Source organism: Cricetulus griseus, unplaced genomic scaffold (assembly GCF_003668045.3).
Source record: "Cricetulus griseus strain 17A/GY unplaced genomic scaffold, alternate assembly CriGri-PICRH-1.0 unplaced_scaffold_2, whole genome shotgun sequence".
NCBI lineage: Eukaryota > Metazoa > Chordata > Mammalia > Rodentia > Cricetidae > Cricetulus > Cricetulus griseus.
The window spans coordinates 8812729-8879947 of NW_023276919.1; the positions used below are offsets into that span (position 1 = coordinate 8812729).

The 67219-nt window shown below is 41.1% G+C and overlaps 2 protein-coding genes across 2 annotated transcripts; both read right to left on the bottom strand.

Annotated features, from left to right (window-relative positions):
- Positions 1–7217: 7217 nt before the first annotated feature.
- Positions 7218–56229, bottom strand: LOC113838322 (odorant-binding protein-like). Its single transcript, XM_027434084.1, has 6 exons — positions 56173–56229; positions 55747–55886; positions 54783–54853; positions 53459–53569; positions 52671–52772; positions 7218–7411 (listed from the first exon to the last, which is right to left on the bottom strand). Exons 1-6 carry the CDS (start codon positions 56227–56229, stop codon positions 7218–7220), a joined length of 675 nt encoding a protein of 224 aa, XP_027289885.1.
- A 2150-nt stretch (positions 56230–58379) lies between these two features.
- LOC113838321 (ribosomal RNA-processing protein 7 homolog A-like) lies at positions 58380–59278 on the bottom strand. Its single transcript, XM_035453751.1, is given in 2 exon segments — positions 58380–58972; positions 58975–59278. Coding segments are annotated over 2 exon segments (840 nt in total). The 3' UTR covers positions 58380–58436.
- Positions 59279–67219: the final 7941 nt, after the last annotated feature.

Sequence of the window (67219 nt, forward strand, 5' to 3'; positions counted from 1 at the left end):
CCAAGTTCGAGTTCTGACATGCCGAGGTCCAGTGGCAGCTCTGTGTTTCTCTTCCAGCAGAGAATCTGAGTTCGGCAACGGGTTCTGAACTGCTGAGGCACAGTGGCATTTCTGTGTCCATCCACTGTCCCAAGTAGGTCAGGGGCTGTTTCTGGTTCCATTCATTGACACTGCTTAGAGTCATCTGACACCAGTGATCTGTGATTCTGTTCCAAGTTCAATGGCCGGTTTTGACACACCCAGGCCCAGTGGCAGTTCTGTGTCCATCTGCTGGCCCAGGTAGTCCAGGGGCCGATTCCAGTTCCATTCATTGTAATTGCCTTGAGTCATCTGACACCAGTAATCTGTGCTTTGGATCCAAGTTAGGCTACGGGCTCCTACACGCAGACTACCAGTGGCAGATCTATGTCCATCCACCGATCCAGGTAAGGCAGGTTCTGGTTCCTGTTCCACTCTTTGTCACTGCTTAGAGTCATCTGACACCAGTGATCTGTGCTCTGGATCTGAGCTCTGGTGCGAGCTCCTACACGCCGAGGCCCAGTGGCAGTTGTGCATCCACATGCTGGCTGATTATCCCAGTTCGGTAGCTGTCATGAGCCAGCTCTGGTCAGAAATAAAAGTCCCCTTTACAGAGCCTGGCGACCTCCATGCTTTACTGCCAATTAGTCAAGCACCCCACCCCTTAGGTTAGTGCTCGTGATAACTACAGGAGGCTCCAGACACCTGCCCTGGCCTGAGAGCAATTAACACTCATTCCTCCCCCACTTCCTCTTTCTCTGCTTCCTCCTTTCTCTTTAAAAACTCCTTGTTGGACTTCAATAAAGAGACCTTGACAAGAAAGTCTGTTTGGTCTCGCTCCTTCTTTCTCACCCATTATTTTCAGGCTTAGTCAACCTCTGACACACGAATTACCAGAGCCCCACTGGCCGGGGCAGGTGGTACACAAACATGCGGCTTGAGGTACGGACTCTTCGCCGAACGGAGACCCCCAAGGAAAACCTTGAATTCTGCTCGATGGATTGCAAAGGACGTTGGTCTGGGAAAAGATCTCACAGCTCATGAGTGACTGATTCCCTGGTAAGTCCCACTCATTCTGTTCCATAATAATGGGACAAAAGTTGTCTAAGGATATCAAACTCTTCCTTTTGGGAAAGAGTAGTTTGAGCAAAATATAAGGCCTTGATTCAGTTTTTCGCCTTTTTGTCAAGAACATGTCCATGGGTCATTTTAGAAGACCCAGAAATTCATCCTCTAACTTGATAGATTGCTCATAGAAAAAGGGACCAGAGGCAGTTCGCTTACAGACTTTTAGTTATTGGAGTCTTATTAATGATATCCTTACTAACTCCCGAGGCACTGCTCACCTTACTTCTCTGTGTCATTATGGTGTATTTTTGTAAACATGACGGTGACTTCTTTCAGTTATACAAGTACTAGATAAAAATAACACTTGAAACACTGGAGGAAAATGTCACTTAGCTGATCACAGAGCTACTTGCATTATCAGCCAGAACATCCGTGTGTGTGTGTGTGTGTGTGTGTGTGTGTGTGTGTGTGTGTGTTTACAGTAGAGGGACAAATTGACATCAGCAATGTGGAAGACAAAAATAATACCCATCACCACCTGTTTTAAGGGTAAAGTACCTTGGCTGATGCAATTACACATTAGAAGCTGCTTGCACTCTCCATAGTATGTTGAATTTTGGGAAATGTTGAAAACTGGAATTATCATATTTATTGACTGTCTTTGTCAGTCTTGACTATTGAAGGCAGCAAATTACCAAAACTTGGCTTGTGAGCTTCCATAGATGACTGTAATGGCTGTGCTCTTACTGAATCACAGTTTCCCAAACTGCAGTGAAAATGCATCTGCTAATGAGACCCATTCGAAACCTTTGACACGATGAACAGTGGCACCAGTACAAGTGGCCCGATGAGCCTCAGCATGTTGCAGAATGATTTGGTCCCATTGGGAATCACTCTGGTGGCAATAGTTAAGTACGGCTACCTAAGTGTAACTCTGGATTTCCTGTGTGCTAGCTGCTTCGATAAGCACTTTAATGAATATCAGCCACGGATCGCCTCTGGCATCCATCAACGGCTCAAAACTGTGCTCGGGCCTTATGGAAAGATCCCCTAACTCACAAATGGCATGGACCAGATCCAGTCCTCATTTGAGGAAAAGGACATGCATGTATTTTTGATACTCAGGCCAATAATGCTAGATGGTTGCCTGAACACCTTTTAAAACTATATAATCCAACCAGGGAAGCCCCTGAGAAGTGTAGAAAGCTGCGTGACAAGCTTGCTCTCTGTGGTAAAAAGATGGCGTCGGCTACTGCTTTCTGCTAGCCCGAGACTTGGCTTCGTTTCCTTGTGTGAGTACCTGTGGGCATTAGCCACATGGCTTGCTGGGGTTGGCTACCCAAGAGCCATTTAAGTTGAGGGCTGGCTTTCCCTGGTGTCAGAAGATTGTTTTAATTTTCCTGAGTAAACTGCTTAAGGAAGAGTCTCAGCGTTGTATCTTCCTTGCTGGTCGAGGCGGTCGCGACAAGTGGTGGCCCCTACGGGGAATTCCTCCTCTGAAGAGACTGAGAACCTTCTGCAGCCAGGGCAGTGCACTGGTAAGTCCCAGGTAAGAGGGATACAATTCAAGGTCCCGTGAAGAGGGCGGAATCTATGGACCGAGACTAGAGCGGTGATAAAGTTTCCTTTCTCTGTAGGTAAAGAGAAAGGGGGGAAATCTATGGACCACGACTAGAACGGTGATAAAGTTTTCCTTTCTCCGTAGATAAAGATAAAAGGGGGAAAAAATTTTGTTCTGTGCTAAATACGGGCACGTCGATCTCGAACCCAATTTTTGTGGACCTAAATGAGTTGCTTCACTCGAAGGGCTTAAAACTGAAACGAAGCACTCTAGATAATTTTTTTAGAGCAGGTGGAAATAATAGCACCCTGGTTTGCAAACACTGGACAGCTTACAGTCCCTTCATGGGAAAAATTGGGAAGGGACCTAGATTTCCTTGGGAACAGGGGACGCTGAAGCCAGGTGTCCATTCTGTCCGGAGATTAGTGAGAGGCTGCCTGGAGGACAAGAGATGCAGTGAGGCAGTTGAACATGGACAGGCCACTCTTGACTCCCTTCAAGAGGAGCGATCTGAGAAAGCTAACAGTGAGAAAATGAAAGGGAAACCCCAGCCGAGTCCCCGTCTGCGCCACTTCCTTACAATATGATGGAAGGAGATGGTGGAGGCGGTGGTGAAGGAGCCTCACATTGCCCTCATGTGTGGCGGGAAGTTCGCTCAGAGTTGCGCCTCACTTGCCTGGTATTCTTACACTCACAGGGGCAGAGATATCATGAGCCTTTAGACGTTAAAATATCAAGGTCCTAGCAGAGTCGGTGAGGACTTATGGCATTACTGCATCTTTCAATGTGGCTCTGGTTGAGTCCCTTGCCAGGCTTTGTATAATGCCCACCGACTAGACCAACTTAGTCTGCGCCTGTCTCAGCCCAGGACAGTACCTGGAATGGAAGGTGTTCCTTAGTGTGTTTGCAGATGAGCAAGTGGCAGCAAACCGGGTTGCCGGGCGTCCAGCGGCAGCCTGGGACAAAGATATGCTGCCTGGCCAAGGGCGTTTTGTTAATCAACAAACAGGATACCCGATTCAGTTGCATGATCAGATTAATCAGATTGCCATTAGAGCCTGGAAATCTATACCTAATAAGGGTGAGGTCTCGGGCAACCTTACAAAAATAATACAAGGACCCATGGACCCTTTCGCTGATTTTGTTGCTCGCATGGTTGAGGCTGCTGGGAGGGTGTTTGGGAATTCCGACGCTGCCATGCCGCTGATATAGCAGCTGGTATAAGAACAGTGTACCAAAGAGTGTAAAACTGCCATCACCCCTTATAAAAACAAAGGGTAGAGACATGGATGAAGGTCTGCAGGGAACTCGGCGGACCGCTGACTAATGCTGGCCTTGCAGCTGCTGTAGTTCAGCTGACCTGGAACAAAAGGAGAAGTCCTGGTACTTGCTTTAGATGTGGCAAGACAGAACATATGAAGAAAAATGCCCAGAAAGGGGAAATGGGGCAAATTCAGAAGTAGGCCTCGGCCGCAGGCAAACTGGCCTATGTCCTAAGTGTAAAAAGGGGAAGCACTGGGCTGATGAATGTTGATCAGTCAAAGATATCAACGGCCAGCTGCTTGATGCAGCATTCAATGATGCCAGGTCAAAAAACGGCCAACGGGGACCCGTCCCCAGGGCCCTCGAATACATGGGGCTATGGAGGATCAGAGCAGTGGGACCAAAACTCAGTGGCCATCCCTTTGGCAACCAAGGGACCAAGGAGAGCCACTGCGGGTTCAGCAGGATTGGACCTCCGTTGTACCACTAGACTCATATTAACTCCCCAGATGGGGGTCCAATTGAGAGAGTCAGACTTTCACGGACCCTTAGAACCAGGCACACTTGGGATTCTTCTAGGGAGATCTTCTACAGCTTTGAGAGGCCTTAGAGTCCACCCAGGGGTGATTGATCCGGATTACACTGGAGTGGTGAAGATCATGGTAGAGTCCCCTAGAGGCATTACAGCCATCTCCCCTGGAGATAGGATAGCTAAGTTGATACTTTTGCCTAGCCTGCATGAGCGTTTTGCTGCACAAGACAAAGAAAGAGGGAAAAGTGGCTTCGGATCCACAGGAACAAATTTGACTTTTCTGTCCCTAGATTTGGACCAAAGACCAGTTTTGGAACTTAATAAAGATGGAAAAAGGATCCTAGGCCTATTAGATACGGGGGCAGATAGAAGCATTATTTCCAAGAAAGACTGGCCTACAGGCTGGCCCGTACAAGTCTCTTCTTAAACCCTAAAAGGGCTAGGTTATGCAAAGGCTCCAGAGATGAGTGCAAGACAGTTACAGTGGAAAGATGAGGAATGTAATTCTGTAGTTATGCAGCCTTATGTTTTGGAACTTCCTGTTTCCGTATGGGGAAGAGATCTTCTAAAAGACATGGGTTTTAAGTTGAGCAACGAATATTCCCCTACTTCTCAAAAAAATATGAAGAACATGGGATACCATCCCATTTATGGAATAGGGAAATATTTACAAGGAAGATAGGATCCCGTTCAAACGCAACAAAGAAATCCTAGGCAAGGTTTGGGTTTTACCTAGGGGCCGCTGAGGAAGGAATTCCCATTACTTGGAAGACAGAGGAGCCAGTGTGGGTTCCTCAGTGGCCACTGTCCTCTGAAAAGCTGAGCGCAGCCAAAGAACTTGTGGCTGAACAACTGTCATTGGGACACATTAAGCCATCAGTGTCTCCATGGAACACCCCTATTTTTGTGATTAAGAAAAGGTCTGGAAAATGGCGCCTGCTACATGACCTAAGAGCCATTAACAATCAAATGCAGATTATGGGCCCAGTACAACGGGGATTGCCATGATTGTCTGCTTTGCCAGCATCCTGCTATATTATTGTGAGTGATATAAAAGATTGTCTTTTCTCTATTCCCCTTTGTGGCAGGGATAGTGAAAGATTTGCCTTCACCATTCCATTCCATCTTATAATCATGAAGAGCCTGATCAGAGTTTTGAATGGGTGGTGTTGCCACAAGGAAAGGCTAATAGCCCCACTATGTGTCAACTTTATGTTGGGGAGGCTATTGGACCACTGAGAAAGGAATTTCCTACTTTAAGATGTCTTCATTATATGGATGACACATTGGCTGCTAAGGGAGAAAAAATGTTAGAGAAGGCCTATGTAAAATTAGTAAAGTTGCTTGAAAGAAAAAGGCTATTTATTGGCCCTGAAAAGGTTCAGAATGAAAAAAAATTGTAAACTATTTGGGAACAAAGATTAGTGAGAACCGTATTATTCCACAAAAGTTAGAATTGAGGAAGGACAATTTGAAGACCCTAAATGATTTCCAAAAATTATTAGGAGATATAAATTGGATTAGGTGTTATTTGGAGCTACCGAATTATGAGCTGAAACCTTTGTATAATGTGCTGAATGGGGACTCGGCTCTAGATTCCCCTAGACAATTGACTTCCGAAGCAAGAAATGCCCTACAGATGGTAGAGGAAAGATTACAAAGTGCCTTTCTACAGAGGTGTAAAGAAGGACAAGCCATCACTATGTGTATTCTTCCTACATATTATCAAACTACAGGCTTGCTTTGGCAAGAAGGGCCGCTGCCATGGATATACCCTAAAATATCTCCTGCTAAATCTATTGAGTATTATCCCACTGCGGTGGCAAAATTGGCCTTAAACGGGATCCAGCAATGCTTACAATATTTTGGCATAGCCCCCAATATGATTGTGGTGCCTTATTCCAGTCATCAAGTTAATATTCTTTGCACCACAATTGATGATTGGGCCATCCTGCAGTGTGGATTTGATGGAGATATAGACAATCATTATCCTAAACATCCATTATTGTTTTTTTTTAGTGAACATCCCATGGTATTTCCAAGGATAATCTCATCCCAACCAATTGTGGAAGCCCCGAATGTGTTTACTGATGGTTCTAAGACAGGTTGTGGAGCCTATATGATTAAGGGGCATAAGCCTGTGTTACACCAATTTTAACCTGGCTCCCCTCAGATTGTGGAATTAAAAATAGTATTAGAAGTTTTAAGGCCTGTCTTTTGCCTTTAATTTACTCTTAGGTTCAGCTTATGTTGTTAATGCTGTTAAGACATTGGAAGTCGCTGGGCCTATAAAGAGTGCCAGTCCAGTTTGCCTTTTATTTCAACAACTTCAAAATTTAATTTGGCAAAGGAAAGCTTGTTTCTTTGTGCAACATATAAGAGCTCATACAGGTCTGCCAGGACCATTAAGTGAAGGTAATGCTAAGGTCGATCAGTGGACCATAATGGAATGTATATTTTTGAGTTCCACCTTGGAAAATGCAAGAGATTTTCATAGGACCTTTCATGTGAACGCTAGGGCACTACAACAGAAATTTCATCTCTCTCAAGCTCATGCTCGGCAAGTAGTTCTAGATTGCCCTCAATGTGTAATTTTTCAACATCCACCCAATGTAGGAGTGAATCCAGGAGGTCTACTAACTTTGAGAGTGTGGCAAATGGATGTGACACATATATCTGAATTTGGAAGTCAAAAATATGTACATGTGTCTGTGGACAATTGTTCAGGCGTCATGCACGCCACGCCTCTAACAGGAGAAAAGGCATGCAATGTTGTCACTCATTGCCTGGAAGTTTGGGCTGCTTGGGGTAAACCCCAACATTTAAAAACTGATAATGGGTCAGCTTATACAGCTCAGACTTTTGCTTCATTCTGTCAGCGCATGGAGGTGCAACTTCTCCATGGATTGCCGTATAATCCTCAAGGCCAAGGCATTGTTGAACGTGCCCATTGCACGTTAAAGGAATGTCTGCAAAAACAAAAAGGAGGAATAGGCCATGGCTGTACTCCTAAGGAGAGGCTATCTCTCGCCCTATTTACTATTAATTTCTTAAATTTGGATGCTCAAGGCCGTTCTGTGGCTGATAGACATCAGGATCCACATGGCCCTGCTAAAGGGATGGTTAAATGGAAGGATATTCTGACAGGCCTCTGGCGCGGGCCTGATCCCATGCTGACATGGGCACAAAGTTCTGTTTGTGTTTTTACACAGGACCAATAGGATCCGGTGTGAGTGCCAGAACAATTGATCAGGAAAATCCAACATGAGGAACACCATGAGTGTCAACGTGGTGATGCTTCTGCTCCTTCCCATGATGAGTCAACTGGGGATGTCGGAGCAGAGATGGGGGATACTGTCAGTGTTCCCAAGACCTATGCTGGTGATGTATAATGCAGGGGTTTTCCCACACCTTTTTACCACCAATCGCAGTTTAGACCTGCCCTTTTTACCCCAAGATGAGCAGATTAGCCTGATTGAGAGCGCACGCCATGAGTTGTACAGATCTGTCTCCCTTGGCCATGATTGGGGGCGGGGCACAGGGAACTTTTACTTTCTCCTACACAGGTGGGTATAGCGGCTACGACCATGGTAACCCTCCCCCCACACCTTCCTCCTCCAAAGGAGATATGACTATTCATAACACAACATTTTCACCTACCCCAGCATGCATATGGCCGCCATTTGTATGGCTGATGAGCAATGGCAGTGCAAATTCTAGTTGGCTAAATTGCACCCAGACCACATGCTTTTATGCCCTGTGCTGGAATGCTACAGCCTTCCCTTTGGCTGTGGTTACTCGCTTGCCCTGGTATGTGCCTGTGCCTGTAGAAGCTCCCAGCAGCTTGACATTGTTTAGAGAAAAGAGAGATTTTGGCATTACAGCAGCCATAGTGACGGCCATCACCGTTGATGCTGTGAGTACTACTGTTTCTGCTGTGGCCTTGTCAGGCACTGTACAGACTGGTAATGCTCTAAAAACATTTCTGCCAATGTTGCCAGTGCCCTAGATATCCAAGCTTCGCTCAGTTCACAGACCAAAGGATATCTAATGATTGTCAATCAATGTATAGATTTGGTGCAAGAACAGGTTGCAGAACTCTGTGGTAGTTGGCCCAACTGGGATGTGAAGGGAGATTGGCTGGGTTGTGTGTCACATCAGTACAATATCAAAACCTCACTCATGCAGCAAATCTGTCTAAAAGATTGTCTCAGTTTCTATTACAGAATTGGTCATCTGAGTTTGAAGACACCATGAGAGAACGCAGGATGGCTATCGTGCATGTGAATTCCACCCAAATAGACCTATCCCTTGCGAGCGGCCTGACTTCCTGGTTGAACTCCCCCATGGATCATTTAAAGGAATGGGCGGGCTTAGGGGCTGTGGCAGGTCTCATGGTGCTGGCCTCCCTCGTTTGCCTGTGGTGCCTTTGCCAAATCAGGAAAACACAAAAATGAGTTGCAGTCAAGATCACTCAAGCCTTCACGGTTATCAAAGCCGGACAGTCCCCCCAAGACTGGGTTTCTCTCCTACAGAGATAGAGGCATTTTGCACCGAATGCGAGGCGAAGTACTGCACTCAGGGGGCACTCTGTTTGACCCTGAGGAGAGCAAGTCTGATTCCCCCCGGGTTGTGCCCCAAAATCCCCGCCTCTGTAAAAAAGGGCACTAGACTGGTCCTGGGATCGCTGGGAAGCATATTCCTGTTTGAGACTCAGTACATTGTCCCCTCTCTCCAATTACAGAGATCAGACCTCTACTCTTGCCTGTCGCATTTTTAAGCAAAAACAAAGGGGGGAACTGTAGAGAGCTGTGTAACAAGCTTTTTCTCTGTGGTAAAAAGATGGCACCAGCTTCCACTTTCTGCTAGCCCAAGACTTGGCTTCGCTTCCGTGTGTGTGTGTGTGTGTGTGTGTGTGTGTGTGTGTGTGTGTGTACCTGTGGGCATTCGCCACGTGGCTTGCAGGGGTTGGCTACCCAAGAGCCATTTAAGTTGAGGGCGGGCTTTCCCCGGGGTCAGAAGATTGTTTAAGTTTCCTGAGTAAACTGCTTAAGGAAGAGTCTCAGCATTGCATCTTCCTTGCTGGTCGAGGCGGTCGAGACAGAGAAGCCTCCTAATTCTGCTTAATTTTAGATAAAAGATGCTGTCTTTTTGGCTACTTATGTGTTCTCACCTTCAATTGCCATTGCCTCTGCAAGCCCTTATCAGATCTACAACTACACCTAGATGATCATCAACCCAGCCGGTGATGCTGCCAACTCCTCCACAACTATTTCGACCACCCCCTCCTATTTGCTCCTGATAGTTGACTTATGTGCTTTAGCCTTAGGGGCCTCTCCAGACTGCGGGACCCCTGACCATTATCCCCACAGGACCTCCCTCCTCCGCTGACCTTATTCCATAATTAATTAACCCTACTGTTCAGGCCCTTCATCAAGCCAACCACTCCCTCATAGAGGACAGTTGGGTCTGCTATTCTTCCACCCCTCCTCTTTCTGAGGGAATTGCAGGCAATTACTAATTCCTACCTTGACTGTTCTACTGGATTGACTACTTATATTGTCACCCCTACCTTTTCAAAGACTAACCAGATTCATTAACTCTCAGATTGACACCATCCTCAAAAAACCGGTTTTGGTTCATTATCATCGCCTGGAGCTACTAGATCCTGAGCTGCCTGACTGTAATGAAAACCCCGACAGTCCTAAAGGACTGGATTTTTCGGGCCTTAAACATTGAACCTATTGATTTCCTTGGCCTTGGAGACGTCATTGACAGGATTATCGTAATGCCGCAGACCAGACACGGACCAATCTCAACAGCTGTAGTGCCCTCCATGAAGGGATTAGAAATAGGCTGACCCCAAGGGCCCATTCCAAAAAGCTCTCGAGCTGCTAGCCTTATGAAAGCTCCCCTGAGTTCTGGGGGCAGATGCACATCACATAGCCTAAGACAGAGGCTCTACCCCTCACTGTCATATAAATGGCAATTTCATATAGGTCCTGGCTGCGGGTGCCCATATCGTAGCCTAAGGCAGATGCTCCATTCTATAATGCTAGAAGGGGGAGATGTCAGGAGCCAGCTCTGGTCAGATATAAAAGTCCCCTTTACAGAGCCTGGTGACCTCCATGCTTAACTGCCAATTACTCAAGCACCCCACTCCTTAGGATACTGATTGAGATAATCACAGGAGGTTACACACAGCTGCCCTGGCCTGAGAGCAATTAACACTCATTCCTCCCCCACTTCTTCTTTATCTTTAAAAAATCCTTCTTGGACTTCAATAAAGAGACCTTGACAAGAAAACCTGCTTGGTCTCGCTCCTTCTTTCTAGCCCATTATTTTCAGGCTTAGTCCACCTCTGACCCACGAAGTACCAGAGCCCCGCTGGCCGGGGCAGGCAGCGAGCTCCAACACATGGAGGCTCAGTGGCAGTTCTGTGTCCATCTGCAGGCCCATGAGGTCAGGGGCCATTTCTGCTTCCTTTCATTGTCACTGCTTAGAGTCATCTGACACCAGTGATCTGTGAACTGGGTCCCATTTCGTCGATGAGCTCTGACACGCCGAGGCCCAGTGGCAGTTCTGTGTTGATCTTCCAGCCCAGGATCTGAGTTCAGCAACAGCCTCCAGGATGTCAATAACCACTTTCAGTTCTGTGTCCATCTGACGGACCAGGGAGTCCAGGGGCTGTTTCTGCTTCCATTTGTCCTCACTACTTAGAGTCATCTGACACCACTGATCTGTGCACTGGATCAGAGTTTGTCAATCAGCTCTGACATGCTGAGGCCCAGTGTCAGCTCTGTGTTTATCTTCCAGCCCAGATTCTGATTTCGGCAATGGGTTCTGAATTGCCGAGGCCCAGTGGCAGTTCTGTGTCCATGCGCTGGCCCAGGTAGGCCAGGGCCTGTTTCTGTTTCCATTCATCCTCAATGCTTAGAGTCATCTGACACCAGTGATCTATGTTCCTGATCCCGGTTTGACAGAGTTCTCAGACATGCCAAAGCCCAGTGGCAGTTCTGTGTCCATCTGCCAACCCAGGATCCGAGGTCAGCAGCAGGGTCCAAGAAGCCAAGGCCCATTGGCATTTGTGTGTCCATCTGCCGGACCAGGGAGTCCAGGGGTTGTTTCTCCTTCCTTTTGTGGTCACTGGTTAGAGTCATCTGACACCAGTGATCCGGGCACTAGATCCGAGTTCAGCAATGAGCTCAAGACATGCCGAGACCAATAGCAGCTCTGTGTTTATCTGCCAGCGCAGGATCTGAGTTTGGCAATGGGTTCTGAAATGCTGAAGCACATTGGCAGTTCTGTGTCCATCTGCTGACCAAGTAAGCCAGAGGCTGTTTCTGGTTCCATTCATCATCATTGATAGTGTCATCTAACACCAGTGATCTGTGCACCAGATCCAGGTTTGACAGCGAGATCCTACACACTGAGGCCCAGTGGAAGTTCTATGTGCATCTTCTGGTACAGGTAAGACAGGTTCTGATTCCTGTTCCATTTGTCATCATTGATTCGAGTCATATGACACCAGTGATCTCTTCTCCTACACACCGAGGCCCAGTGGCAGTTCTATGTCCATCTGCTGGCCCATGAAGGTCAGGGGATGTTTCTGGATCCATTCGTCTTCATTGCTTAGAGTCATCGAACACCAGTAATTTGTGCACCAGATCCAGGTTTGGCAGCGAGCTCCTACACATCGAAGCCCATTGGCAGATATGTGACCCTCTCCCGGCCCATGGAGATCAGGGTCCGTTTCTGGTTCCATTCGTCGTCACTGCTTAGAGTCATCTGTGAATGATCTGTGCCCCAGATCCAAGTTCAGCGATGGCTCTGTTAGGCCGAGGCCAAGTTGCAGTTCTTTGTCCATCTGCTGGGCCTTGGAGATCAGGGGTTTTTTTCTGGTTCAATTTATCGTCATTGCTTAGAGTCATCTAACACCAGTGATCTGTGCACCGGATACAGTTTGGTAAGGAGATCCTACACACAGAGGCCAAGTTGCAATTATGTTTCCATCTGCTGGCCCATGGAGTTCAGGGGCTGTTTCTGGTTCGTTTCGCCGTCACTTCTTAGAGTCATCTGACATCAGTGATCTGTGCTCCTGAACCGAGTTTGAAGGGGTTCTCCTACACACCAAGGCCCAGTGGCAGTTCTGTGTCCACCTGCCGGCCCATGGAGGTCAGTGACTGCTTCTGGTTCCATTCCTCGTCATTGCATAGAGTCATCTAACACCAGTCAGATGTGCACCGGATCCACGTTTGGCAGCGAGATCCTACACACAGAGGCCCATTGTCAATTCTGTGTCCCTCTGCTAGCCCATGGAATTCAGGGGCTGTTTCTGGTTCTATTCGTCATCACTGATTAGAGTAATCTGACAGCAGGGATCTTTGCTCCTGATCCGAGTTAGGTGGCGGGCTCAGAAACGCCGAAACCCAGTAGCAGTTCAACATCCATATGCTGGCCCAGTATCCGAGTTCGGGGTTGGTATATGAAACAGCGAGGCCCTGTGGCAGTTCTGTATCCATCCGCTGTTCCAGGTAAGCCAGGTTCTGTTTCTCGTTCCATTTGTCTTCACTGATTCAAGTCACCTATCACCAGTGATCTGTGCTCTGGATCCGAGTTCTGGGGCAAGCTCCTACACGCAGAGTCCCAGTGGCAGTTATTATTCCATTTCCCGGCCCAGGATCTGAGTTCTTAATTGGGCTCCCACACTACGAAGCTCAGTGACAGTTCTGTGTCCATCTGAAGGCCCATGGAAGTCAGTGGCAGTTTATTGTTCCATTCGTCATCACAGCTTAGAGTCATCTGATACCAGTGATCTGTATGCCAGATCCAAGTTCGGCGATGGCTCCATCAGGCTGAGGCCCAATGGCAGTCCCGTGTCCATCTGCAGGACCATGGAGGTCAGGGGTTGTTTTTGGTTCCATTCTTCGTCATTGCTTAGAGTCATCCAACACCAGTGATCTGTGCACCGGATGCAGGTTTGACAGCAAGCTCCTACACACCAAGGCCCAGTGGCAGATCTGTGTCCCTCTGCCAGCCATTGGAGGTGAGGGACCTTTTCTGGTTCCATTCGTGGTCACTGCTTAGAGTCATCTGACACCAGTTATCTGTGTGCCAGATCCAAGTTTGGCAATGGCTCCATCACGGCAAGGCCCAGTTCCAGTTCTGTGTCCATCTGCAGGCCCATGGAGGTCAGGGGCTGTTCCTGGTTCCATTTGTCATCATTGCTTAGAGTCATCTAACACCAATGATCTGTGCACCGGATGCAGGTTTGGCAGCGAGATCCTACACACAGAGGCCCAATTGCAATTCCCTGCATCTGCAAGCCCATGGAGGTCAGGGGGTGTTTCTGGTGCCATCTGCAGTCACTTCTTAGAGTCATGTGAGATCAGTGATCTGTGCTCCTGAACCAAGTTCGACTGCCTTCTCCTACACACCAATTCCCAGTGCTAGTTCTGTGTCCTTCTACCGGCACATGGAGTTCAGGGGCTGTTTCTTGTTCCATTCACTGTCACTGCTTAGAGTCATTTAACACCAGTGATTTTTGCTCCTGCTCCGAGTTTGGTGGCAGGTTCAGATACACCGAAGCCCAGTGGCAGTTTTGCATCCATATTCTTGCCCTGGATCAGAGTTTAGTGGCAGTATACAACACTTTGAGGCCCAGTGGCAGTTCTGTGTCCATTTACAGGCCCATGAAGGTCAGGGGCTGTTTCTGGTTCCATTGGTCATGACTGCTTAGAGTTATCTGACACTAGTTATCTGTGCTCTGGATCCAAGTTGAGTGGCGGGTTCTGACACGACGAGGCCAAGTGGTAGTTCTGCCTCCATCTGCCGACACAGGATCTAATTTCTGAGTTGAACTCCAAATCTCCCAATCCCAGTGGTAGTTAACATCTGTATGTTGGCTCAGGATCTGAGTGTGGCGGCAGAATATGACACGCCAAGACCCAGTGGCAGTTGTGTGTTTATCTGCCAGCCCAGGATCCAAGTTCGGCAATGGGCTCTGAAATGCTGTGGCACAGTGGAGTTCTCTGTCCATCCGCTGGCCCAGGTAGTTCAGGAGCTGTTTCTGGTTCCATTCATCATCACTGATTAGAGTCATCTGACGTCAGTGATGTGAGAGCCTGATCCCAATTCTGCATCAGGCTTCCACACGCCGAGGACCAAGGATAGGTCTACATCCATATCCTAGCCCAGGATCCAAGCTCGGCATCGGCATACAACACACTGAGTTACAGTGGTAGTTCTGGATCCATCTGCCGTCCCTGGATCCGAATTCTGCAGTGGGCTCAGACACGCCAAACCCAGATGAATTTCTGCATCAGTCTGCTGGCCCAAGAGCCAGGTTCAGAGGCATTTCCAACACAACGAGTCCCAGTGGCAATTATGCATCTATCTGCCTTCTCTGGATCCGAGTTCTGGGACAGGCTCCAGTTCGCCAAAGCCCAGTGGAACTTCTGCCTCCATCTGCTCATCCACGATCTGATTTCGGCAGTGGGATATGACAAGCTACGGGCTAGACCATGGGAAATACATCATATGATTAAGGGATTCTTCCAGTTACTGTTACCATGGAAAAACTGTTCAAATGCTTTTATGGAGGAATGTCATATCCCCTAAGATGTGTATCAATGGACCAAGAAAATCACAAGACACACATTACTGAACCAAAATTGTGTTTTGTATGGTAGCTTCTTACAGGAAGTTTAAATTCCATATCTTAGATTAGATTGAAGGATCATGGGACTGCAGGTCCTTGGATGAACCAAATTATGTCAGCAGCAGGACATAGCGCATGATGCAGAGAGAGATTCCTCCAAATTCACTTATCTCAGCCTACACTAATCCTTGTTATGTCTGTGTGTCTCTCTGCTGTTTGACACATCATCTCTAACTCTCTAACTCTCCCTGTTGCTTTCTCTGTGTATCTCTCTCTCTCACTGTCTCTGTCTCTCTGAATATGTCCCTTCACCCTGATGGGACTCTACAACTCTACCTGCTTTGCACTGGGCCTACCAGCTTACTGAACCTCTCTTTCTCTCTCTCTCTCCCAGTCTCTCACTCAAGCTCTGGCATTCTGTCTTTGCCTCTGCAACCTGGATGAATACCAGAAGCTCTGGACTTACTGAGGACTGTTCTCTACCAAATCTGATCCTTTTGTCTATCTGTCTGTATGTGTCTCTCCCGCTGCTTGTGTGTATCTCTCTCCGTCAGAGTACTGTGGAGCATGTTAAACCAGTCTAAAATGGGAAAATTAAGGTGCTTTTTATTGTCCTATAGATACCCTCCTTTTTCAAACATGTGAATGCTTTTTGCCAAGAAGTTTGTCTCAAAAAAAGGCAGCTGGTCTGTCTACTATTTATGTTTTTGCAAAAACCAAAGTATTCTCCTAAGGTCCTGGTAGCTGAATGAGACCCATGAGAGAAGGTCCAAGGATTCACTCCAGATAAATAATATTCAGTCCCTCAATGATCCCAGATTATGTTCCTCCTCATCTGGTACCTTTCCCTGGGAAAACCATCCCTCATTTGACCATGCAACCACCTGTCATCAGGTCTTCATAAATATTTTTTTCTAAACTAAATCTCATCTCCTACACTGCTGGCATCTCCCGAGGCTTAGGATGGCCAAGAGAGTTCCACACATTCTGGAAATCCGTGGAGCAACAAGGTACTCCAGGCATGTGCTAGTACCCCTCTATGCTCAGGGACACCAAAGATCTTCAATGCCCCTTCATCAAGAAGAAGCAGTCTTTGGTACTCGAGATCGTTATACCCTAATTTACATATCCTAGAACCCAAATTTCCAAAATCAGTGAAGGTGGAAATGAAAGGTCCTGGCATCTGGCGACCTGCCCATGACATCTGGAAGGGTGCACTCATTCAACCAGCAATTGTTCAGTCCAGGGACCCATGGCTACTAAGTCTGCAGGCACGGTTATAAGACACGTTTAAAAGACAGATCCATACCCAATCCTGATGTCTTATTCTGGCTGTCACCTTCCAATTCCTCTCTGCTATCTGCTATCTGGCATCCTCCTATGACCCTCTTCATCACTTCTGTCCCCCCACTCAGCCTCTCCAACCATGTGAGAAAATTTCTAGTTCATGGACATTCTAAGGTTCATGTTTCATTGCTCAGGTTTCCATCTCCATAGCAAGCTTTACCCTTGCACATAAACAAATGACCCACTCTTGAGCTGTGAAAGCCATGGAGGCTCTCTCTCTGTGAACGTTCCACATATCCAGGCTTGTTTGAGCCGGACATGACAGAGATCGTGTTCTGAGACTGACCAAACTGTGAAACATGGCATTAGGTCGGTGTGTTTCCCAAGGATGAGGTCCACACCACGATCGCTGAATCACCTGTGGGTTTCTTTGCCTCTGCAACTTGGGTGAAAATCAGCAGCTCTGGACTTGCTCAGGAATGTTCTACACCAAAACTGAACCTATTGTCTGTCTGTATCTATGTGTCTTTCTCGCTGTGTGTCTGTCTCTCTCTCTGTCAGAGTACAGAAGATATTGCTAAACAACTCTAAAATGGCAAAACTTGCATGTTTTTTATTGTCCTAAAGATACCCTTCTCTATCCAAAATATGAATTATTTCAGCCAAACAGCTTCTATTTTAAAAAGGCAGCTGATGTGTCTCCAATTAATGTTTTCGGCAAACGCAAAGTATTCCTGTAAGTTCCAGGGAGCTGAAAGTTATCCATGCTAAAAGGTTCAAAGATTCACTCCAGATAAGTAATGTTCAGCCTCTCAGTGATTCCAGATTGCTTTCCTCCTCCTATGAGAACTTTCCTTGGGAAAACCCTCCCTCATCTGACCGTACTCCTCTCTGACCCCATAACGTCATAAATACTTTTTTTTTCTAAACTTAACTTCATCTCCTACACTTCTGACAGCTGTTGAGGCTTAGGAAGTTCCAGTGTCACACAATATGGAAATCGGTGGAGCAATCAGATAATGCAGGATGTAGTAGTATTTCACTATTCTCAACGCCCGCCAAAGATGGTCAATGCCACTTCATCAGAAACAAGCAATCTTGAGAACTTGACATCTTTATTCCCTTAAGTTGCAAATCTAAGACCCCAAAATTCCATAATCAGTGAAGTTGGCAATCAAAGGTCCTGGCATTGAGCTAACTGCCCATGTCACCTGGAAGGGTGCACTCACTCAGCCAGTACACTGTTCAGTCCAAGGTTCCATAGGTACTAACTCTGCAGGTAGGGTTATAGGATCCCTTTAAAAGACAGATCCCTAACCACTGCTAATGGTCACCTTTCAATTCCACTCTGCTATCTGCTATCTGGTATCCTTCTCGGTCACCTTGCAATTCCTATCTGCTATCTACTGTTATCTTTCTATGACCATCTTCATCTCTTCTCCTGTCTCCCCCACTCAGCCTCTCAAACCATGTCAGATAATCTAAAGTTCATGGACATTTAAGATTTGTGTTCCATTGCTCAGGGTTACATCTCCATAGCGAGCTTTCCCCTTCCATGTAAACAAATGAACGACTGACTCTGGACTTGTGAAAGCCATCAAGACTCTCTCTCTCTGTGAACTCTCTCCATATCCAGGCTCGGTTGACCAGGACATCACAGAGATCCTTTTGGGAATGACCAAAAGTACAAACACCCCATCATGTCGGTGTGTTTCCCAAGGATGAGGTCCACCACCACATATGCTGAATCCCCTGTGGGTTTCAGATTTGTGCCTTTGGGAGTTTCTCCCCATTCACTATTCAGACACATGTATTGCCTCCACTTTTTGGGCATTTTTTGTTCCCCAATTCTCAATGAGTTTAGCCTGACTAAGTATATTAATATGTTGGATACCTGGCCTCTTTCAGCCACCTCCCTTATTCCCTTATGTTTCAGGGAATCTAGTGGTTACTTATACCATAGAAAAACCGTTTCATGCGTTTTTTGTGGTAATGTCAAATACCCTAAGAAGTACATCAATGGAATAAGAAAATCACATTACAGTTTAAAAAGGTGAGTTTTCCATGGTTAATTTCTTCCAGGAAATTTTAAATTCCATTTCTTAGATTAGATTGAAAAATCATTGGAATGCAGGTACTTGGGTGCATGAGATGATGTAGCAGCAGAACAGAGTTCATTAGGCAGAGACAGCATCCTCTGGATGTGATATGCATTTATCCTTGCCTACACTATGCCTCGGCCTGTCTCTTTGTCTTTCTGTCTCTCATTTCATTCTCTAACTCTCTCTATCACTAACTGTCTCTGTCTCTGTCTCATTGTATCTGTCTCTTACTGTCTGTGTCTATGTATATATCTCTACACCCTGGGGGGAGTCTATAACTCTACCTGCTTTGTAATGTGTTTGCCAGCTACACTAAGCCAAAGTCTCTTTCTCTTTCTCTCTTATCTCTCTCTCTCTCTCTCTCTCTCTCTCTCTCTCTCTCTCTCTCTCTCCTTTTTTATAGCACGGAAGAGCATGCTAAACCTCTCTACAATGCCAAATTTAAGGTGCATTTTTATTGGACAAAATATACCCATCCCATTCCAAAATGTGAATGCATTTAGCCATATCGCTTCTATCATAAAGAGGCACACACAGTGTCTCCAATTTATGTTTTTGGTAAACACAAAATACTCCTGTTTGCCTCGGCAATCTGAATGGGACCATGCAAAGAGTTCCAAAAATGTTGCTCTCCTGATAATTAGTATTCAGTCTCTCAATGATCACAGATTCCTTTTCTGCTCATCCAGGATCTCTCTCTGGGAGATTCTGCCCATGACACCTGGAAGCATGCACTCACTCAGTCACTACTCTGTTCAATCCAGGGTTCCATGGGTACTAAATCTTCAGGCAGGGTTAAAGGATCCCTTTAAAATACAGATCCCTTCACACTCCTGATATCTTATTCTCTCTATCACCTTGCAATTGCAAATGCTATCCGCTAACTTCTATCTGGTATCTTCCTATGACCATCTTCATCTCTTTCCTGTGTCTCCCACTCACCCTCTCCAAACATGTTAGCAAATCTAAAGTTCATGGACACTCTAAGACTTGTGTTCTATTGCTCAGGATTTTGTATCCAAATCAAGCTTTCCCCTTCCACTTAAACAAATGACCACCTCTGAAGCTGTCAAAGCCATGGAGGCTCTCCATAACCAAGCTTGGTTGAGCCGCACATCACAGAGATATTTTTTTGGGAATGATCAAATGTTAAAAAATGCCATCAGATCGGTGTGTATCCCAAGGAGAATGCCCACCACCACATTTGCTGAATCACATGTGGGTTTCAGATTTATGTCTTTGGGAGTTTCTTCCCGCCACTCTTTGGACCCCTGTGTTGTCTCAACTCTTCTGGCATTTTGTTTCCCATTTGTCGATGAGTTAACGCTGACTCCATCTTTTGAGATGTTGGGTATCAAGCCTCCTTCAGCCACCCATATTGGAATTACATCTTATGTTTAAGGGAATATAGCAGTTAGTGTTACCATGGATAACCGTTTAATTCCTTTTGTGGAGTAATGTCAAACACCCTAAGAAGTACATCAATGGACTAAGAAAATGAAACATATCATATTAGTGTAAAAAAGGTGAGTTTTCCATGGTCAACTTCTTCCAGGAAGGTTTAAATTCTATTTCTTAGATTAGATTGAAGGATCATTGGACTGCAGGCACTTGGGTGAATGAGATGATGTCAGCAGCAGGACAGAGTTCAATACACAGAGAAATCATCATCCATAAGTATGTTGGGAGCCAGCACTGGACCTGGTATTCACTTCTCTCTGCCTACACTAAGCCTTGGTATGTCTGTGTGTTTCTCTGTCTGTCTGACTTATCAGTACCTACCTATCTATCCTATCTATCACTCATTTTCTCTGTCTCTGTGTATCTCTGTCACTCACTGTCTCTGTCTCTCTGTATATATCTCTTCACCCTGGTGGGCCACTATAACTCTACCTACTTTGCACTGGACCTGCCTGCTACATTAAGCCTCTCTCTCTCTCTCTCTCTCTCTCTCTCTCTCTCTCTCACTTTCATTCTTGCTCTGTCACTCTCGGGGCTTCTGTCTTTGCCTCTGCAACTTGGGTGAATTTCAGCAACTCTGGACTTGCTCAGGAATGTTCTCCACCAAAATTGAATCTTTTGTCTCTCTGTATCTATGTGTCTTTCTCGCTGTGTGTCTGTCTCTCTCTGTGTGTCAGAGTACAGAAGAAATTGTTAAACCACTGTAAAATGGGAAAAGTAAAGTGCTTTTTTATTGTACTTAAAATATCATTCTCTATCCTAAATATGAATGCTTTCAGCCAAGTTGCTTCTATTAAAAAAAAGGCAGCTGATGTGTCTCCAATTTATGTTATTGACAAACACAAAGCGTTCCTGTAAGTTCCAGGGAGCTGAATTCGACCCATGCAAAAAGGTCCAAGCATTCACTCCAGAAAAATAGTGTTCAGCCAGAACACTATAGTTTTCAGCCAGAAAAATAGTGTTCATTCCAGATTTCTTTCCTCCTCCTCTGAAAACTTTCCCTGGGAAAACCCACACTCATCTGAACAAACTCCCCTCTGACATCAGAACTTCACAAATACTTTTTTTCTAAACTTAACTTCATCTCCTACACTTCTTAGGATGCCCCAGACAGTGTCACACAATCTGGAAATCTGTGGCGCCATCAGGTAATACAGGATGTGGTCGTACCCTGCTATTCCCAACCCACCAAAATTGGTCAATGCCACTTCATAAAAAGAAGCAGTCTTGAGAACTTGGCATCCTTATTCCCTAAGTTGCAAATCTAAGACCTCAAATTTCCATAATCAGTAAAGTTTGGAATGAAAGTTCTTGGCATTGTGCTAACTGTCCATTTTGCCGGGAAGGCTGCATTTGCTCACCCTCTACTCTGTTCAGTCCTGGGTTCCATGGGTACTAAATCTGCAGGCAGGGTTATAGGACCCCTTTAAAAGACAGATACTTACTCACTCCTGACGTCTTACTCTCTGTGACCTTCCAATTCCTCTCTTCTATCTGCTATCTGGTAACTTCCTCTGATTCTCTTCAACTCTTCTTCTGTCTCCCGCATTCACATTCTTCAACATTGTCGGAAAATCTAAAGTACATGTACATTTTAAGATTCGTGTTCCATTGCTCAGGGTTCCATTTCCATACCGAGCTTTCACCTTCTATGTAAACAAATGACCAACTCTGGAGCTGCAAAAGCCATGGACGCTCTCTCTCTGTGTGCATCCCTCGATACCAAGGCTTGGTTTAGTGGTACATCATGGAGATCTTTTTCTGGCACTGACCAAATGTTGAAACACCACATCAGGTCGGTGTTTCCCAAGGATGAAGTCCACCACCACCTTCGCTGAATCACCTGTGGTTTTCAGATATAGTCCTTTTGGAGTTTCTCCCCCTCCACAGTTCAGAACCCTGTGTAGTCTCAACACTTCGGGCATATTTGTTCCACAATTGTCGATGAGTTAAGCCTGACATTCTGAGATGTTGGGTACCGACACTCTTCAGCCACCTCCATTGGAATCACATCTTATGGTTAAGGGAATCTAGTGGTTACTGTTACCATGGAAAAAAGTTTAATGCCTTTTATGTGGAGGAATGTAAAATACCATAAGAAGTACATCAGTGGAATAAGAAAATGAAAGGAATCACTTTACTGTAAAAAAGGTGAGTTTTCCATGGTTAATTTCTTCCCGGAAGGTTTCAATTCCATTTCTTAGCTAAGCTTGAAAAATCATTGGGATGCAGATACTTGGGTGCATGAGATGTTGTCAGCAGCAGGACAGAGTTCATTAGGCCGAGACAGCATCCTCCAAGAGTATATTGGGAGGCTGTTTCTGGATGTGATATACCCTTATCCTAGCCTACACTAAGCCATGGCCTGTCACTGTGTCTGTATATTCCTCATTGCACTCTAACACTTTCTATCACTCACTGTCTCCGTCTCTGGCTCTGTCTCTGTCTCTGTGTATATCTGTCTCTCACTGTCTGTGTCTATGTTTATATCTCTACAGCCTGGGTGGGTGTCTATAATTCTACCTACCTTGCAATGTGTTTGCCGGCTACAATAATCCAAGTCTCTTTCTATTATGCTCTCTCATATTCTCTCTCTCTCTCTCTCTCTCTCTCTCTCTCTCTCTCTCTCTCTCCATCTCTCTCCCTCTCTGTCTGGTCCTCTATTTTTAGCTCTACACCTTGTGTGAATACAAGGATCTATACTTGTTCTGGGTTGGTCTCCAACTAAATGAGCTTTTATCTGTCCTTTTGCTTGTGTCCCTCTCTCTCTTTCTCTCTCTCTCTCCATATCTATCTCTGTCTTTCTGTCTCTCTGTTCTAGTACTGAAGAGCATACTAAACATCTCTACACTGGCAAAGTTAAGGAGCTTTTTTATTGGATGACATATACCCTTCCATTTCTAAAATGAGAATGCTTTCAGCCAAGTCGCTAATATCACAAAGAGGCACCTGATGTGACTGTAATTTATGTTTTTGGTAAACCCAAAACATTCCTGTAAGTTCCAGGGATCTGAATGGGACCCATGCAAAGAGTTATAAAAATGATGCACTCCTGATAATTAGTATTTAGCCTCTCAATGATCGCAGAGTCATTTCCTGCTCACCTGGGATCTCTCTCTGGGAGATCTTGAAGATGACAACTGGATGTGTGCACTCACTCAGCCACTACTCTGTTCATTTCAGGGTTCCATGGGTACTAAGTCTGCATGCAGGGTTATAGCACCCCTTTAAAAAACAGATCCCTACACACTGCTGATGTCTTTTTCTCTCTATCATCATCCAATTCCAAACTGCTATCTGCTAACTGCTATCTGGTATCTTCCTCTGACAATCTTCATCACTTCTCCTGTCTCCCCCACTCACCCTCTCCAAACATGTCAGAAAATCTAAGGTTCATGGACATTCTAAGGTTCATGTTCCATTGCTCAGGATTCCATCTCCATAATGAGATTTCCTTTTCCACTTAAACAAATGGCCAACTCTGGAGCTTTCAAAGCCATGGAGACTCTCTCTATGTGAATTCTATCCATACCCAGGCTCGGTTGAGTGGCACATCACAGAGAACTTTTTTTCGAATTGACCAAATGTGAAACAACCCATCAGATCGATGTGTATCCCAAGGATGAGGCCCACCACCACATTTGCTGAATCACCTGTGGGTTTCAGATTTATGCCTTTGGGAGTTTCTTCCCTCTGGGGAACCAAAATATTTCTGCTATGGAATATTTTGTGATCCAACATTTGGTTTCACTAAACATGAACACCGGAAAGCTCTGGCCCACTATTGTTAATGGCAGTAAGGCTACTATTGTTTACCATTGCCTCAGGGTAATATGCCTCCAATTTGAATCTCTGTGGGCCTAAGCATCTGAAGAGGCCCTCACCTGGGCTGAGGTGAAATATGTGTGAGTGACTGGGGAGGACAGTGGAGTGAGGAGCGAGCGACCAGAAGAGAGAGGAGAAAAAAAGAGAGATGGTTCCCTGGTGGTCATGACAGGATGGTTAAGGAACACCAGAAAAGATGGAAAATAAAGAAATGAATCTAGTTATACAACATGGAACTGAGAGCTCTCTGATGATGACAAGATGCCTGTGTTTGGTCTTTATCGTTGCTGAGTTGCTAGGAATTTCCACTTACACACCTAATCAGGGCGAACCTCATGGGTTAAGGCTGAAACTTGCAGGGTCACAACAAAATGGCACCCGAATGCGGGACATAAATATGCGGGAAGAAGCCATGGACACCACGAAGTAATGGACAAGGCAGAGGCTTAGACACTTCGAAGAGATAGTCATTGAGATTGAACCGGTTGGAGAAGAAGCACGCGAAGGAAAAAGAAGAAAGAATTGGCAGAATGTGGTGAGTGAGCAAAGTTAAGTCAGGAATAAAACTGGATATAATTGTAGAAATAGGAAATACATATATTTAATATCTATAATATAAAATAGGAAGATGTCAGCCAGCAGATGACAGAAAAGATAAATCGGGTTATTTAACCCTTAAAGCAGAAATGTGCACAAAATATATATAAGACGAAAATATCTGCCAGCAGCTGACTAGAATAGGTAAAGAGGTATATTTAGCCTTTAAAGTAAGAGAAAATTGCGCAAAGAAGATGTGAGACTAAAATATCTGTCAGGTGATAAAGTAGTAAAAAGTAATGTGTTAAACTCCTGAATGAAAAATGCAGGTAATTGTAAATATGAAACAGAAATATTAGCCACATGTTAAAGAGAAGTAAGTTAGCCTTGAAAGTAAAAATGTATATAGTTAGAGAAATCAGGCAGGTAATTGTTAGTCAGATGATTGTATATTTATTTACTTGGGTATAGTTTAACAGCCAGGAGAGCTAAAACAAATGAAAGCAAGTACAGGAGATTTTAGAGTCTATAAGTTTTAAAAGGATCCTTCCTGCTTGCAAAAGCAACCACCATGATGCAGCATTTCGAGTTGCGCAGGAACTTGGGGAGACATACCTCTGGCCTCGCATACAAGTAGGCCCTCTGGAGATATCTAGGAATGTATGGAGTACAGAAAACTCTGTGCCTACTAAGGGACAGCTGGGTGGTAAAGAATATACAGGATCAATGATTGGGATCAGCAGGGAGAGTTAATAACTACCAAGATGGAGGGAGCCTTCACCTCATTCCTTCATTTTGGACTGGGAATACAGAAAGGCAAATACTCAATGGTAAAATTCAGCAAGAGCTAAGAGACTTGGAAATTTTAGTGAAATTGTTTACAGGAGGTAAGAAATATACAGGTTTCCTTGGATCAGAGAGAGAGAGGCTCAGGGGAACATAGCAGGGTATGTGTGCCAATACCCTTCAAACAGCTCAAGGAACTGAAAATGGTTTGTGTCAAGTATGGATCAACAGCAATTTTTACCCAGAGGGTGATAGGGAATATTGCTGTAGAAACCTCACTCCTAGGAAACTAAAAGCGGGTAACCAAGCCTGCCTGTCAGGAGGAGGAGATTTGCTATAGAGAGCAGGCAGGGACTTAGGGAGTTAGTTCAGAATTGGTTTCTAGGCCTGTGTGGACATGATCCAAAAGTGTTAGATGAACAGGTATTGGAGCTTTGATTGTGAAAAAGCTAGCTTATTAGAATCCTGGTACTGCATGCCAGACCTCGCAAAGGCCTCACAGGAAAAGGACTGACTAGGTGAGTTCATCAAGAATTTTTCAGATGCGTACCTAGCTTACACCAGGGATTAGCGATGATGGCTTCCTTACCAGAACTTCAGTTAAAAATCAGTTATTCCAACACAGAAAGCAAGGCATAGGAAGGAAGAAATGCACAGAGCCTTCTAGAGTTTGCTCTGGACATTTTCAGGAAGAGCACCAAGTCAGACAGAGTCTCCAATAAAAGAGAAAATAAGGGATCAGGCTTGTGCCCAAAATACAGCCGCAGATTTTTCAGCAGCCCAGAGGGCATACTCGAGCTAAAGCCGAGGTCAGCCATGGCAGTTGCCTCAGTCTGCCAGCCCTCAGCCAGCAGCTTGGTGCCACCTAATGCTGGTCTCTGTGGCAGGCTAGACAAAATGGCTCATGGGGTGGGAGACAGCCTGCCTCCTCAGGGTAATTTATAGCCTTGGGAGATGCTGCCATGGCTGATGGCTAGTCAATGCACATAAATGCTATTGATACCGACAGACAGAAACTGATTTTGAGACTTAAAAATAAGAAAGGGCAACATATTTAAGCTTACATTTGTTCAAATTTTGGATGCTCATATTTCAAGGATTGACTATAGCTACTATGTTAGAAGAAATTTCAATTAGGGATGTTTCTTTTCAACAAACTGATCATAACCTAGGCCAAAGGAGAAATGTGAGACGTATGCAAGTTATGAATGAAAGGTGTGGCCACACCTGGATGTGTGATGTGCTTGTGAATTTATGAATGCAGAAGAATGGAAATGCCTAAATCGCCTTCAATGTGATTAGAGAGATATTTACATTGCCTCCGATAGTTTACAACATATTAAAATCACTTTAATATGGTCAAAAAAGCATCCAGTAAGTCAGTCAATATCTTAAGAGGAAAAATTAATGATTTGAGCCCTTGGAGATAGTCAATAAAAAAGTTAGCAAAAGCCTAGAGTATTAGCTTAGAGTCATGAGGAATCTATGGATGGTTCTGTAAATATTTGGCAGATGAGAGGATACAGATCTTCCTAAATTTTTATGGTTAAAAAAGGAAAATCTAGAAAATAAAAGTTGATACATGATTTTAAAAAGGGTTTATGAAAAGCCTCAGGAGAGAGCAATCCTGTTAGATTCACAACTTGAATGTGTCTTTGCAAATGCAAATTAGGCCAGGTCAGCTAAGATGCAAATGAAGTCTTATCACCTGGTCAGCTCCGAAGGTTAGATTAGAAAAGGCTACTTAGAAACTTTAAATAAATCTTAAAAATTTTTAAAGACATATGTTGTATTCTAAAGAAATTAAGGCTTAAAAGATAGCAATTGGAAAAGATAGTTTGAAATCTTTAAATGAGTTTTTAAGAAGTTGTTATAAAACATTCATTGGTTAAGTACCTTTTTTGGAACATCTAATGATCATTTAAATACTTTAAGAAAGATTCTATAAGGAGATAATGATCCAGATGTACCCAAACAGCTAAATAAGAAGGTAGACAAGTTGTATAAGTAGAGGATTCGATTCAGCATCATCAGATATATTGACTATACAAAACCATGGGAAGCTAATGTACTCCCCACAAATCATAGTCCAACTTCTATTCTATAGCAGAAGGAACCATTATGGTGGTTGTGCCTATCTGTCTTACCAGCCTAAATATTAAACCCTTATTTTAAAACAGTAGCTTACATGATTCAGAAATGCCATATACATTCTAGAAAGTATTTTAGGAGAGAAGCAAATATGATACATGTCCCCTATGCTAAGCAACAGTTTAGTAGGTTATTTCAGAACAATGAGTCATGGACAATCGCCTTTGCTCAGTTTTCAGGAAGAATTAATGATCAGTTTCTACCTCATGGACTGTTACAATTTACACTAATGCATCATTTTGTATTTCGAAAATTGAAAAAAAAAACAGTCCTGTAAAAATATGCTATGTTAGTTTTAACCAATGGTTCTATTGGGAGAGTCACTTACATAGGTTATTAATAGAAAGGAATAGATAGAGCAGACAGCTCTGGCTTATGCTCAAATAATCAAATTGTAAGTTGTTGCAGTGGTCTTTCAGATCTTAGCAAATAATTAATTTAATTTGTATACTGACAGTCACTATGTCTTTAAGGCTTATAAAGTAATAGAGACAGTCCCCTGCACAGGGTCTAGTAATAGTCAAGTCAGAGTGTTATTTGAGCAAATTCAAATGTTATTCACTTAAGAGAATTACCATGGTTTATGGTGCACACTGGGAACCTATTAAATAGGCCTTTCCCTGATTACTAGCCAAATTGAATGAATTAACTGATTAAAAAAATGGTTGATTTGCCTTAAATATTTAAAGCTCGACAGGCTTGTAACTTTTTTCATCTAAATAGCAAAAGTCTAAGAAAGAAATTTGGCTTAACCAGAGAGACTGCTGGTCAAATCATCAAACAATGCGGAATATGTCCACAATATGGCTATGGCTAATTTAAAGATAAATCCTCAAGTCCTGCTCCCCAACTATTTATGGCGAATGGATGTGACTCACATCAAGGAGTTTGGCAAGTTAAAAATGAGCACGTGGAAATTGACACATATTCAGGTTTCTTAATGGCCACTCCAAAAACAGAAGAAGCCACCAGACATCTTATAAAACACTGTTTAAGATGTTTTGCTGACATGGGAGTGCCAAAAGTTATAAAAATAGATAATGGGTCTCGATATACTAGCAAAGCTTTCCAGTAATTTTGTGCTCAATTTGAAATGTATTCCTTAAAGATCCCCAAGAACAAGTAATAATAGAGAGAGCTCATAGTGCCCTAAAAACACAGCTTCTAAGATAAAAAGGGGGGAGCTGTGCCCACAGTTTCCACATGCTGCGTTAAATCACACACTGTTTATCTTAAACTTTTTAAATGTGGATGCCAGTGAGCAATCTGATACAGACAGATTTTGGCATGAAGGAACTCCAGCAAATTTTGCTCAGGTCAAATGGAGCGATGAATAGAGGGGAGCAGATTCCTTAATTATTTGGGGGTCGAGGGTGTATCTATGTTTTCTCGAAGGAGAATAATGAGTCATGCTGGCTGCTGGAGTGGTTGATGTGATGCATAGAGCAGAGAGGAATTAGACCTGGGCCCACAGGATAACGTCTGAACCAGCTGGAGTGAAACAATGGACCTGTATTCCTGAACTCTGAGTGCATCTGAACTGCAGCTGGAGGAAGAAAGGAGACACACCCAGTTCCAGTTTCGAGATGCTTTCCAGAGTCCCAGCCTCCCTACAGATGGACTACATCCACCTCTCTGAATCCGTGAGTGCTCATCCAGGAGCAGACTAAAAACTTGATTACAAAAAAACAGCTTTCTTTCTTGCTACAAACAGACACACAAAACTGTTTTGCCAGTTTTCCCCTTGGGAAAAAGGACACATTTAGTACAGTTGGATATTGTCATAAACCAACTGGCAGAAGCTCCTTCACAATGCTTAATCAAGACATGGACAAAAGTCTTTTTAGTTAACTTTCAAACACTGATGCTACAAACCTGATGTTAGAACTTCAGACTTTGAGCAAGAAAGAGAAATATTCAAGGAGCATTGAGTCCCAGGCAGGGAATAAAGAAAAAAAGACTTAGAATTGTGAAATTGTTCACACCCCACAGATTGTGAGATTATCTCATTGTCTTTTGATTGTATTGTAACACACCCTAATGTATGTTCATGATGGAATTGTTAATGTCTCTGATCTTGCTATATGTGTTATGCAATTGTTATTAGATACTAGAAGTCAGTACATTCTAACAGGAATGTAACATGTAATTTACAAGCCTTGGGATAGAAGTATGTTTTAAGGAGCAAAGTTTAATAAGGTCCATATCAGAGGCACTAGAGGCATTGCCATGCAGATTTTTAAAAGGCTATTTTAACCTTTATATGTCTCCATCCCGCAGGAGAACTTTTGCAGGCATGAGAGCTGACGCGCTCTACTCCTGGAGGTTTCTTGCTGATTCAGAACGCTTGGAGCTGGACCATGGCCCATCCCCACTAACCTTATTTGTTTTACAGAGACTGTTTCCAGCCAGAGACGGGTATGGTTTTCCTTACCTTTAGGGAATCCTAAGACAGAACACGCATGAAAGAATGCGTGATTCCATGAAGGGCACAGCTGGTAGGTTGCAGGGAGCCTTCTAAAACAGGCACAGTCATCTGTCCTAATTCAGAAGCACAGGTTTCTTTTTACTAATTTAATAGAGAGGTATTGTGGGTGACCAAATAATACTGTAATGAAATATTTTAGGGCCCAGCCTCCAGCTTCAGCAAACAGGGGCACAGGAAATCTCTGGTCCACTATTGTATTGTTAATTGCCAGTAGGGCTAATATTGTTTGCCATAGCCTCAGGGTAATATGCCTCTTATTTGCATCTCTGTGGGCCTAAGCATCTGAATAGGCCCCCACTTGGGCGGAGGTGTGCCTTGTGTGAATGACCAGGGAAGACAGGAATTAGGGTTGAGAAACGAGAGCAGAGAGGAGAACAAACAGAGTAATGGTTCCCTCATGGTATTGGCAGGATGGCTAAGAAACAGCAGAAAAGATGGCTAATAAAGGACTGAATCTAGCTCTAAAGCATGGAACTGAGAGCTCTCTAAAGTTGAGAAGATGACTGTGTTTGATCTTTATCGCTGGTAGGTTGCTAGGAGTTTCCAGGTCCACACACCCCCACTCAGGTAGAACCACACGGCTGTCATGAGTTAAAGCTGAGATATGCCGGGTCACAACAGATTGATGGAGTGAGAATTAGAGAATGAAATGAGAGACAAACAGACAGCAAACACACAGACAGGCCACAGGTTAGTCTAGGCAGAGATAAGGGAATACAAGTTAGAGAGGCAGGCTCCCAACATTCTCATGGAGGATGCTGTCTCTGCCAATGAACTCTGTCCTACTGCTGACAACATCTCATGCAACCAAGAACCTGCAGTGCAATGATCTTTCAATCAAATCTAAGAAATGGAATTCAAACCTTCCTGGATGAAGCTAACATGGAAAACTCACATTTATTTACAGCAATGTGATTCCTTTCATTTTCATAGCCATTTGATGTAATTCTTAGGGTACATGATATTCCTCCACAAATAGGCATTGAATGGTTTTTCCACAGTACCAGTAAACACTAGATTCTGTTAAACATAAGACGTACTTCCAATGGGAGTGGCTGAAGGAGGCTCGGTACCCAACATCACAGAATATTGAGTCAGCCTGAACTCATCGACAATTGTGTGACCAAAAATACCCAAACAGTTGAGACAACACGGGAGTCGGAAGAGTGGAGGGAAGAAACTCCCAAAGGCATAAATCTGAAAACCACAGGTGATTCAGGAAATGTGGTGGTGGACCTAATCCTTGGGAAACACAATGACCTGATGGTGTGTTTCACCATTTGGTCAGTCCCAGAATAAGATCGCAGTGGCATCCCACTCAACGGAGCCTGGGGATGGAGAGAGGTCATAGAGACTCTCCCATGCTTTCATAAATCCAGTGTTGGTCTTTTGTTTCTGTGGAATGGTAAAGCCTGCTATGGAAAATGAAGACTGAGCATTGGAACACCAACCATCGAAAGTCCATAAACGAAGATTTTCTGACAGGGAGGGAGAGGGTGAGTGGGGTAGACAAGAGAAGAGATGAAGTCAGTCATAGGAAGAGCAGAGAGCAGAGAGCAGAGAGGAATTGGAAGGTGAGAGAGAGACAAAGAGAGAGACAGAGTGTGAGAGTGAATAACAAAGCATGATTGAGTCGGGATCTGTCTTTTAAAGGGGTCCTATAAAACTCCCTGCAGATTTAGTACCCATGGAAGATTGTACAGAGTACTGCCTGAGTGAGTGAATCTTGCCCGGTGCCTTGGATATGCCAGCCTGATGCCTAGAACTTTCATTCCAACTTTCCTTGAATACAGAATGTTGGGTTGATAGACATGGCAATTTAGGGAATACGGATATCGAGTTCTCAGTACTGCATCCTGCTGAAGTAGAGACGTTGACCATCGTTGGGGGACCTGTGAAAGTTGTGGCACTAACACATCCTAGTTTATCTGGTTGCGTCTTCCTTATACAAGCCTTGTGGCACATATCTGGGCTTCCAAGACCTCTCGCGATGTCAGCAGCGTAGGAGATGAGGTAAAGTTTGGAACAGAAAATGTTTCTGAAGTCCTGGTATGAGAGGTATCAGCTGCCTCTTTATGATAGAAGTGACTTGGCTGAAAGAATTCTCATTTTGGAATGGGATAGGTATCTTTAGACAATAAAAAAAGCACATTAATTTTGCCATTGTAGAGAGGTTTAGCATTCTCTTCAGTACTTAGACAGACACACACACACACACACACACACACAGAAGCACACACATGCACACACACACACACACACACACACACACACACAGAGAGAGAGAGAGAGAGAGAGAGAGAGAGAGAGAGAGACATACAAACAGACAGATAAAAGCCCAGTTTAGGCGGAGACCAGTTCAGAACAAGTACAGCTACAGGTATTCCCCCAGGGTGCAGAGCCAAACACAGAAAAAAAGACACAGAGAAAGACAGACACTTTGGCTTTGTGTAGTAGGCAAACATAGGGTTTAGAGACATATACATAGAGACACAGACAGTGAGAGACACAGACACACAGAGACAGAGAGTGATACAAGAAAGAGAATGAAATGAGAGACAGACACACATACAGTCAAACACTTGTTCTAGGCTAGGATAAGTGCATATCACGTCCAGATGCATGCTCCCAACATACTCATGGAGGATGCTGTCTCTGCCTAATGAACTCTGTCCTGCAGCTGACATCACATCGTGCACCCAAGAATCTGCAGTACAATGATTTTTCCATCTAATCTAAGAAATGGAATTTAAACCTTCCTGGAAGAAGATAACCATGGAAAACTCACTTTTTTTTTTTTACAGTCATGGGATTGCTTTCATTTTCTTAGTCTATTGATGTACTCCACACAAAGGCATTGAGTGTTTTTTCATGGTAACTATAACTGCTAGATACCCTGAAACATAAGATGTAATTCCAATGGAGGTAGCTGAAGGAGGCACACTTCCCAGCATCTCATAAATGGATTCAGTCTTCCTCATTGACAATTGTGGACCAAAAATGCCTAAACATTTGAGATGACACAGGGGTCTGAACAGAAGAGGAAAGAAACTTCCAGAAGCATAATTATGAAACCCACAGGTGATTCAGAGAATGTGGTGGTGGACCTCATCCTTGGGAAACACAACATACTGATGAGCTGTTTCACCGTTTGGTCAGTCCCAGAAAAATATCTCTGTGATGTCCACCTCTACCGAGCCTGGTTATGGAGAGAGTTCACAGAGAGAGCCTCCACAGCTTTCCCAGCTCCAGAGTTGGTCATTTGTTTATGTGGAAGGGGAAAGCTCGCTATTGAGACAGAACCCTGAGCAATGGAACACAAATCTTAGAATGTCCATGACCTTTAGATTTTATGACATGTTTGGAGAGGGTGAGTGGGGGGGAGACAGGAGAAGAGATGAAGAGGGTCAGAGGAAGATACCAGATATCAGAGAGCAGAGAGGAATTGGAAGGTGACAGAGAAAAAGACAACAGAAGTGGGTAGGGATCTGTTTTTTAAATAAGTCCTATAACCCTGCCTACAGACTTAGTACCCATGGAACCCTGGAATGAGCAGAGTATTGGCTGAGTGATTTCACCATTCCAGATGACATGGGAAGTTAGCCCGATGCAAGGACCTTTCATTCCCAACTTCACTGATTATGAAAATTTGGGGTCTTAAGATTTGCAACTTAGGGAATAAGGATGTCAACTTCTCAAGACTGCTTCTTTTTGATGAAGTGGCATTGACCATCTTTGGGTGGGTTGAGAATAGTGGGGTATGACCACATCCTGGATTACTTGGTTGCTCCACAGATTTCCAGATTGTGTGACAGTGTCTGGGGCATCCTAAGCCTCGGCAAGTGTCAGCAGTGTAGGAGATGAGTTAAGTTTAGAAAAAAAATTATTTCTGAAGTTGTGGTGTCAGAGGGGAGTATGGTCAGATGAGGGAGGGTTTTCTCAGGGAAAATTCTCAGAGGATGAGGAAAGCAATTTGGAAACTCTGTGAGGCTGAACAAGATTTGTCTGGAGTGAATATTTGGAACTTTTGGCATGGGTCCCATTCATCTCCCTGGAACTTACAGGATTGCTTTGTGTTTTCAAAAACATAAATTGGAGACACATCAGCTGCCTTTTTTTGACAGAAGCAACTTGCCTGAAAGCATTCATATTTTGGATAGACAAGGGTATCTTTAGGAAAATAAAAAACTCTTTAGTTTTACCATTTTAGAGTGGTTTAACAATCTCTTCAGTACTGTGAGATAGAGACAGACAGACACAAAGTGAGAAAGACACAGGCATCCAGAAAGACAAAAGTTCAGTTTTGGGGGAGAACATTCCTGAGGAAGTACAGAGCTGATGATATTCACCCAAGTTGCAGAGGCAAAGACAAAAGCCTCGAGAGTGACAGAGCAAGCGAGGGAGAGAGAGAGAGACAGAGAGGGAGAGGGAGATGCCAAGTGTAGCAGGCAGATCCAGTGCAAGGTAGGTAGAGTAGTAGAGCCCCACCAGGGTGAAGGGACATATACAGAGAGACAGAGACAGTGAGAGACAGAGGTACACAGAGACAGAGACAATGAGTGATAGAGAGGTAGGGACTGAAAAGTCAGAAAAGCAGCCAGACAGACACAGACATACAAAGGCTTAGTGAAGGCTGAGATAATTGAATACTGGGTCCAGTGCTGGCTCCAAACACACTCACTGATGATGCTGTCTGCCTAATGAACTCTTTCCTACTTCTGTCATCATTTCGTGCACCCAAGTACCTGCAGTCCAACGTTCCTTCAATCTAATCTAAGAAATGGAATTTAAACCTTCCAGGAAGAAGATAACCATGGAAAACTCACCTTTTTTACAGTAAGATGATATCTTTCATTTTCTTAGTCCATCGATATACTTCTTAGGGTGTTTGGCATTACTTCTCAAAAAGACATTTAATGGTTTTTCCACAGTAACAGTAACCGCTAACCATAACCCTAACCCTTAAATATAAGATGTAATTCCAATGGAGCTGGATGAAGGAGGCTTGGTACACAACATATCAAAAGATGGATTCAGCCTTAACTCATTGACAAATGTGTAATAGAAAATGCCCGAAGAGTTGAAATGACACAGGGGTCTGAAGACTAGAGGGAAGAAACTCCCAAAGGCATAAATCTGAAACCTACTGGTGATTCAGCAAATGTGGTGGTGGGCCTCATTCTTGGGAAGCACACCGTTCTGATTGGGGTTTTCACCATTTTGTCAATCCCAAAAAAGTTCTCTGTTAGCTACCCAGCACCCTACTATGGAGGTCGCTGGTGTGGAAGCAGCTGGCATTTATAGACCATGGGCAGGCACTTCTAATGAAATATTTCCTGAGGTTGGTAAATGTGGTAAAGAAATGGCTAAAGCTCCCAGAGGTTTGGTGTTCATAGCAGTATGGAATGAATGTTAAGACATAAGACAGAGAGTGAAGGTGCTACATCCTGAGCAGAAACATTCTTCTCAAATCCTTTTTACCCAAATAGTCTACATAATCACAAAGGTTAATTGTTTAAAGCAGGCTTGTATACAGATCACTAGAAACAATTATCAAGTGGGTGAAATTCAAAGAGCTGGAGTAATTTTGAACTAACCTAAAGAGACATAAGGCTCTTAAAATGCTGCTTTTGTCAAGCAAAAAAAGTCTGAAGCAGATTCATTTATTTTCATTTGGCTCAGCTGAAGCTGTCTTCTCATATAACTTTAAACAAGTATATTTGCTTTACACCTATCCCTGAACATAGACGAGACTGCATTACCGAATGCCACTTCCTGCATAAAATATGCTCTATTAGATAATTGTCTCCCTAAAGAAAAAGGTCTCTGAGATGTTCCGCTCAACCAAGCATGGGTATGGAGAGTTCAGAGAGAGAGAGATCCTCCATGGCTTTCATAGATTCAGAGTTGGTCAGTTATTTAAGTGGAAGGGGAAAGCGCACTATGGAGACAGAATGCTGAATAATGGAACACGAGTCTTAGAATGTCCATGAACTTCAGATTTTCTAACATGGTTGGAGATGGTGAGTGGGGTAGACAGGAGAAGAGATCAAGAGGTTCAGAGGAAGATAAAAGATAACAGTTAACAGTTGTAATTGGAAGAGAGAATAAGACATCAGGAGTGTGTAGGATCTGTCTTTTAAAGGGGTCCAATAGCCCTGACTACAGATATAGTACCCATGGAACCCTAGACTGAAGAGTAGTGGCTGCGTGAGTACATGCTTCCAGGTGTCATGGGCAGGATCTCCCAGAGAGAGATCCCAGATGAGCAGGAAAAGACTCTGGCATCATTGACAGGCTGAACACTAATTATCAGAAGTGCATCATTTTTGAAACTCTTTGCATGGGTCCCGTTCATTTCCCTGGAAACTACAGGAATGTTTTGGGTTTACCAAAAACATAAATTGGAGACACATCAGGTGCCTCTTTAAGATAGAAGCGACTTGGAAGAAATCATTCTCATTTTGGAATGGGAAGGGGATATTTCGTTCAATAAAACAGCACCTTAATTTTGCCATTGTAGACATGTTTAGCATGCTCTTCAGTACTAGAACAGAGAGATATTAAGACAAAGACCTAGAGATAAATAGAGAGAGTGAGAAAGACAGGGAGAGAGAGAGAGGGAGAGTGAGAGAGACTGGGACTCATAGAAATGGACAGATAAAAGCTCAATTTATGTGGAGAACAGTACAGAACAAGTATAGATCCAGGTATTCACCCAGGATGCAGAGGTAAAAACAGACGACCAGACAGTGTGGGAGGGAGACAGAAAGACAGACAGACAGAGAAAGAGAGAATGAGAGAGAGAACGAGAAAGAAACATTGGCTTAGTATACCAGGCAAACACATTGCAAATCACATTGAATTATAGACTCCTACCCAGGGTGTAGAGGCATATACATAGAGTCACAGACAGTGAAAGATAGAGATACACAGAGACTGAGACAGAGATAGTGAGTGATATAGAAGGTTAGAGAATGAAATAAGGGACAGACAGACACAGTGACAGTCCAAGGCTCAGTATAGGCTAGGATAAGTGCATATCACATCCAGAGGCAAGCTCCCAACATACTCATGGAAGATGCTGTCTCTACCTAATGAACTCTGTCCTGCTGATGACATCATCTCATGCACTCAAGTATCTGCTGTCCAATGATTTTTCAATCTAATCTAAGAAATGAAATTTAAACCTTCCTGGAAGAAATTAACCATGGAAAACTCACCTTTTTACAGTAATGTGATTCCTTTCATTTTCTTATTCCATTGATGTACTTCTTAGGTTTTGACATTCCTCCACAAAAATGGCATTAATTGGCTTATCCACCATAAGAGTAACCGCTAGATTGCCTTAAACATAATATTTAAGTCCAATGGTGGGGCTGAAGGCTGAAGTAAGCTCGGTACCCAACATATCAGAATACAAGGTCAGGATTAACTCATCAACAATTGTTGAACAAAAATGCCTGAAGAGTTGAGGCGACACAGGGGTCCAGACAGTGGAGGGGGAGAAACTCACAAAGGCGTGAATCTGAAACCCACAGGAGATTCAGGGAATGTAATGGTGGACTTCATTTTTTGGGAAACACACGGACATGATGAGGTGTTACAACATTTGGTGAGTCCCAGCAAAAGATCTCTGCGATGTCCCACTGAACCTAGCCTAGGTATGGAGATAGTTCACACAGAGAGAGCATCCATGGCTTTCACAGCTCCAGAGATGGTCATTTGTTTACGTGAAAGGGGAAATCTCCCTATGTAGAGGGAACCCTTAGAATGGAACAGGGATCTTACAATGTCCATGAACTTTAGATTTTCTGACATTTTTGGAAAGGGTGAGTTGGGGAGACAGAAGAAGAGATTACTACCTTCAGAGGAAGATAACAGATAGGAGATAGAAGAGAGGAATTGGAAGGTGACAGAGAAAAAGACATCAAGAGTGGGTTGGGATCTGTCTTTGAAAGGACCTTATAACCCTGCTTACAGACTTAGTACTCACTGAACCCTGGACTGAACAGAGTACAGGCTGATTGGCACCCTTGCAGGTGGCATGGATATTTAGCCCGATGTCAGGACCTTTCATTCCCAACTTCACTGATTATGTAAATTTGGGGTCTTAGATTTGCAACTAATGGAATAAGGATGTCAGCTTCTCAAGACTGCTTCTTTTTGATGAAGTGGCATCTTTGGGGGGGTTGAAAATAGTCAGGTACGACCACATCCTGGATTACCTGGTTGCCCCACAGATTTCCAGATTGTGTGACACTGTCTTAGGCATCCTATGCCTTGGGAGCTTTCAACAGTGTAGGAGATGAAGTTAAGTTTATAAAAAAGTATTTCTGAAGTTCTGGTGTAAGAGGGAAGTATTGTCAGATGAGGGATGGTTTTCCCAGGGAAAGTTCTCAGAGGAGGAGGAAAGCAATCTGGAAACCCTGAGAGGCTGAACACTATCTGGAATGAATCTCTGAACCTTTTGGCATGGGTCCCATTCAGCTCCCTGGAACTTACAGGAATACTTTGCATTTGCCAAAAACAAATTGGAGACACATCAGTTGCCTTTTTTGATAGAAGCTACTTGCCTGAAAGCATTCACATTTTGGATAGAGAAAGGTATCTTTAGGACAATATAAAGACTCTTTAGTTTTACCATTTTAGAGTGGTTTAGCAATCTCTTCTGTACTCTGACAGAGAGATAGACAGACACACAGCAAGAAAGATATATACAGACAGACAAACAAAAGGTTCACTTATGGTGGAGAACATTCCTGAGCAAGTCCAGAGCTGCTGATTTTCACCTAAGTTGCAGAGGCAAAGAGAGAAGGCCAGAGAGTGACAAAATGAGAGCGAGAGGAGAGAGAGAGAGAGAGAGAGAGAGAGAGAGAGAGAGAGAGAGATTGAGAGAGAGAGAGAGACAGAGACACACACAGAGAGAGAGGGAGGGAGAGAGAGAGTGACAGAGAGGCTCAGTGTGGGAGCAGGTGTAGTGCACAGTATGTAGAGAGGCAAAAGTGCAACAGGGTAAAGGGACATATACAGAGAAACAGAGACATTGAGAGACAGAGATACACAGAGACAGAGACAATGAGTGATGGAGAGTTAGGGACTGAAGAGTTAAACAAGCAGGTAGACAGACAATTAGACATACCAAGGCATAGTGTCGGCTGATATAAGTGAATACCGGGTCCAGTGCTGGCTCCCCACATACTCATGGATGAATCTGTCTCTGCCTAATGAACTCTGTCCTACTGCTGACATCATTTTGTGCACCCAAGTACCTGCAGTCTGATGTTTCTTCAATCTAATCTAAGAAATGGAATTGAAACCAACCTGGAAGTAGCTAACGATGGAAAACTTAATTTTTTTTACAGTAATATGATATCTTTCATTTTCTTAGTACATTAGAGAATTTGACATAACTCCACAAAAGACACTGAACGATTTTTCCACGGTAACAATAACTGCTATATTCCCATAAATATAAGATGTAATTCCAATGGAGGTGCCTGAAGGATGCTTGGTATCCAAATCTCAAATGATTGGGTCATCCTTGTCTCATCGACAAATGTGGAACAGAAAATGCCGAAAGAGTTTTTACAAGATAGGGGTCCAAAGAGTGGAGGGAAGAAACTCCCAAAGGCATAAATCTGAAACCCAAAAGTGATTCAGCAAATGTGGTGGTGGGCTTCATCCTTGGGAACACAGATCTGATGGGATGTTTCACCATTGGGTCAATCCCCAATAAAAGATCTTTGTGATGTGCCTCTCAACCGAGCCTGGGTATGAAGAGAGTTCATAGAGAGTGAGCTTTCATGGCTTTCACTGCTCCAGAGTTATTCATTTGTTTAAGTGGAAGTGGAAAGCTCGCTATGGAGACAGAATCCTGAGAAATGGTACAGGAATCTTAGGAGGTCCAAGAACCTTTGATTCTCTGACATGGGTAGAGGGTGTGAGTGGGGGAGACAAGAGAAGATATGAAGAGGGTCAGGGGAAGATACCAGATAGCAGTTACCAGATAGCTGATTGGAATTGGAAGGTGACAGAGAGAATAAGACATCAGGCGTGTGTAGGGATCTGTCTTTTAAAGGGGTCCAATAACACTGGCTGCAGACTTAGTACCCAAGGTATCTTGGACTGAACAGAGTAATGGCTGAGTGAGGGTATGCTTCCACGTGCCATGGTCAGGATCTCCCAGAGAGAGATCCCAGATGAGCAGGAAAGGACTCTGGGATCCTTGAGAGGCTGAACACTAATTATCAGGAGTGCATCATTTTTGTAACTCTTTGCATTGGTACCACAAAGCTCCCTGGAACTTATAGGAACATTTTGGGTTTACCAAAAACATAAATCAGGGTCACATCAAGTTCCTCTATATGATAGAAGCGACTTGGTTGAAAGCGTTTTCATTTTGTAATGGGAAGAGTAGATTTCGTCAAAATATAAGTCACCTTAATTTTGCCATTGTACAGACGTTTAGTATGTTCTTCCTTACTAGAACAGAGAGACAAAGATAGAGAGAGTGAAATAGAGATGGAGAGTTAGAGATAGAGAGAGAGGGACACATACAAACCAACAGATAAAATCTCAGTTTAGGTGGAGACCAGTCCAGAAGAATATCTGCATGGATTTAACCAGGGTGCAGAGGTAAAAACAGAGGACCAGACAGAGAGGGAGACACACATACACACACACACACACACACACACACACACACACAGAGAGAGAGAGAGAGAGAGAGAGAGAGAGAGAGAGAGAGAGAGAGAGAGACCTTTGGCTTAGTGTATCCGGCAAACATATTGCAAAGCTAGTAGATTTATAGACTCCCACACAGGTTGTAGATACATATTCATAGAGACACAGACAGTGAGAGACAGAGCAACACAGAGACAGAGACATACATAGTGATTGATAGAGGGAGTTAGAGAATGAAATGAGAGACAGACAGATACAGAGAGAGGCCAAGGCTTAGTGTAGTCTATGGTAAGTGCATATCGCATCCAGAGATAGGCTACCAACATACTCACGGAGAATGCTGTCTCTTCCTAATGAACTCTGTCCTGCTGCTGACATCATCTTACGCACCCAAGTATCTGCAGTCCAATGATTTTTTTTAATGTAAGCTAAGAAATGGTATTTAAACCTTCCTGGAAGAAATTACCCATGGAAACCTCACATTTTTACAGTAATGTGATTCCTTTCATTTCCTTATTCCAGTGATGTACTTCTTAGGGTTTCTGACATTCCTCCACAAAAAAAGGCATTAAACAGTTTTTCCACGGTAACGGTAACCACTAGATTCCCTAAAACATAAGATGTAATTCCAATGTGGGTGACAGAAGGAAGCTTGGTACCCAACATCTCACTATACGGAGTCAGGCTTAAATCATCGAAAATAGTGGAACAAAAAATGTACGATGAGTTGAGATGAAGCAGGGGTCTGAACAGTGAAGGGGGAGAAACTCCCAAAGGCGTAAATCTGAAACCCACAGGTGATTCAGCAAAGGTGGTGGTGGACCTCATCCTAGAGATACACACCGATCTGATGGGGGGTATCACCATTTGGTCAATCCCCAAAAAATATCTCTGACATGTCCCGCTCAACCGAGCCTGGGTATGGAGAGAGTTCACAGAGAGCCTCAATGGCTTTCACTTCTCCAGAGTTGGTCAGTTGTTTAAGGGGAATGGGAAAGATCACTATGGAGATGGAGTCCTGAGCAGTGGAACACGAACCTTATAATATTCACGAAGAGATTTGGACTGAAAGCATTCTCATTATGGAATGGGAAGCATATATGTAGACAAATAAAAAGAGCACCTTAATTTTGCCATTGTAGATAGGTTTAGCATGCTCTTCAGTACTAGAATAGAGAGACAGAAAGACACAGAGAGAAATAGAGAGAAAGAGAGACAGGGAAATATACAAAGGGACAGATAAAAGCTCAGTTTAGGTGGAGACCAGTGCAAAACAAGTGTAGCTCCACATTTCACTCAGGGTGCTGAGATAAAAATACAGGACCACACAGTGTGAGACAGACAGACATAGAGAAAGAGAGAGAGAGAGAGAGAGAGAGAGAGAGAGAGAGAGAGAGAGAGAGGGGGGAGGCTGAGAGAGAGAGAGAGAGAGAGAGAGAGAGAGAGAGAGAGAGAGAGAAAGAGAAAGAGACTTTGGCTTAGTGTAGCCAGCAAACACATTGCAAAGCAAGTAGAATTATAGACTCCCACCCTGGGTGTAGAGACATATACATAGAGACACAGACAGTGAGAGACAGAGATACACAGAGACAGAGATAGTGAGAGAAAAAGTGTGCTAGAGAATAAAATGAGAGACTGACACATAGAGAGGCCAAGGCTTAGTGTAGGCTAAGTGCATATCACATCTAGAGGCAGGCCCTAACATATTCATGGAGGATGCTGTCTCTCCCTAATGAACCCTGTCCTGCTGCTGATATCATCTCATGCACCCAAGTATCTGCAGCCAAATGATTTTTCAATCTAATCTAAGAAATGGAATTTAAATATTCCTGGAAGAAAATAACCATGGAAAACTCAGATTTTTAAAAATAATTTGATTCCTTTCATTTTTTTTATTCCATTGATGTACTTCTTAGGGTATTTTTAATTCCTCCACAAAAAAGGAATTAAACAGTTTTTGCATGGAAACAGTAACCGCTAGATTCCCTTAAACATAAGATGTAATCCCAATGGAGGTGGCTGAAGGAAGCTCAGTACCCAACATCTCACTTTACGGAGTCAGGCTTAACTCTTCGACAATTGTGGAACAAAAAAATGCCCAAAGAGTTGAGATGACACAGGAATCTGAACAGTGGAGGGGGAGAAACTTTCAAAGGTGTAAATCTGAAACCCCCAGGTGATTCAACGTATGTGGTAGTGCACCTCATCCTTAGGAAACACACTGAACTGATGTGGTGTTTATTTTAGTTCCTTGAGTTGTTTGAATGGTATTGGTGCGTGCACCGTGTTTGCATTCCTCTGAGCCTCTCTCTCTCCCTGATCCGAGGAAACCTGTAAATTCCTTATGTCCTGTAAGAGATCTTGCTAAAACTTTCAAGTCTCTTAGCTCCTGCTGAATTTTACCATTGAGTATTTGCCTCTCTGTATTTCCAGTTAAAATGGAGGAAGGAGGTAAAGACTTCTGCATCTTAGTACTTATTAACTCTCTCTTCCTGCTCATCCTAATCACTTGTCCTGTATTTTCTTTACTATCCAGCTGCTCCTTAGTAGGTGAAGAGTTTTTTGTTCTCCATTGCATTCTTAATATCTCCCGAGGGCGTTGGTGCATGCAAGGCCAAACCTTTGTCTTCACAAATCCCTGCACAACTCAAAATGCTGCAGCACAGCAGTGGTGGCTTTTGCAAGCAGGAATGGTCCTTTTAAAACTCTTAAAACTCTAAAATCTCCTGTACTTGCTTTCACTTTGTTTTAGCTCTCCTGGCTATTAAACTGTACCCAAGTAAATAAAAATACAATCATCTGACTAACAATTACTTGCCTGATTTCTCTAACTATATACATTTTACTTTCAAGGATTGCTTACTTCTCTTTACCATCTGGCTAATATTCCTGTTTCATATTTGCAATTAACTGGAGTTTTCATTCCGGAGTTTAACACACTACATTTTACCATTTTATCATCTGACTGACATTTCAGTCTCACATCTACTTTGTTCACCTTCTCTTATTTAAGGGTTAGATAACCCACTTTTCCTATTTTTGTCAGCTGCCGGCTAATGTTTTCCTATTTGTGCACATTCTATTTCTTTAAGGGTTAAATAACCCACTTTATCTTTTTTCGTCAGCTGCTAGCTGACATCTTCCTATTTTATATTACAAATATCTGTTTCCTATTTTTACAATTATACACAGTTTTATTCCTTACTTAACGCTGTTCACTCACCACATTTGACTACTTTTTTCTTCTTTTTTCTGTGCGTGCTTCTTCTCCGACTGGTTTGACCCTGATGACCATCTCTTCGAAGTATCCATGCCTCTGCCTTGCCCATTGCTTCCTTGGTGTCCTTTTCTTTGTGGTGTCCATGGCTTCTTCCACCATTCTCAGACCCCACGTTCGGGCGCCATTTTGTTGTGGACCTGGCCATCTCAGCCCTAAGCCACTGCAGCTATGACGTTCTGCCTGAGTGGGGAAGCATGGGCTTGGAACCTCCTAGCAACCCAGTGGCGATAAAGACCAAATGCAGGCATCTTGTCATCCTTAGAGAGCTCTCTGTTCCATGCTGTAAAACTAGAGTCTCTTGTTTATTTAGCATGTTCTTTGCTGTTTCTTAAGCATGCTTCTATGGCTGTGCAGAGGCCATTTTTGTTCTCCTGTTGACTCCTCTCTGCTAGCTGGCCCTCACTTTCTCTCCTCACTTGTTTCTTACACACCTAGCCCCTCTGCCCAAGTGCAGGCCTATTCAAATGCTTTGTTCTGTAGAGATGAAAACTAGGAGACATTCTTACACTAAGGCTATGCTGAACAATAGCAGACTTGCTCAAAATTACTAATACAATAGTGGGCTGGAGCTCTGGGGTGCTCTTGTTTAGTGAACCTGGAGGCTGGACCTCAAGACATTCTATCACATAACTATTTTGGTCCCCCACACTCTCTGACCACAGGTAGAATAATTGGTAGCACATGGGCAGCTAATACTTTAAGATAATATTTGACTGAATAAATATGAAGAAATGGCAAGGAGGGAGAAATCCATCAACCCATCAAAAAATTCATAAGACATCCCAAAATCATTCTTGCATATTATAGTATAGGATGCCATATCTAGTATTAGAGCTATCCAAGTTCAAAGAACAAACAGTGTGATCACTTGGACAAACTACATACCAACAAAATAAGAAGAATTTGATATTAATACAAGTTATATTCCAATAATCAAAAAGTAAAACTACCATTCTCTGGACAGATATCTTTTTTTGTTGTTGTTGAGAACAGGTAAGACTCAAAATGTAGAGACAAGTAATCTTTTCAGACATTTGAAATGAAAAACTGTCCTGTGGAGAACTTCAAGCTTGTTCACATGAATGAAGGACATTGTTAACACTAGTGTTTTCGTACACTGAGGTTTATATAGAAAGAATATATAATATCTCCTTCTACAGAGGGGGTAGTCTTTCTAGAGATCTCACCAAAAATTTCAAAATGGATCAAGTTGCCTCTGTAGGCTCATGGCATAGGAAATGGAACCTTGTTCTTGAGATATAAAATGTATTCCCCAAACAAATATACTAGGAATCTAGAGAAAAGTATCACTGTTGGTGCTTTTGCATTGGGATACATGCAAACGTGGGTATCAATTTTGTTATCTATATTTGCTTTTACCTAGTCTGCCTGTTTACCAAGGCATATGTCACTGTACAAACATTGTGAAATTCTTTGAACCCCTATAATAGGTCCAAGAAGCCACATGAAGTTGTAATACCATATTACCATTAGATAATTTACTCTCCCAAAAGATTTAATCTCTATTGTATATGCTTAGACACCAGCATGTATTGAGGGGAGTTTTCTGTCATTGAAACCTATGGTGGTTAAAAATCTATGGACCAAAGTGAAGAGTGCAGATTCCAGGGCAGGTGTGACAAAATCCAAAATAGTTGCACAAGAGAAAGCAAAAACACAGCCGTCCAGTTCCTTTGGTGGGCAGATTTGTGAGTAAATAAAATTATAACACCAAGGATTCTAATGAGATAATATACAAGGGAGAAACTTCTCTGTGTCCCCTTCATACATTCTCCATAGAGTCACATCTAGAGTCCCTTGATGTTTCTGGCCTCTCTATAATCACTCCTACCTGGGATGTCCAATGGTCTGGATTATTGTGGCCTATACTTGAAGTTGAGGCCACGCATTTCTGGTGTGAAAAGTTAGTTTTGTAAAGCCTGGTTGGAGGCAGACTGAGCCATCCAACATCTGCCACCATTCCTATCTTGGACTTGCACCAACTGGAAGAGGTGAGTGTCTGGCCTTTTCCTACCCAACTTTCTGTGTCTAAGTCACCTGTTCTGCAACCCCCAGTCATATCTAACCAAGGAGTCACAAAGAGAGCCACCTAGTATTTGCCACTATTGGAGCCTTGGACCAAATTGCACCCACCAAGATAGAGCTTTAGACTTATAACCTCCAAGAGAGGGAGATAACCCATCTGTAACTGCTGGTATAAGTGACGGGAAGATGACAGTATAAGCACACGTTCAACCGTAGAAAGACTATCATGACACCACCAGAGTCTTGGGAATCTACACCAGCAATTTTCTGTCTTGTAGTCCTGTCCAGTGGTGATAGTGGGTTGTTCCAGTCTCCCACTATAAGTGTTTGAGGTTTTATGTGAGATTTGAGGTTTAGTAATGCTTCTTTTACAAATGTGGATGCCTCTGTATTTGGTCCATAGGGGTTCAGAATAGAGACTTCACCTTGATTGATTTTTCCTGTGATGTATATGAAATGATATTCTTAATCTCTTTTGATTAATTTTAATTAAGACTATTTTTTAGATATTAGGATGGCTACACCAGCTTATTTCTTAGGTCCGTTTGGTTGGAAAAAAGTTTTCCAACCATTTACTATGAGGCAATGTCTGTATTTGGAGTTGAGGTGTGTTTCTTGTATGAAGAGGAAGGATGGATTCTGTCTTTTTATCCACTCTGATAGCCTGTCACTTTTTATAGTCGAGTTAAGACCATTGATATTGACAGATATTATGTTCATTGAATGCTGATTCTTGTTTTTTATTTGTGTTTGTTAGTAGAATTGTGTGTGGATTTCCATTTTTTGGCTTTTGGTAATGTGCTATTATATATTGCCTTTGTATTTGGGAGTGTAGTTAGCTTCCTTCGGTTGGAGTTTTCCTTCCAGTACTTTCTGTTGGGTTGGATATGTTGATGTCTATTGTTTAAATCTAGTTTTGTTATGGAATATCTTGTTTTTCATCAGTACTGATTGAAGGCTTTGATGGGTATAGTAGTCTCAGGTGGCATCAATGGTCTCTTAATGTTTGTAAAATATCTATCCAGGACCTTCTGGCATTCAAAGCATCCATTAACTTGTCAGATGTAATTCTGATATGTGTGCATTTACATGTTACTTGGAATTTTACTTTGCTGCCCTTAGTCATCTTTCTGTATTTTGAATGTTTGTTGTTTTGATTTTTACAAAGGAAGGCAGCCTGCTTTTGTACATAATATTTGGTGTTCTATAGGCTTCTTGCACTTTCACAGGCATGTTCTTCTTTTGGTTGGGAAAGTTTCTTTTATGATATTGTTGAATATGTTTTCTGTACCTATGAGCTGGGCTTCTTTACGTTCTTCTATTCCTACTATTATTCTGTTTGGTGTTTTTGTGGTGTCCCATATTTCCTGTATATTTTTTAAAGGATATTTTGGACATAGGATTTTCTTTGGTTGATGAACTATTTCCTCTAGCTTATCTTCAGGACCCAGGATCTCTCTTCCTTCTCTTCTATTTGTTTAATATGCTTGCATCTGTAGTTCCTGTTCATTTACCCAGATTTTTTTTTATTTCTGGCATTCCTCAGTTTGTGTTTTCTGTATTGTGTCTTTTTCTCTTTTCACGTTTTCAAGTGGTTGAATTTTCCCTAATCTCTTTGTTTATTTATTTTCTTTACTTGCTTCCTTTAATTGATTTCTTTTTTTTTTGTTGTTTCATATTTTCCTTGTTTCCTTAAATATTTTTTCTTCCCTTTCTTTTAGGGATTTTTCTCATTTCCTCTTTGAGTGCCTCTACCTTCTTCATTACATTGTTTTTAAGGCCCTTCTATTCTGCTTTATCTAGGTTGGGATGTTCAGGTCTTGCTGGTGTAGAATCTCTAGCCTCTGTTAGTGTTATGCTAGTCTTTTGTGTCTGAAAGTGATCTTACACTGTCATCTTTCCATCCCTTCTTCCAATGTATGCATGTGGGGTCTCTCCCTCTCTTGGTCCAAGGACCCTTGGTCCAAGGCTCCATCTTAGTGGATACAGATAGGTTCAAGACTCTAATGGCAGCAGATGCTAAGTGAATTGATGTGCCTCCAGGTCTCTCTGTAGTCTCATAAATTCTATGTATTCAGCTGTGGGATATATACTTATTAATATTTTCTAACAGGGTATTCCTTTAACTCAAGGGCCACTATACTGCTGTATTTTAATGTTGAATGCCTGTCTGATGAGATTTGTCTGACAAAAGCTTTTATACGTCATCTGATTTGGGGTCATCAGTTTGTCCCCACCTAAACTAGAGATACCAGTCATTCAATTCACCACAATTGACATCCTGACCACTCTACCATAATGTACCAGGGCTCAGGATTATCAAGTAGAGCACAGAGCTGAATTCTTTGCATTATGGTGGAAACTGTTGTGGACCTCGTTCTTCAGACATCTGTCTAAACATCTGAACAAACTTAAGGAAGTGATCCATCTTACACTGGAGTCTGTGAGATTTTTCTATATTCTATCCAGGCATGAACCATTCTTGAATTCTCTAGGAAATCTCATGATATTTCTTCTGTGACTTTTGGTTCCCAAGACCTCCCTCACTGAGGGTGAGATATATTGAACCACTACATATGGGAATTCCATTCTGCCTCCTCCAATCAAATAATCGTCTTCAGTCTGATTGGCCCCCATATGACAACCTTAGGCCAAGAGTCTTAGACCTTTCTCATAGAATGGTCTCTACCCTCAATCTATATCCAAGTTGACCTCTGTTTTCCTCTCATCAAGGAGATCTCAGACCTTTTTCTCAGTCTTCTGTGACCAATGGAGACTGAGACATTCTACTTCTCTTCAATATAGCATTGTTCTGCTCTAATTTGTGGCACCAGAACCTAATATGACCACCTAGTGTCTGGATCCCAAATCTAAAGCTTTCAATCATGCATGATGACTGACATGCAACTTTGGACTTTGTCCTCTTCATGTTGCAAACTTCAGGAAAGACTTTTAATATTTGTACAATTTAGTAAAATTGGATTGATGATACATTTGTTATGAATAATTTATGTCTTCACCCAGCAGGACTGTTCTAAGCTTCCCAAGGAAACTCCAGAGCATGCTACCTCTCCTTCTTTCAGGGAAATATCATTACCTACTTGAAGGTCTTCCTGAAACAATGGAGGTTGTGACACATAAAGATGCCAGAGGTAAATTTCTGTCACTCTGAGATATTCTTAAAATATCTGCCCCTGTACTTACCTCAGGAACAAGATAATCATAACAATGTAATCTCAAAAAAGTAAACAGTATTTGGTTGGCTAGAAGGGTTGGCCACATGTCAGATTAGAAGTCGCTTCCTACTATAAACTCTGGAAAATAATTTGCATATGCAGCAACAAAGTTAGATTAGCTGAAGATACATCTGTCTTATATTGATGGGGAAATAATTGTATGGAAGAATGATAAAAGAAGATGTCATAATCTCCCTTTCTTAGAAAAGTTAGTGTATACCACTGTGGTATCATATGATCAAGGAGCAAAATAATAACAGAAATAGCCATATCAACAAATTCAATAAAGATAAAAATATTAATATGCCAAAATTTAATTAATAATTTCAAAAGCTTTGGTCTGAGGATTTTCTTGGAAACTCTGACCATTAAGAACTAACAGAACACTGCCTGAGATAGGGTAAACTGCCTTGGCTATTGAGGAGGTTTTTTTTCTGCTTGGCATCATTTAAACATAAGAACTGCCAGCCTGAGAGCAAGATGTCATATGCCTTTAGAGTATTAAAAAAATGGGATATAGGGTTGATTAGTGAAAATGATTGGAAAAGATTACTCTGTTGACTAAACTTGCACGAAAATGGTTACAAAAAGTTAACTTGGTTTTGTCACTGTTTATCAATGATGACTAAACTTATGACCCCAGATGTGCAAGAAACATGTCTTTAAGAAACACATGTCGGCAAAAAAACTTCTATGATTTACATTTTGGAATGATATGAATCTATCACTGCTAACTGAATTCTTTATATGTAAAGAAGAATTCTTATTGCTACTTAGTCAATTTGCAGCCAACACCACGTTCTGGGCCACTCTTTCTCTCACCTGCTCCTTGTCCCCATGTGTAACCTGATAAACAATCTTCAGTATCCCTGGGTAGTTAGGTAAGCTTTTATCACTCTATCTCTATAAATTATTTTGTACACTAAAATGGCAATAGCTCCACATTTAACTTTAAGCTCAAAATTGCTCTTAGTATCCAGAAATATTGCTGGTAGCACATGAAATTAAGGATGTTTTTTTCTATTTCTATAAATAATATTTTTCTAGATTGCATGGTATCATTAAGTTGCTTATTGTATGATGTTCCCAAATATGAATTCTACCAGTATAGGCTTAATGTGTTTCCACTTTGTAGGAATTTTTCTTAAAATTTTCCCCTGAGATTAGAGTTTACTTTCTTCTTGGTTATATTTATGCTTAGACATTTTCTCTTTTGTGTTATTCTGATTATATCTTTCTCAGTTGGTTTGTTGTTTGCATATAAAAAGGATGTTGATTTTTATAAGGTGACTTTTGTCATTTTCCTGAAATTGTTGCCTGTACATCATGTGTCCTGGTATAATATGGGGATGTCCTATGTATAATACCATTTCATCTGAAAATAGGAATTAATTAAATTTGTCTATTCATATTTGCGTGCTTTAAATTTGTTTCACCTCTTATATTAGTGCCATTCCTCTGTTACAACACTGTAAAGGAGTAGGAATAGTGGGTATCTAGGCTTCTTCAAGATTGTCTTAGGTTTTCTTGTAGTTTTTCTACACATAGTATTGCTTCGACCATATTTTTTTCTGAGAGATAGACTTTAGTATTTTGAAGTAATATTCCTCCATTCCTACTTTCTCTGTGAATTTTACCTTGAAGAAATGGTGTATTTTTTCACAGATTTTTTTCTTGATCTATTTATTTTCTGCTTTGTGGACTTAATTACATGTTATGAATTTTATATTCATATAATAGAGTTTGTTGAACAATTCCTGTACCCCTGACCTAAAGCCACCTTAATCACAATGGTGATTATCTTTAAATGGACATGTATTGCTTTTATGCTATATTATTAAATATTTATTGCCTCTAAGATTGTGATGTTCCTTTTGTGAATGCCGTTCTTTAGAACTTCCATGTCATCAGAACACTTAGCAGCTTAGATAGCAAATTTTGATAATAAAATAAGTAGTCCTATAAGTTTTGCCTCTACAATGGTACCATTTCTAAGTAATTGAAGACTGAGAGCCATCAGTAAACATGAATACATGTTAGAAACACTAAAATAATGTTGTTGGGCTTTGTATTTCTCTCTATCTCCTCTCACTCAATATACAAAGAAATATAAACAGACACAATCACTTACAAATTCCAATAAATCTATGAAGTCATATTTGCAGGGCTTCTTAGGTATACAATATCATTTTCATGAATTTATTCTATTCTATTCTTCAAAGATGAATGACTCTTATGTTTAAAATTTAAAAATATCCTGATTCGTTTGATAATCTCAGATGAACTTTTGCAAACAGATTTCTGCCTGTCTTTTAAATAATATGGAACATGGAGGCAGAGTCAAAGAGTTGGTTATCCAGAAGCTGTTAGTGTGTTAGAACTATTAACCACAAAAAATTTAAAGAGGAAAGTAAATTTGAAGCACAACCTAAAATTCTTTTCTGTTGTGTACTTATCAATGGATCTCCACTATTCCTAACTTTTTCAGTTATTACATTAAGTTGATGTTAAAACATAAATCATTTGTTTCATGAGTGAGTGATATTTCTAATTATCTTAGTGAATATCTGTGTGCTTTTAAATGAGTTCCATTTCAACAGGTCTTTATTGCATCTTGAATCAATTTATTTAATCATTAAAAAGGGAAGTGTGGCTCATAGATAATAAGAAGTAGAAGAAAATGCAAGCCAGAAAATTGAGGTCTAGTATCTTGACATCGCAGGAGTGGGGAAAATTCATTTATACAGAAAAGATGGATTACAGGCAATACTGATTCCATGGTCAAGAGGATATGTTGCATATTTCTCAATCTGTTGTTAACTGTGCAAACAGGAAAGAGAAAAATTAACACATGTTTGAGCTGACAGGAAAGATTTCACCATTTAGAGTATATGAAAACAAAATTAAATGTAGTGATAAATTGTATAGAGAAGTGATTTGCAAAAACTTTCCTTTCCTAGAAATAACAATTTCTTATACTTTGCATTCTACAAGAAATAATGATATTGTGTGCCCCTACATGAATAATTAGATTGAGATGTCTCAAAGAATACATTGAAAATAACTAAATGCTTATATCATATTTATGACAAGCAATGCTCTTCAATCAGAAGAGGTAAAACAAAAATTTCAAAACATGTGACACATTTTCTTAATAAAATATTTTGCAATATAAAATTAATAGCAATTCTGAATGACATGAAAGCCCTCCATACTGCATTATAAATAAAAATATTCCATCTTTCATTTTGTCACTGTAAGATTTTCAGCTTTAAAGACAAATAATATTTTTGCTTAAAATTGCCTAATTTTAAGCTCATTAATTCTTTGTCACATAATTGTTTTTATGTAATTTGCACAAATCCAGTCTGATATCAAGATGGATGGGCTTGGCTTCTGTTTGTACTTACTGACAGTAGTAGGTCATAGGACAAATATCTGTAAAAGAACATGAATGAGATGGATAAGAAGAGATAGATTTGTTATGAGAATATAAGAACAGGCCTGCAATGTTTATTGCTAGAAATAACTGAAATGTAATATATGAATAGACATAATCTACTCAAGGACCTTATTGTATATCAATTGAGGTATAGATATGTAGCTATTATATATATATATATATATATATATATATATATATATATATATATTCTATAGCTCAAAAATATCTTTGAGGTTACCTGTAGCCACAACTTCTCGAATGTTTTCTGGAGGAATTTTCTGTTGTTTAGCAAGTTCTTCAAGTTTTATATATTGTTCATTTGTCAATGTGTGACCTTTTCCTACAGTGCATGAATGACAATGGCAGGGACATGTTCATTAGAATTTTTCATATTTTATATCGATTCCTTAGTGTCTTACCCTGATACACAATGAAAAATACCAAATTCTCCAAATTCATCTACTCTGGTTAGTCAATACTGTCAATATTTATCTTCCCCAAGATCCATGAACACATTTAATGAAGTCTAAATAGTGGTATGCCATTACTTTCCAGTGTTTCATGGTGAAGCAGAATACAAGAATTCTTTCTAGAGAATTTACTCATCTGGATCCTATCCACTTTCATAAACAGAACACTGTATGAATGCTTGTCAATGTAAGTTTCCCATTTCTCTTGATTATATACTCTAGAATTTATGTTTCAGTTTTCTACCTATGTGATCATATGACATTCAAAATTGTCTGAACATTGAAAAAATTATATTTAATCCTTTATTGCAGTAATGAAACATGACCATGGATATTTTTAATATTCTCTAGCATCACTTACAGTTTTCAAAGTCTGTGCTACTTAATTTACAATGCAATGTAAGAGTTTGTCTATACAACCAACAACTGAATTGTCAGCAAATTGACAGCAGTATGTAAATCCAATGATACAGTACTTGGAGTTGAATCTGGCCTAATCATCATTTTCAGAGCAATAATTTCATTACTATTTTAGAGAATTCACTATCATACTTACCAAGAGAAAAAAGCAAGTGTGTTTCCATTCCATCTCTATCCACATTCTTACTGCTAAATACGAGGAAATCTTCGGTTATAACCACGGGTTTAAATACATTGTCTCCTTCATCTGTAATAATAAAGGAAATATTTCAAAACTCGGTGTCATTCATATTTCACTTTGTTTAAGACCTGCTTGCTAAACATTAATATTGTCCCTGCCTCTAGAAGTCTTCTGATATGACATATATGTGCAAAGGTATTCCTGTACACATAAGTTTAACCCTTCAAATATGATTATGAATACTAAGTATAGATATTTTCCCTTTTATCTGAATTCTTTTTAGTCAAGACTTGTGGGAGCACTCTGTGGGGCATTCCTCCTCTTTTCAACTAGATCCCAAATTCTACTTGTCATTTCCAAAAAGCATAATACTTTCCTATCATACCATGGTGATATTTTGTGTGTAATTGTATATGTGTGCAAAAATAGTACATACTAATTAGTATTATGCATGAACATTATCATCTTGTGATATTCAATATAGAAAAAGAGGTTATGATGAACAATTTCAATTTGCAAAACATTCATCATGTGTCTGCGAGTCTCTCTGGGTGTAGTTCTGTTTATCTCAGTGCGTGTACATATGTGTGTGCTTGTGTATGTGCATTTGTGACATATTTACACTTACTGACATTTATTGAATAATACATTTGGTCACAGCAAATAAACAGATTTTAGGATATGGTCATATTTGATTACTGGACTTTTTTAATGTAATGTTAAGCAAGAATAAGAATTACCAGAAGACTGTCCCCAGTTCACTTAATATCACACTAAATGTCAAACTATACATAATTTAATTGAATAGTGTGGCAATTATTCTAGAAATTCTCACAAAATTGAAGTAGTCAATCTCACATTCTTAAACAGATTTTTCCACTTACTGCTTTTCAAAATTGATATTTATCATTCAAAAGTCTAAATATTATGATCTCTAGAAACTATGAGGAAAGGAAACACTGAAATAACACAACTAATTTGTATTTTCCATGAAACAAGGATGACAGATAATGTCTGTAATATTAGTACTTTATACCCTGAGGCATGAAATTTGCAAATATGTTTGAGGCCACTGAGACCAATTAGAAAGTGGCAGCCCTGTCCAGTAACAAACAGACACTATATAAAATATAACTAAATATTAAGTAGAAATAAATTTGCATACAGGAAATTTTTGGAGACTTTTTGTTAGAATTATTCACATCTTTACATAATAGTGTTCTTTTCTATGTAAACTTCAGAAGACCTACAATGTACTTTGCCCAGATCTTGTACTTGCATTGGGTCCTGTAGCTGCCATCTTCTTGCTTGTACCCAATAACTGTTGTCTCTGAGCATTGTCCATTTAAACTAAAAATAAGAGACATGATGTTTCATTCTTTATAACCTCAAAATTCATATTAAAGGTCTCCAAATGTTTTAATGAAATGGAGAATAATAATACAGTCAATGAACTGTTCATAGAGCTAGGGCCTAATTCCTAGGCCTACCTTACTTTTTGTAATTTTTCTTTAGAATATATCATCATGTTCATAATCAGAAGCATGACTTTCTTCATTTGTGTTAATTTTTCCAATTGCCATGAATACTCTAATTCCTTCCTTATTCAAATGCCACTATTAACTGATTATGACTTGCAACATGATAATTCTCACTTTAGTCTAGTGATAATATACACACAGTTTTATATGCATGTGTTTTGTATGTTTTTGTTTATAAACTTCAGTTATGATTGTTGCTGTAAGATCAAAATGCTCTAATCACTTTTCTTCATAATGGTGTTATGCCCTATTTCATTAAACATTTTCATCCCAATGTCAAAGGGAATCTGAGAAAGGAGTTATCAAACTGCATTTATTTGACCTGTTTGTGGAATCTTTGTGATCACACCACAGATTGAATAATACAACATGTATGGTTTTGACTCAAATGCTCATATATTCCTTCCGGCTTACTAGAAATGATATACGTAGTGTCTCCTGCATCAAATATCAGAGCATAAAATTCCAACATGGGTTTCCAATTACAAAGATTTCTAAGAAACACCCATGGAGTTGGAGACAGTGACTAACATATTGTGGTGTCTAAAAGTAACCATATTATGAAATAATATAATCACATTCCTAAAGATGAGGCCTTAAAGATTTTGATCAGAAACAGAATATTTTCCTGTAAATTTCTAATCATAAATACTGAGAAATGCAAATATTCTGCTCAGGTTACATGGTTGACCATTTGCTTACTTTACATAAAATGTGATTTCCAATTTATCACATTCCTCATGACAAGTAATTTGATGAGCATAAAGTCTCATAGTTCCCTGGTTCTCTATCTTCTCAACATTGTCAGCAGCTATGGCAATGTTAACCCAGTCTCCTTCAAGCTGTAAAACAACAAAGACAAAGAGAAGATAAGCGCAGGCATTGGGGTGGGAAGTGGTATTTGCTTCTCTGATCCCAGTCCTTGGAAATAAGTAAAATTACTGGAAATATGAATCAATAATATTTTCATTAGTACATGATTATAATTTAAGGTAAGTAGAATAACACAGGGTACTATGATGACTCAATTAACAAAGCATTTTAGACCTGGGACCTTGGGGAATTGCTCATGGTTTGGCCTCATTTGCTATTGAGGAACCTCAGACATGCTAGACGAAATTTATTTACCTCATTAAGAGAATGAGCCAGACCAACTGCCAAAGCCAGAAGCAGTATCTTTGCCATGGTGGTGCATGCCTTGATCTTCTGCAGAAGGTAAAATTAGGTTATTAGTTTTGAAGGAACTGAATTGACACAGTGTTTTATAAAGCTAATTATAGGGAGTGTCATGGAATCAACCAATTGTTTTACATTACATGAACTTACGTCTTTCCATTATTTTTTATTTGGCCCTGCTGAATGCTGTACGATCTCATACCCTAAACAAATAAGCTTATTCTTAAGGTCAGGTTATTTTGGAACAATGGGATATTCCTTCAGAATGAAAGGATTTCCCAGAGAGAGATCATTTCTAAGTAATAATTTTGCATCCAGGAGTTTACCAGTATGTAAAGGTCACACAATGTATATGCATATGTAATATATGATTCACTAACAAATGTGACATGCATGTTGAAAGCAGTTTCAAGGCTCAGCATAATATAAGTGCAGTTAAAGGAATTTAAAACTGTGCAATGAATAATAAGACTCTTGGAAGATAAGACGTTAAAACTTGAGATTTCCTATAAGGATGTGGATATGTCTTAACATATTTTTAAACCTTTCCATTTATTGACTATATTATTCTTCCAGTACCTTGAATTTCCTATCAATGTCACAGACATATAAGAGATATCATTAAAAATAACTTTATAAGTAATAGAAAATGCTATTAGATGTCCACTGGTAATACATACAGATACCATTGACTAAAAAATCAAATGAAACACTCTATAAAATACTGATGGCCAGAAATACTGTGCACTTGTACAAATGAGATCTATATTCAAGCTGTAAGTAATCCTTTACTTTTCATAGAACAAGGACTATCCTTGCCTTGATTACTTCTTCACAAGTAAAACCCAGGTATATGTTGTTCGTAGACATAGGAACTTGTCATAGAGTTTTGGGAAGAAACATGGTTAATATCAGGGCTCTGCAGTACTTGTTTATTCTATGGTTCTTTCTTCTTTTACATGTGGAATAACCTACACTTAGCACTGTTGTATTATTTTTTTGGTTGGCAGATCCTCAGTTTTATTGTCCTCACCTGACTCCTTGCCAGGATTACTTGGGGGCCAGCTCTTAGAAGCAGCCCTGTACTCACCTCCACTGATCCTGGAACCAGCACATTGGCAAGTGTGATGGCTACTGCGCAGGGGGAGCCTGTGCTGGAACGAGGAGCCAGTGTAGGCCCTGGCTCTCTATGGTCATCATCCACTTAAATCTCCTAGGACTATATCCTTTGCACACAACCCAGGCACACTACCAGGAAGGGGTTCTCCTATTTGGGGTGTTCTGCAGTGGGAGCTGTCCTGAACCCTGCCTTTCATGGAGATGACAGTGTTTCATGTCCATCAAAACTGGCAAGGACCCTGACTGTAACTGCCCCAGTTTAGTACTGTAGTCTCACAGCTCAAATGCCTATATTCCTGGAACAGCCTCCAAGTCCGCAGGCTGCTGGGAAGAGGGTTGTCTCTGACCCACATGGAGGCAGTCAGCTATGGGAGTCTCCTGATTGGAAAGACAACATCTCACCACCTGCACCTTTCTCCAGCGGTTCCAGTATGTGGAAATCCCAGGCAATCACTACGTCTACATGAACATCCACGAACTTGTGGCTGGAATTGTCAGCCCCTTCCTCAAGAGCTAACCCAGGACTGCTTCGAGGCTGTAGCTCTGGCCTTCGAGCTTGTTCACACTTCCTATCCAGCACCCTCAGCCCACTAAATGTGGGGTGGGTCTCACTGGTATCAAACACCAAGAGGGGCAGCAGAGACTTCTGTGGCAGAGCTAGGGACATGGGGATATATTTCTGACCTTTAATATCTGACTTCAAGAAGGGGACAGGGGAGTTCATGCAGATGGGGAGCAGGACTGGGAAAGGGTCTGGAGCTGGTCCTGGTACCAGACTGTGTGGCAATAAAATCCTCTCCCAACTTCACTGCATTGCAAAAGACTCTGTTGTGCACAGGGGCTTCATAGAGGGCAAAGGGTGGGAGCAGACAGTCAGGTTTCCCAGGTGTCTTTACAGGCTGGAGAAGGAAAAGCCAGCTCTCTGAAGGCCACATCCTCCTGTGGCCTTGCACTTCCAGCCAGTGGGTACAGAGATGGAGCTGGAGACACAGCAGCAGCTTCTTGGCCTGGTGTCTGCTTCCAAAATCACAGTCCCTGAGGGAGCAGTCCTGTTGGTCCTGTGTTTTCAAAGCCTGCTCTCCAGGGACCAGAACAGCTCAGTAGGGTCGGAATTTGCGTTGGGCACACATCAGTTCAATCCTCTGCTTGTCCTCCTCAAACTTCTTGCACAGCTGTGCCAGATGCTCCATCTTGGTCTCTCGGTGCTGCCAGGCATAGAAGTTGAGCAGCTCCTTCCGTGCACGTTTCCTTTTCTCCCTCTTGAGAACACACAGGCTGGCTGCTTCTGTTTGAGGGAGCACAGGCCTGTGGCCCCTGCGGGTCACCTTCACCCAGCCCTCCTCATCAGGAACACTTTCCTCCTCCTTGGCCTTGGTCTCCTCCTCAGCTATCTTCTTGTCGTAAGCCTCCATAAATGTGTCTACCTCGACCCTCAGGGCCTCTGGGTCTAATAACGACTCTTCATACTCACTGATCCACTTATGAATCCCACTCCTCACAGAGTGGTTCTCCGTAGAAACCAGCAATGGGCCCTTCAGATTCAAGGCAGCAGACACTCCACTTGGCTTCTGGAATATCACATAAGCTACCTGAAAGCCCCTAATGAGCTTCGGGTGAAAAACTCTGGCTTTGCCTCTTTAGTGCTCTCTGCATGGTCAGGCTTCTCTTTCAAGTCGACTGTGTTGATGGTGCCACAGGAGGACAGGAGTCGGGACAGGCACTCCTCTGTGCAGTACGGGGGCACATTGAGGACAAAAAGGGTCTTATTGGGAAGCCACGTGGATTGAGTGTCTCCTCGAACTCTGTGCTGTCTCACATACAGGTAATGGGAAGCCTGCTGCTGTTTGGTGAACTTGACATGAATAGCTGAATAACTCAGTGGGCTGGTTGTGCTCCCCTCATGGCCGCAAGCTCCAGCTTTCCTCTTGCACGCCACCATCTTGTGGACCCAAGCGCAGGCTGTTGTATGTTTTTAAAACCCATGGTTAATAACTGCACCATTATAAAGCATTAGTCTGTCCTTCATGACAATTTTTACAAGTTTTATCTAATTATTGTGTCTATTTTTATATATAACATAATTGCATTATTCCCCACATCTATTTCTCCCCTCTTAAACCTCCAATATGCACCCCCTTCATTTTGTTGAATTTTGTATGTTCATTATGTTTACTGTTGTTAAGTGCATATGAGTTATAAGCTCTCAAGTGAGTCATAAACTTTCATCTGATTATTCAGAGCTAGGAATAACAGAAGAGATATATCATGTCACATTTGTCTTTTTGATCCTTAAGGGCTTGGTTATAATACTCAGTTGGATCTTCTAATAGTGCCTTTCATTTACCTGCAAATATCATGACTTCATTTTTCTTTACCATATAATAAATTTTTATAGATTTCCTACTATCTTAGTATTCATTAAACAGGCATAGAATATTAATATTGTGCCTTTCCAGCTTTTGTGAATAGAGTATAAAGGAACATAGAAGACAAACTATCTATTAAATCATTAAGGTATATTCCAAGGAGCTGTTTAGAGTTGCAATATACATATATAATTTTCAAAATTAAGAAATCTCAACAGGCTTTTCCAGAATTGCAATAAAATTCAGTGATCCCAGAAAAAGATGTCTCTGCACATCTTGTTCAAACTTCATGTGTCTTTCTCTGTCTCTGGTTTTGCCTCTGCTGCTGTCTCTACGTCTCTGTCTCTGCCTCTTTCTCAGTGTGTGTGTGTGTGTGTGTGTGTGTGTGTGTGTGTGTGTGTGTGTGTGTGTGTTATTTTCAAGTGACTCACTTCAGGTACCAGGGCAATTTTGAATCGACTGTGTTTTTCCAATACCTTGTGTTTTAAAAATCTTAAGTTTTTTGGATAGTTATTCACAAGTTGCATATTTTCTTATAGTTGCATAAAGTAACAACTTTGTTTCTGCTGGATGTTATTGAAGAGCATGTGTCTCATGGGATTGTACACTTCATTTATGAACTAGAGGCTACTGATGGGTTAGGGGTAGGAATAACATAGGTCAGCACTATTCTTTCTACAGGTGGGTTCAACGGGGCCTAATAATAAGTTCAAAAGCTAAAGGAACACAAATAGGGCCACAAGTAAAAATTAAAATAAATGATGCATGAAAGGAACTTGTTTGTGTGGATGGAGGTTGACAACATTGTGATGAAGAATTTAGTCATCACAGAATTACCCAAATATTTTCTCTATGTGGGAAATCGAATGCTAACTTTTTTTTTTTTAAAAAAAGGCATGTTACTGGACACAATAGTGACAAACTACCTCTTTGAAAAATGAAAAATAAAATTGCAAAGGGCCATGGGCCCAAAACTATATGGATTAAAGCACACCTTTTGTAAGCCTTTTTATGACTTTTAAGTTTGCAGCTTAAAGCCAGCTCTGTGAGCCTCCTGTAGCCTGTAATTATATGGTTTGGCCAAGTGGACCTGCTAACTGCTTCTGTTCCGAGAAAGGGCCGGGGAGCTTTCCTGATTGATGTTTCGGAGACCACAAGATGTTCTGGCTGATAAGAAGAATGCTCCGGCCCCAGCATACTCTAGATGTTCCTTCCTGTTATTTCCCCCCCCCTTATCCAATTTCCTTGTTGCAGGGCTATATAAGCCCACTCTGTAGCCCCAATAAATGGAGACCTTGACACTGCACAGATGGACTCTTGTCCTTTTCTTGCACTGCTTGGTCTTCTTCCCTTCTCTCACCCATGACTCTTTCAGGAACCCTGAATAACTGGACCCACAGGATGGGTCATAAAATATTTGTGGAGTCTGGAATATAATTTTAAATACTGAAGCATGCTGTGCATTCAGGGTGACAGAGCTGAGTCCACAAGATACATATATTCTTTCTTCCATGAAATCCCTTCACCATGTCCCAAGACCCAATCTAGTTCTTTGTGATGTCTGTGTGCTATTACAAATTGTGTGAGTTTTAAAATAATAGTCTAAGCTACACTAGTTTTTGTTCTTCTTTCATGTGATTTTGTTTTCTGTTAACTGTAAGAAACAATGAGTGGAGAATCAACTTTATAATCCAATTACAGATTGATGATATGCCTCTTTGTTCATTGACCTTTTGGAACAAAGTGGATTATTCACTGACTTCTGTTTATCAAGAATTAAACTGCTGTATTTTTGGCTTTATGCTCAGGACTAGTATGAATAGAGGCAGGCTTCAGAATGATTTTACAGTTCCCTAACACCTGTGTGAGAATTTAATTGCCTCCACCATTTTGTGAATACTCAGTCAGTGAACACAGACAAATTGTAATATATTTGTTATGCTTTTCAGTGAGAGTTTTATTTGTATTTTCCAAAGGAATAAAGTGACATGTTACTTCATTACTCCATTACATTATTTTCAATAGACCACTCTTCAAGTCCTTATACATTTATGTTAGTTGTGTTGATATTCATTAATAAATTAGAGACTTCTTTATACATTCTCAATTCTTGAGATGTTAAATGAGTTTATTTCAATGTCTTCCCAATAAATGAAATTTCTGTCAACAATGTCTCAGTATCTCAATATATGGATGTCACATTTTCCTAAATGTACTGTGGAAAATGATTCAGGATGTTTTAATTGAACATGTTCATTTTTCTGAAGTGTAAATCATGTAAGTTATGAGTAAATATACTCAAATAATAACCAGAATCCTTCCTCATGTAATATCTACCAGAAATATACTCCTTGACATTTTCAATAATAAGATAGTTGGCTTTTTTTTTTTACTGTTCCCAAATTTATACATATGTTTGGAACCTGGCACATAATAAAAGTGCTTGCTTTTTGTTTACTACACATTATGATTTAAATATCAAATGAAGAAAGTCACCAAGTTAATTTATAAAGTCCATACACTTTAAGAATTACATGAGTGGCAAGTCATCTCGAAATCCCCAACAGTGCCTTTGGCTTAGGATTTATGTAACATCAAATTGAATTCTCACAATTCATTCTGGATGATGTTAGTTGGAAGAGTTTATTTTATTATTTTCTCTTCCCACCCTATTGCCTTTTCTGTATGGTGGGAAAATGCACTGGTTATTCCCACTGTCCTTTCAGGGCTAAAACCATATATATTCTTCTTTTTTGCTACTTCACTACTTGGTCTCATTTTCCCAAATATATAAAGGTTAACAAAGTTTACCTCTCTTCTCCATTTCTTTGTATATCCCACAATAAATTGTTCATCCATTGATGTTTTCCATAAAGGAATTCCTATGTCCAATGACCAAGCTGTTAGATTTTAAAATGATATAAATAATTCAAAATAAAAATTAAAAATAAATATAAATATAATCCTTGATTCTTAATCAAGTGATTATTTACTTCCTGAACCAGGGTTCCATTATTGTATTAAATTATCATCCCCAACCCCACTTGGAACCTTAGCTCTATGATTTTGATTACATCTTTATAGCAGCATTATCATGCATTAATCTGCCAATCCTCAGCTCCATACTACACATCTTCTGATATATATGTTCACTGAGTATCATCAACTCAAACCTGAGGAGGAAGTAACTACATATAAGAAATAAAATTGATGCTTTATATCATTGTCTGGATTACCTACTTAATATCATTTACTTGAAAATTTCAAGATTTCATTTTTAATTACATCTGTATTGTGTTGACATTATTAATATCGATTCCTGAATTGAAGACTTTTTAGGTGGTTACCATTTCCTAGCTATTGTGAATGGAACATCTATAAATATGACTGAGAAATTACCCATGGGATAGGAAGTCAAGGCCTTTGGACATATGACATATGTTGGTGTAGTTGTTTCACATGGTAGATTTAATATCATCTTCTTGGCAAATTTCCACATAAGCTTCATAGTTGTAAAATTTTGCAACCCAACCAGGAGTGATTGGGTGCTACATTTTATCTGAACCCCCCTCTGAGGATTGTTATTTTTTTGTTATTTTGATCATTGTCCTTCTGCTTGGGTAAGCAGAAATCTTGACAGTGCTATGATTTACATTTCCCAAAAGACTAGTGCACATTGACATTTTATGAGATGCTTTTAGGCAATTTCTCTCTTAAAATAATACTCTTCTCTTGGAAAAGGACCATTTTGTGTGGAATATTTATTTTCTGATTCTGATTTTTAGTGTTTGATGTATTCTCAATGTTAATGCTGTCAGAAGTAGAGCTGGCAAACATTCCCTTTAATTCTGTGGGTTTACTCTTCAAACTGATTATTGTTCTTTTACCTATACAATTTTATTTTTTTTGAAGTGCTACTTGTAAATTGTTTTATTTTAATTCATGTCTTAGATTTGCCCCTGCACCGAGCCTGTACTAGACTTTTTCTATATGTTGGGAGTTCTGGATGAGGAGCTGATTTATGTGATATTAAATTTTTTTCTGAACTATGGGCCATTGACATATTTTTCTATAGTGAGTGACATTGCCTTCACTATTGAGACTATTGTTGAAAACCATGAAGTTAAACCGTTTTTTCAAAGCTATCAGTATTCACATTGATGATACACATAAAGATTGAGAAAAGAAAATCAAAAAGAAAATATGGATCCCTAAATGGGATATATTGGCTGTGGAATCAGTGATAAGGTTAGTATGGAGATGTGAGAAGTGTGAGAGCAAACAGAATCAAATTATTCTTTGTCAGTTTGGGAGTATGTGTGTCTGTGTGTAGATGAAATTGTCAAAAACAATTTTATTTAATTCAATAAATATTAGCTGGGGATAAACCAGACAAAACTCCTATTTTATTAAATAAGAAATAATTGTTGGTTTCTAAGTGAAATATGCAGCATTGAGACATTATATGATTTGAGATTCATGGAAATGGCACATTACCGACATAGAGTCCATGAAATCCCTCCATCCTGCCTGAAAATCATACTTAGGTTTGTGACACCCTTGCTATCTGTGTCTCTCAAATTGTACAGTTCTTTTTGGAAGAGGGATTGATTACAATCTTCATCATGTAGAATAATTTTTTGCATTTTTCTCTGATGGTCTTTAAATGGCTGATTTCCTTTATTGAGTGAGTAATAATGAGAGATTCAACTACCAGTTTAACATGAGATTTATATTTGATTGAAGTATTTTTATGTTTATTGACCTTTTCAAAATCACTGGAAGAATGAATCACTCTTTGTTCTCCAGAACTGTATGAATGTATTTTTTGGCTTGATACTGTCATGAGAGGGCAACATTAATGCATTAAATCAATAAGTTAATTCATCAGTATTTTCCTTTTCTACACTGTTTAAATTCTTAGAGTCTAATGTTACCAGTTCCACTAAAGATTTTCCAGATTTGTTCTTAAATATTCAGGTCTATAACATGCCTCTAGTCTGGGAAGTGCCTTTTCTTACAAGTTTTAATTAATCAGAACAAACACCCCTAAAAACACCTGCTTTTGTAAATGTAATGTTTTTGAGCACATACATAGCAAAATATCATTTTTCATAGAAGATCCACTACAACATAATTTCTTAGATTTCCACTAAAGCAAAGTACTTTTATTATTCACAGATATATATCTATACTTTGAGCACTGTAATATTTTGAGAGAGAAATAAAGTCTGTTTTACAAAAATGAGGATTAAACAAGTCAAGAATGTAAGTACACTTTCACGTCATTTGAGTGACATTTATCACTCAGCATCTCCAAATTTCATCTGTGCCTTTGACTTTGCTTTTCCACTGTACAATGCAAATTGTGTAATCCATTTTATTGAAGTTCAATCAGAACAAACTTATTTGGTCATTCCCTTCATCCTCTTCTTATATCTCCTGAATGACAGAAGCCCATCATGTTTGTGGGCTGCACCAAGCAACTGGACCAGGGATAGTTTGAGATATATGACACACAATGCTGTGTTTAAGGAAAGGTTGCATGCTCAGAAACTCCTTTTACTATAATGACTGATCTTAAATTAAAACTTGGCTAGATGAAGAAAGCCTAGGCTAGCATATTACAAGGGAAATATGAGTTATATAAAAGAAGAAACTATGCTAATGCCCCTAGTTAGCATGGGTTGAGGTTAGATTTGCACTTTCCATGCTTTACTCAAGATGCTTCTCACTATCTACTTCTATTTATGCTTGGCTATGTGTTTCTCTTTTATTTTATTTATTTAAATTAGACACAATCTTGTTTTACATGTCAAGCCTAGTTCCCTCTCCCTACCCTCCTCCTCTGCAACCACTAACACCCTATCCCATTCGTTTCTGCTCCCCAGGGAGGGTGAGGCCTTCCATGGGGTATCTTCAAAGTCTGTCATATCATTTGGGTCCTGGCTTAGGTCTTCCCCAGGGTGTCATGGCTGAAAGAATATCCCTCTATGTGAAATAGGTTACAAAGTCCATTCTTTTGCTAGTGATAAATACTGATCTACTAATAGAGGCCCCATAGACATCCTCATTGACACCCATGTTAAGGGATTCTGGATCAGTACTATGCTAATTTCCCAGATATCAGTTTGGGGTACATGATCTCCCACTTTTTCAGTTCACCTGTTTCTGTGTGTCTCTCCAGCATACTCTTGACCCCTTTGCTCATCACTCCTCCCGCTCTTAAACTGGATTCCAGGTGTTCAGTTCAGTGTTTTGCTGAGGGTGTCTTTGCTTCCATCAGCTACTAGATGAAAGTTCCAGGGTGGCATATAAGGGAATCATCAATCTCATTATCGGGGAAGGGCAGTTAAGGTAGCCTCTCGACTATTGCTTAGATTGTTAGTTGGTGAATGCTTGTAGACGTCTGAAAATTTCCCTAGTTCCAGATTTTTCTGCAAACCTATATTGGCTCCACCTATGATGGTAACTTTTATATTGCTCTCCTCTATTATTCCCCTGACTCAATCTTCTTGCTCACTCATGTCCTCTCTCTTCCTCTTCTTCACTTCTTTTTCTCCTAGCTCGCGCTCCCCTCTTCCCATGCTGTCAATGTGCTCAGGAGACCTTGTTCCTTTTCCCTTCTCTGGGAGAACTTGTATGTCTCTCTTGTTTCCTAGCTTCTAGAGCAGTTTGGATTGTAGGCTGGTAATACTTTGATGTATGTCTAAAATCCATATGTGAGTGTTCACATACCATGTTTGTCTGTTTTAGACTGGGTTACCTCACACAGGATGATTTCTTCTTGTTCAATTCATTGGGTTGCAAATTTCAAGATTCCATTTTTTTCTCACTGAGTAGTACACCATTGAGTAAATATACCTTTGGTTCACAGATACTTCCCATTTTCTCTTCTAAGAGGTTCAGTATGGCTGGATTTATGTTGAGGTCTTTGATCCATTTGGACGTAAATTTTATGCAGGTTGATAGATATGGATCTATCTGCAATCTTCTACTCACCACCAACCAGTTGTGCCACCAACATTTGTTGAATATGCTTTCTTTATTGCATTGTAAAATTGTTGCTTCTTTGTAAAAAATCAGGTAATCATAGATGTGTGGGTTAATATCAGGGTTTTCAATTCGATTCCGTTGGTCTTCCTGTCTATTTTGTGCCAATATGAAGCTGTTATCAGGACTATAGGTCTATAATAGAGCTTGAAGTCAGGAGTGTTGAAGCCTCCAGAAGTTCCTTTATTGTACAGGGTTGTTTTGGATATCCTGGGTCTATTGTTTATCCATATAAAGTTGAGAATTATTCTTCTATGGTTTGTGTAGAATTGTACTGGGAATATGATTGCGAATGCATTCAATCTGTAGAGTACTTTTGGCAAGATTGCCATTTTTACTATGTTGATCTTACTTTTCCAAGAGCATGGGAGATCTTTTCATTTTCTGGTATTTTCTTTAATTTCTTTCTTAAAAGACTAAAATTTCTTCCATGTAGGATTTCACTTTTTTTGTTTAGCATT

What these genes read in the sequence shown, in the direction of transcription:
- LOC113838322 (XM_027434084.1), bottom strand. Translation starts at nt 56,229, where the DNA reads ATGGCAAAGATACTGCTTCTGGCTTTGGCAGTTGGTCTGGCTCATTCT. An exon ending in GAAATCACATTTTATGTAAA is followed by an intron (nt 54,854 to 55,746) that starts GTAAGCAAATGG and finishes TCTTATTTTTAG; the next exon opens with TTTAAATGGACAATGCTCAG. An exon ending in TCGAGAAGTTGTGGCTACAG is followed by an intron (nt 7,412 to 52,670) that starts GTAACCTCAAAG and finishes TTGTTTTTGCAG; the next exon opens with ACATTCCTTTAACGTGCAAT.